The sequence below is a fragment of the Sorex fumeus genome, unplaced genomic scaffold, assembly GCF_029834395.1.
Source record: "Sorex fumeus unplaced genomic scaffold, SorFum_2.1 ptg000041l, whole genome shotgun sequence".
Classification (NCBI taxonomy): Eukaryota; Metazoa; Chordata; class Mammalia; order Eulipotyphla; family Soricidae; genus Sorex; species Sorex fumeus.
In genome coordinates this window covers 9,908,565-9,961,269 of record NW_026606098.1, presented here as the reverse complement: position 1 = coordinate 9,961,269, position 52,705 = coordinate 9,908,565, and the positions used below count along the sequence as shown (strand labels likewise).

At 61.8% G+C, this 52,705-nt stretch overlaps 2 protein-coding genes and 1 long non-coding RNA gene across 7 annotated transcripts; 1 reads left to right on the top strand and 2 right to left on the bottom strand.

The window, feature by feature from the left end:
* Positions 1 to 2,217: 2,217 nt before the first annotated feature.
* Positions 2,218 to 8,911, bottom strand: CDC37 (cell division cycle 37, HSP90 cochaperone). Its single transcript, XM_056119900.1, has 8 exons — positions 8,697 to 8,911; positions 5,038 to 5,319; positions 4,682 to 4,790; positions 4,473 to 4,588; positions 4,269 to 4,391; positions 3,999 to 4,181; positions 3,839 to 3,910; positions 2,218 to 2,674 (listed from the first exon to the last, which is right to left on the bottom strand). The coding sequence occupies exons 1-8, from the start codon at positions 8,796 to 8,798 to the stop codon at positions 2,519 to 2,521; spliced, it is 1,143 nt and encodes a 380-aa protein (XP_055975875.1). The 5' UTR covers positions 8,799 to 8,911; the 3' UTR covers positions 2,218 to 2,518.
* A 7,345-nt stretch (positions 8,912 to 16,256) lies between these two features.
* On the top strand, positions 16,257 to 52,132 carry PDE4A (phosphodiesterase 4A). 5 transcript variants are annotated; one of them, XM_056119874.1, is made up of 16 exons: positions 16,257 to 16,286; positions 17,707 to 17,909; positions 36,179 to 36,370; positions 36,815 to 36,851; positions 36,926 to 36,996; positions 38,046 to 38,095; positions 38,274 to 38,386; positions 41,318 to 41,411; positions 43,546 to 43,769; positions 44,552 to 44,650; positions 44,754 to 44,918; positions 46,260 to 46,359; positions 46,446 to 46,600; positions 47,241 to 47,363; positions 47,806 to 47,988; positions 49,772 to 52,132. In XM_056119874.1, exons 1-16 carry the CDS (start codon positions 16,272 to 16,274, stop codon positions 50,360 to 50,362), a joined length of 2,415 nt encoding a protein of 804 aa, XP_055975849.1. In that variant the 5' UTR covers positions 16,257 to 16,271; the 3' UTR covers positions 50,363 to 52,132. The 5 variants fall into 5 exon arrangements, with proteins under 5 accessions (XP_055975849.1, XP_055975848.1, XP_055975850.1 ...); XM_056119873.1 differs by lacking the exons at positions 16,257 to 16,286; positions 17,707 to 17,909 and adding an exon at positions 20,336 to 20,873; XM_056119875.1 differs by lacking the exons at positions 16,257 to 16,286; positions 17,707 to 17,909 and adding an exon at positions 29,137 to 29,367.
* LOC130029025 (uncharacterized) lies at positions 18,955 to 19,829 on the bottom strand. Its single transcript, XR_008793242.1, has 2 exons — positions 19,619 to 19,829; positions 18,955 to 19,333 (listed from the first exon to the last, which is right to left on the bottom strand). It is a non-coding gene; the product is annotated as an uncharacterized LOC130029025 (long non-coding RNA).
* Positions 52,133 to 52,705: the final 573 nt, after the last annotated feature.

The following is a 52,705-nucleotide window of genomic DNA, read 5'->3' as shown; positions in this document are numbered from 1 at the left end:
AAAAGCGCCCCCTGGCGGGCAGGTGCGTGAAAGCCACCACCCGATAACCCCACTTCCTGGAGCTCCACAACCAGGCTGCGCAGGTGGGTGGGAAAGCGTCGTGGCCTGAGGGGTGCAAACCGCAGTGAGCCCCGCGACTACTGCACCCCAACAGGAAATAGGCCGAGGGCACCAGAGAGAGAGGAAAGAGAGTCCTAAGATTCTGTCTTTGAACCTTTTTTTTTTTTTTTTGCGCTTCTTAGGTCACACCGCTGGAGCGATAGCACAGCTGGTAGGGCGTTTGCCTTGCACGCAGCCAACATGGCCGGCCCGAGTTCGATTCCTCCGCCCCTCTCGGAGAGCCCGGCAAGCTACCGAGAGTATCTCGCCCACACGGCAGAGCCTGGCAAGCTCACCGTGACGTATTCGATATGCCAAACACAGTAACAACAAAGTCTCTAATGGAGACGTTACTGGGCCCGCTCCAGCAAATCGATGAACAAGGGGAGGACAGTGACAGGTCACATCTGGTGATGCTCAGGGGTCACATCCTGGCTCTGCACTCAGGAATCCCCCCCCCCCCCCTCTGGCGGTGCTTGGGAAACTATAAGGGATGCCAGGGATTGAATCCGGGTTGGCCATAAACAAGGCAAACGCCTTCTCCACCGTGCCCCCCCTGAACATTTTCAACCCAGGAGAGGTTAACAGTTGCTAGTGAACCCCAAGGGGCAGGTAAATCCCATTCAGGCTCCCCCTGAATGCTTGGGAGGGGTGAGGGAGACAGGACACACACATGCTGCAGTGATGGTATAGCTGGTAAGGTGCTTGCCTTGGGTTCCATCCCAGGCACCCCCTACGGTCCCCTAAGCCCCTCGAGGAGGGGTGATTTTTTTTTTTTTTTTTTGCATTTTGGGTCACACCCAGCGATGCACAGGAGTTACTCCTGGTTCATGCACTCAGGAATTACTCCTGGTGGTGCTCAGGGGACCATATGGGACGCTGGGAATTGAACCTGGGTCGGCTGCGTGCAAGGAAAATGCCCTACCCGCTGTGCTATTGCTCCAACCCAGAGGGGGTGATCTCTGAACACAGTAAGCCCTGAGCACTGCCTGGTGTGGTCTAAACACAAAACAAAAACCGCACCATCCTTAGGGCATATTCGTCCACAGCTCACCATTGCCCCCTGGTGGCAAAGAGCTTGAGCACAAGCAAATATGGGGCCCTTGGCTTGACAAACCTATTGTGTCCCCAACTGACACCCCAACTGAGAAGGTAATCAAGGAGGGTCTCTAGGAGGTGACCCGGGGCAGTGGTCTGGAAATAAACAGTCATTCGCAGTGGTGTTCTGGAGAACAACGGGCAGAGGCCTCACCGTGAATGTGAAACTCATGTTCTACGTTGACAAGTGGCTGTCTTCCTGTACCATACAGCCCCCAGCAAGCTGTTCCCGGGGTCCAGACAGCTTAATCCCCTTTCCAGGTAAAACTGCAGGGACGGGGGCTCAGAGGGCTTGGGGGAGGGAGGGATGCCAAACGGAACTTGCTGTGCTCGGGTGCTGGGCACTTGGCTGCTCTGGTTGCTCAACTCGGGGGCTATAGGGGCAGGCAGTGGCCCTGACCTAAGCTTACAGGGGTCGGTGCTACTCTGAGGAGGGGGTATCAACAGGGGCACCCAGGTGTCCAGGCCAAATGAGGGAGCCCTGGGCTAGGGGCTGGCGGGGTGACTTCCAGACTCCAGAGCACCATGGGGAGGGTGCTTGCCTAGCCTGGGGCCGACAGGGTGTGATCCCAGACACCCACAGGCTCCCCCAAGCATCTCTCTGTGCAATGCACGACCCAGGAGGAAGCCCTGAGCACTGCTGGGTGTGGCTTCCAGAACAAAACAATTAAAACAGATACAGTGGGGTGGGGGGGTGTCGGACGGGGTAGATAGCACAGGGGGGACGGAGCTTGCCTGGCATGGAGCTGACCTGGGTACAAGTCCTGGCACCCCAGAGGGTCCCCTGAGCCCGCCAGGAGCAACTCCAGAGTGCAGTGAGGAGTCAGTCCTGAACACTGTGGGTGTTCCTCTCCCCCCAAATACATAAAAACAGGGCTCAGGGGTCTCCCTACCCCCACAGAGAATAGCTGAGGCCACAGCCCCGGCAACGCCCCACGAGAGCGCGTCTGAGACTTTTATTAGCGACATTTCCCTTTGCCAGAGCGAAGGCGCCGCGCGGCCCGCCATCACGCACAGACGCCCCGTCTGGAGACAGCCCCTTGGCTGTGGGGGTCCACATCCCTGCCCTGAGGACCGACCTCTCCCCCTGCCGGGGCCCCCAGGCCTTTGGCATTATGCTGATTGGGGAGGGGGACAGGCAGTGAGGCCCCTGGACCCCAAGCCAAGATGGGGATTTGGAGGCAGTGAGGGGTGGGCTCCTGGGGCGGGGGGATACATGTGGAGGAAGCCAGGAGTGGGGAGACGGTATCTATTTTCGTTTTCTGAAAAGGGGTGCGTGGGGGGGGGGGTGAGGCAAGGCCTGTAGGCGGGGGGCGGCGGGTTACGCGCTGATATCCTTCTGGTCGCTGGCCTTGGGGCTGGCGTCCGCCGCGGGGTCCTTGGGGCCCCCCTCCTCTCCATCCTTGGCCTCACTTGACTTGGAGTTGGGGACCCAGAGACCCGAGTCGATGCAGCGCTGCATGTGGTACTTGGCGTCCTGCGGGCAAGAAGGCGGGCGGGTGAGTCGCCCTGCCCGGGCCAGATGGCCTTGTTCCCCAGAGCTGTCTGCCCAGGGAAGGGACAGGGGCTGTCCCGTCTGTGCCGGCCCCTGACCGTGAGGGAAGGACCTCACAGCCTCACGCACAGCCCAGGGGTCACGTCCCTGGCAATAAACTTGTGTGTGTGCGTGTGACACCTGGGGGTGCTCAGGGGTAACCCCTGGCTCTGCACTCAGGAGTCACTCCTGGTGGGCTTGGGGGGCATCTGTGGTACCAGTGCTCGATCAGTCCCGGCCAGCCACGTGCAAGGCACACGCCTCCACATGATGTCCTAGCACTCTGGCCTGTGGGCAACAAACTCTTTTAGCAGAAACCTTGGGGAACTTCTCACCACTCTCTGGTCTAGGTCACAGAACCAGCCAGACAAAAGGAAAATACATCAGGGGCCGGAGTGAAAGGGCAGTGGGGAGGGCGTCTGCCTTGCACGCGGTTGACCAGGATTCAATTCCCAGCATCCCATATGGTCCCCCCGAGCACTGCTGGGAGTACTTCCTGAGGGAAGAGTCAGAAGTGACCCCCCCCCAAAGTAAAATACAGCCAAGTGGCCTGCTCTGCCCCATGTACCAACGGAATTTTCGAAGGGCAGGCGGGAAGGGGGAGGGCAGTTAGTGGTCAGTCCCAGTCAGTGAGCAGGAGCCTGTTCCAGACCAAAGGTTCTCAAACTCACCTGGTTTATGACCACCTTCTCAAGGACAAAAATTAAAGACCACATTCCCAAAGAAAATGTTCGGTTTTGGGGCCATAAACAGAAGAACACTGGCTGTGCTTAGGACTCCACGTGGCACTGGGGCCACCATACCCACCCCGGGAAACATCGCTCTCCAATGCTCACCCCATGGAAGCTTCTAGAATCCCTGTCTGGGTCTTATAAAGGAGGAGATCCGTGTGGCTGGCCAGGGAGGAGTGGCTTAACAGGGTCCCGCCAGAGTCCACTGGGACAGCCAGGGCCGAGCGGCCCTGAAACTGCTTCTGATCATCATTGAGGATGACATGACTGGGGGTGGCGGGGGCAGGTTCAGGGGTACCCGAGGATGGCTGGATGGACACTTCCTCGACGGGGCCTCCCAGTCACAAGCCACAGACTCCACCCTGCAGGGCCTCACCGTGGGGTCCATCTTGCTGATGGCATCTTGCAGCATCTGCACATCCTTCACGTCGAAGCATTTCTGGAGCTCCTGCAGGGGGCAGCGGAGGGGGGCCGGGTCAGGCCGAGGTCCCCCGCCTTGGGGGGAGTCAGGGGGCGGGGAGCCGCAGCAGCCGCACCTCGGGGAGGGACTCGTAGACCTCGACGGGGTCCAGGCCACCGGGCCCTAACCGCTTCCGGCGCTCCTCCTCCTCGTACTCCTTCACGGCCTTCTCAATGCGCAGCTTGGCGCGGCCGCGCACGCGCTCCTTGAACGCCTCCAGCTCGTCATTGAAGCCCTCCATGTACTGGCGGTCTGCGGTCTGCGGGGGTGGGGGGGCCGCGGAGGTCAGGGAGGTCACGGGGGCGCGGGAACCCCCCCCCCCAGACCGACGGGTCCCCTCCCCTACCTTGATCTTGGTGAAGAACTGCCGGAAACAGGCCCGGGGGTCCACCTTCAGGCTCTTGGCCAGCTCCAGGATGAACTGCATGACGATGGTCTGGTGGGCCACCTGCTCCATGAGGGCGCACTTCTGCGGGGGTGGACAAGCAGGGGGCCGTCAGCGAGGCGGCCCCGGGCAGTGCCCAGCCCGGCCGCTGGGGGGCGCGCTCACCTCCTCCACCTCCAGGTCGATGCACCAGATGACCAGGTAGTTGGCGGTCTCCTCGCACACCAGGTGCACGTTGTCCGACAGGTACTTCTGGCTGTCGTCCCAGCGGTGCAGCATGCCTGTGCCCGGGCGACAGGGGTGTCGGCGGGCTGCTGGGCCGCTGGCCGGCACCTCCGCGCACTCGCCGGCCACCCCGCCGCCCGCCCGCTCACCAAAGTGCTTGATCTGTTTCTCGTGCTTCTCCACGAAGGTTTTGTGCTTCTGCTCCCGCACCTCCTCCGACTCCTCCTCCGCCTGCTCCGGCTTGGTGTTGACCATGCTCTGTGTTGGGGCGAGAGGGGGAGTGGGCCCGGGCCGGGGCCGCGGGGGCCGGGGTCGCCGCGCCCATCCCGTCCACGGTGCAGGGCGCGGCGCCAGGAACATCCGGGTGGCAGGGGCCTGGGCCTGGCAGGTGTGGCCTCGGGTGAGGGCCTTGGGGGAGCAGACGAGACGGGGGTGACGCGGGTGGGGTGCTGCGTCCGCCGCCGCCACCGGCCCGCCCGGCCCGCGCCCGCGCCGCGCCCCGCACCTTGCTGAAGCCGTCCTTGCTGAGCGTGTCCACGTTCCAGGGCATGCTCTTCTCCTTGCGCCGCAGCTCCTCCAGCTTCTGCTCCCAGCCCCGCTCCTCCTTGCGCAGCTTCTGCGCCTCGGCCCGCAGCCGCTCCAGCTCGGCGCGGCCGCCCTCGCCCTCGGCCACCTCCAGCTCCCTCAGCTGGCGCTGGCACTCGGCCACCTTGCGCTTGCACTCGCGGCAGCCCCGGTCCAGCTCCTCTTTCTCCTTCTGGAACTGCTCCATGCGCTCCACGCGGGCCTGGGGCGGGGAGGGGCGGGGCTTGAGCGGAGGCCACGCCCACGGACCGCCCCATCAGAGGTGTTCCCCACACCCCCACCCTTGAGGCGGGGCGGGGCTTGATCGGAGGCCACGCCCACGGACCGGCCCCATCAGAGGTGTTCCCCCACACCCCACCCCTCCGGTCCCTGCCCTTCCACCCGGGGTGGAAGCTGCCGGGGGTCCTCGGTGGCACGCGCAGCCTTTCCCGCACCTCAAGCTGGAGCGGGGGTTCCCATGAACCTACTGTGCCCACTGCTTGCTTCCCAGAGGTCACCAAGCCCCCCCACCCCGCCACGGAGTTCCAGTGTGGCGACCCTGCTCCCCACAGCACTGAGCCCCGTGACTGGATGACGAGGGGAGAGACGGTGTCCCCAGAACTCCCACTTGAGCCCACAGTCAACATGCTCTAGTAGGGTGTCACTGAGCTGGCCTGGGGCCCCAGGGGCAGCCCAGGACCTAAGGTGCTCACCCTGCTTGTGGCCGAACCCCAGTTCAGTCCCCATCACCACAGAGGGTCCCCTGAGCACTGCTAGCAGCGAGCCCCGAGCACAGAGGGCAGGAGCGAGCCCTGAGCAGAGTCTCATTTAACCTAGACATCCCCCCACCAATCTTTTTTCATCTTTTCTGGAGGGGGGTGTCACACCTGGCTATGCTCTGGGTTCCTCTTGGCTCTGCACTCAGGAACCGCTTGGGGGCCCCTATGGGATGCCGGGAATCGAACCCAGGCCCACCGTGGGCAAGAAAAACACCCCTACGCCCCCTCCCCACCCTGCAATTTTAAGGGTGCTCCCTTGCTCCTTCCCTCCGATCTGGGAGGGGAGATAAAGAAGCTCCCAGTGAACCCAAATGGCAGGGCTCTAGGGCAAGTGCGGCAGGTGCCCGCGGGTCCCCCTGACCCCTCACGACCACCTATCATCTGGTGGGTCGCTTGCTTCCCAGCCTGAGTGGAGGCTCTGGGCCTGAGAGCACACGTGTGGGCACCTCTCTGAGGCTTGGCCCTGGGCCCCGACTCTACGTGCATCTAGCCAGGGGGCCTCTCTGGGGATGGGGGTTCAGGCAGTGGCACCCTCCAAGGAGAGCAGCCGAGAGGTGGGGCCTTCCCCTGTCCACTCTCGGAAGGGGCCAGGACTTAAACTTGGAATGGGGGGCTGGAGCGACAGCACAGCGCGTAGGGCGTTTGCCTTGTACACAGCCAACCTGGGTTTGACTCCCAGCATCCCATATAGTCCCCTGAGCATCGCCAGGAGTAATTCCTGAGTGAAGAGTCAGGAGTAAGCCCTGTGCCTTGCTGGGTGTGACCCAAAAAGAAAAAAAAAAAGCAAAAAAGTAAAAAAATAAACTTGGGGTGGGCAGGCGCCACCTCGTGCCAGCTCCCTCCCTCCCTTAATTCCACCAGGTAGGGTGCAGGGGCCAGGTACCCGGAAAAGCCTGAGATGCTTGAGGCTGGGCTGGATCAGAATCAGGTACAGGAAATCCTGCGGGACCCTACCCCGCCTCAGGCCCCAGGAGAGAGGGGCGCTCAGGACAGACAGGGAGAGTCTCTGGCCCCAGCTTAAGGAGGGTCTTCTGGAAGGACGACGCTGCAGAAAAGGGGGCCTGGGCTCCCCACAGGCAGTACACACAGATCAGCCTCCTTTGAGTGCAAGAAACAGGTGTCCCCTGGGACTGGACTGATGGTACAGTAGGGAGGGCGCTTGTCTTGCATGTGGCCAACCTGGATTCATCCCTGGTACCCCACCAGGTCCCCCAAGTGCAATCAGCAGGCATCCCTGAGTGCAGGGCCAGGAGTAAGTTCTGAGCATCCCTGGGTGTGGCCCAAAAGAGTAAAACCAAGTAGGTGCCCCCAAGAGAAGGTCCCGCAGCTTTGCTGAGACCCTAAAGGTCTCATAGTAAAATGGGACCCGTTGGAAGAAAGACTTTAGAACTCTTTGGGGTTGGAGCAATAGCACAGCAGGGAGGGCATTTGCCTTGCACACAGCCGACCTGGGCTCGATCCCCAGCATCCCATATGGTCCCCAGAGCTCCGCCAGGAGTGATTCCTGAGTGCAGAACCATGAGTAAGTTCTGAGCATCGCTGGGTGTGACCCCCCCAAAAAAAACTCTAGAACTTTCTTCCTTGCACTGGGCAGCAAGCCCAGTTGGAGAGGATGGGTTTGGACTTGGGGTTCCAGGATGGGGGGTGGAGGAAAACGGGGCCCTCGGGGGACAAATGAACGCCCCTTCCTTTGGGAGAGTGGGGAGATGGTGGGAAGAGTGGTGGGAGAGTGGGGAGAGCTGAGTTGCGTGCCCTGTGGTGCGTGTGGGGGTGGTTCTGATTTGCGGGGCTTGGGGGACGGCACAGCAGATCAGAATATTCCTGTGATGATGGTACGGGGGGGAGGGGCTTGCCTGGAACGCAGGTGAAACCCCAGCTCCCCAGACGGTCCCTGCACACCCACCAGGAGTGATCCCTGAGCACAGCCGGGTGTGTCGCCCGCCCCCAACAAAAGCCAGAATATTCCCGCGAGCACCACCAGGCTGGGAGGGAGAGGGGAAGGACAGACCTGGGCTTCTGGATTTGGAATCACCCCCAGAAGGCGCCTGCTGGGCAGGGAGGGGTCAAGGCACTCATCTTGGGAGGTGGTTTTCCTTCCCTGGAGGGAGGTTGGTCACACAGGAAGTCTGGGGGGTGGGGGACAGGGGGGATAGCCAGGGACTGGGTTGAAATACCAGGCGTGGGGGGCCGGAAGCCACGTGGGTCGGGTTTCCTGCTAGAATGGGAAACGGGGGTCCCAGGCGAGGGAGGAGGCTGGCCACTGGGTCAGGGCGCGGCTGGGGACCGAGGGGGGGAAGGAGGCCAGTCTTGAGACTCCACGACGGGAGAAGGGGTGTGGGGGGTCTCGGGGAACGCGGCAGACCTCCAGGAAGGGCAGACTGAACACTGTTGGGCGCAGACCCGCGAGCTCCACGGATCCGAACCCGAACCCCGCCTAGACCCCTAACCCCCATCCCGCTCCCGGGCAGGTTGGGCTCAGAATAGAACCAAGGGCTGATGGGCCAGTCCCAGAAGCGGGGACTGGGACAAGATCAGGCGCTACCCCCTAAAAAAAGGGTCCCAGATGGGTTGAAGGGACACCCCCGCGGGAGCCCCGCGCCCAGGGAGTGGGGGGGGGTCCCGTGCACAAGTCAAAGCTGGGGGGTGGGGGGCTGGGGTCGCAGTCAAGGTCCCGGTCACTTGGGGGTCCGGGGGGCTGGAAGTCCAGACTGTGGAGTGGGGTCGCGGGTGTCCGCGGTGGGGTCCCCCCGCCCCCGTGCTCCCAACTCTGCAGCGGGGTCCCGGGAGAAGGGGGCGAAGCGGACGGGCGCACGCGCGATACCTGGTGCCGCCAGCGGAAGAGGCTGGCCGTGTCGATGTTGGGGTGCGTCTCGTCCTCATCGTCGGACACCTCGATGTGGTCCCACACGCTGTAGTCGACCATCTTGCCTCGGCGGCCCAGCCCGCTCCGGGTCAGGCGGCGGCGGCGGCAGCGCTGGACACTCGGCCGAAGCCCCGCCCCTTCCGCTTCCGGCCGGGAGCTCCGGCCCACCGTCCGCGCCTGCGTCACTTCCCTAGCAACGACAGCGGCGGTCCTGGCGACTGAACTCCTCTTAAAGGGGCTGGCGCCCGCGTTTGAGGGTCTCGGGAACCCGCCCCCCGCAACCGTGACCCGCCGGTTGGGGGCGCGGGTCCTCCTTTAGGACCTTGCGGGGATACCGGGGAGCGCTCGGACTTCGAACCACCCTCGTTTCTCACTAGGTGGGCTAGGGGGAGTGGGGGATGGGGCGGTGCAGGAGGAGAGCCCGAGCGACAGGACTGTCCCTTAGCCACGCAGCAGTGACGCCTGCCCGAGCTCACCGCAGGGGCGGAGCCTCGGAGAGAAGCGGGACCCGGCCCGACCGGGGGAGGAGGTGTCAGATCTGAAGGGGTCTTTCCAACCCGAGGGGTGCCGGGGTCCTACCTCGGGAGGGTCTAACTAGGGGGTATGGGGGGCTGGGAGAGGAGTGCGCATGGCCCGACCTCGGGACCGCTGCCTGTCCATCCCAAGCGGCATTTGGCGCGCCGAGACCCGCGGCGGAATCACCCCATCCCGCTAACGGGTCTGGGGCGCCCGCGGGTCGGGGACGTGTCCCTTTGAGACCGCTGTGTGTCGCTGGTGTCTAACCAGCGGCCCGTGCTCGCTCGGGCCCCGCGAACCGGGCCGGTGGCTGGTGAGTGTCTGCGGAGCCGGATGCGGGGGCGCCGAGGAGGTGCGGACCGAGGGTCTCCCAGACCGGGTACAACCCTGGACCGTGCCTTTCGTCGGGACCCCCCTCCCCTTTCTCTGCTAGGGCTCTAAGAACTCCATGACTCTGCTTTGGAGGGTTTGCAATTCGCATACAGGACAACCCCGACTTTTTAAGAGCGGGATAAAAAGGCCGCGTTGCAAACCCGCCGCAGGACTATCTCGGATTATCTCCAGGGGGGGGATCGGGGTGCTTGGGAAGTCCTCCAACCACCGGAGTGGGGGTGGGATAAGCTTGCAGGACTCTCCCTCTGGAAATGGGACCCGAGGGAAGGAAGTAAAGGTCTCCAGGGGCCGGGGGCCTGAGATTGGGGGGGATTCCCTGGTCCGGTATGGGGAGGGGCCATCCAGACAAAAGCGCCCGCCCGCAGCCGCCCCTCCCCCTGGCGCTCCATTCAAATCCGGGAGTGAGCGGGGGCAGGGGGGGTGACCCCTTCTTCTCCCCTTTCCCCTCCCCCTTCAGCCGTAGCCGTCCGGTCGCTCGGTACCGTCACGGCCCGGGCACGCGCGCGCACACGGACCCACAGCCCAGCGGGGCGCAAAATTGCGCGCACACACATACACACACACCAGCAAACAAAGGGTCTGGACTGCCCCCCCCCCGTGCCCCCTCACTCTTCTAGGCTGGAGAGGGCGGGGTTTGCACCCCACCCGCCCCCCTCCTCAAGGTAAGATCGGGCGGTGAGCCGCGGTGGGGAGGGGACCCCCGGCCCGGGGCCGGACCAGGGCGTGGGGGCTGGGGCATGAGCTTCCTCTGTTCCCGGTGCAAACCGGGGCTCCCCTCCGGACGCCCTTTTAGGGTTTCAGGCCCGCCTCCTGGCTGAAGGTTTGCTTGGAGGACCCCCTCCTCCCGATGCCGGAGATTCCGGGGAAGGCGCGGGGCGCGCTGAGAAGGGGGGAATCTGGCTTTGCAGATTCCCGTCCCGCAGTGCCGGTGGAGTGGGGTCTCAGAAACCCCAGTCCCAGAATTGATCGCCAGACGCCGGAAGCTTCCCGGCAGCGCCGGGCTGTACCGATTGTGCCCGCAAAGCGTCTCCAGTCGGGGAGACCCGCAGAGGCACCGAGTCGCCTGCGCGGGTCGTTTCCGCCGCTCACCGCCCCGAAGCTCCCCCAGCCCGGACAGCGCCTCCCCTGCGGGGTCTCCGTTCCCCTGAGAAGGGGGTGCGGGGTGGGACGCCGCTAGGGGGCTTCGGGATCTCCCCAACCGGTATCCGCGCGCTCCCTCGCTGTGGGGCCACTGGATCAGCGACTTTGCCTTCACGAGCCTCAGTTTCCCCACTCTGCAAAGTGGGTTCTGGAAGTCCCGAGATCCGCGTTTGCGAGCTAGCTTCCCCGCCATCATTTCCCGCTTGTCTCATTTCACATCTATTTCCCATCGTCTGGGGCGGGGGGTGGGTGTTGGCGGCAGGGGTCCTGGCGGCAGCTTTCTCTGCCCGTCCCCCACCACACCGCCCATCCCTGAGCCTGGGGCGGGGAGGCAGGGGAGATGTGCAGAGGAATGTGTAAACAAATACCGTGATGGCAAAATTTGAAGACTAACTTCAATCAGGCAGAGTAACTGAATGGGGGGGGGGGGGCGCCCAGTCGCTCAAGATGATGAAATGAGATGACCCATAGTACAGTGGGGAGGACGGCTGCCTTGTGTGCAGCCACTCTGGGTCCACCCCAGGCATGCCCTCTGGTCCCTGAGCCCCGCCAGGAGTGATCAGTGATCCCTAAGCAAAGAGCCAGAAGTGAGCCCTGAGCTCATTCATTCGTTCCCCATTTGTTTATGTTCCCCGGAGCTGGGGGTGCAGCTCCCAGCTGGAGCAGTGCCAAGGGGGTATTCAGTCCATGCTGACTGCATTTGGGGCAGGAGAATCCAAGTCGGGTGTTTTCCCAGCTCTAGACGGGAGGGCACTTGTCTTCCAAGCAGCCAACTGGGGTTCAATGCACAGAACCAAATAGGGTCCTAGGAGTGATCCCCTGAGCCCAGAGCCAGGAGTAAGCCCTGAGCACCAAAAAATAAACAAAAAAAGTGATAGTGGCAGTGCAGGGAACTGGTGGGGTGTCATTGGCCCCATAAATGTGGAGGTGGGGGCTAGAGTGATAGTACAGCGGAGAGGGCACTTGACTTGTATGTGGCTGACCCGGGTTCGAAGCCCAGCAACCCATAGGGTCCCCCGAGCACCACCAGGAGTGATTCCTGAGTGCAGAGCCAGGAGGAACCCCTGAGCATCACCAGGTGTGACCCAAAAAGCCAAAAAAAAGTGGGGGGTGTGGAGAGATAGTACAGCAGGTAGGGCGTTCGCTTTCCACACGGCCAACTGGGTTCGATGCTGGCATCCCATATGGTCTATGGTCTTCTGAGCACCGCCAGGAGTGATTCCTGAGTGCAGAGCCAGGAGTAACTTCTGAGCAACATCAGGTGTTACAAGTAAAAGGGAGGCTGAGGGGGGCGGCGTCATGGGCTCAGAGTGATGCCCCAAAGGACTAGGTCAGACTTTACATGTGGGAACCCGGTTCCAGGTTCCATCCCCAGCACTACAGGGTTCCTGGCTTAGCAACAGCCCTTCCCAGCACCCTAGGTGGGAACCTAAAACCAAAAATAAAACGTGAAGCTTGACAGCTGTGCAGATCCTGACGAGTTGGGAGCCCCCAAGTTTGATCGCTCGCCCTGCAGGGTCCCTAAGTGAGACGGGAAGGAAGAGAGGAGGGAACATCACTGGCTGGACTTGAGGTCCTCCAGGAATCCACACACGCGGCCGGCACCCACCTCCCCAGTCCACCCCGCCTGCAGGTCTGATTCACCCAGTCGGGGATTCCTCCCGCACCCACACACCCAGGTGCTGGGGGACCGTGGAATGGACCTAGGCTCGCCTTGACGTGGTTGCTGGAGCCGCCCAGAGGACCGTGAGGGAGGGAACAGAGACCAGCCCCTGAGGAGGGGACAATTCAGGGGACAGAAGCCCGAGGCAGGGGATACTAGAGGGGTCCCCTTCAGTTTGGGGGTGCCCCAGAAGAGTTCCTGGAAGAGCTGAAATGATGGGACTGGAGCGATAGGGCAGCAGGAGGGCGTCTGCATGCTGTCATCCAGGGTTCGATCCCAGGCATCCCAGAGGGTCTCCTGAGTCCCACCAGGAGTGATCCCTAGGTGCAGAGCCAGGATTAACCCCCGAGTATCTCTCCCTCCCCCCAAAAAACTCACCAGCTTCAAGAGAACCAAGCAAGGCTACTTAGTGGCTGGGGTCACAGACCCTGGAATCTGCCTGTCACACATGCAATGTTGCTTGAGGCCACATCCACATAGTGTCCCTGGCCACCAGCATACCCCATCAGTGGGGTCTCACCGAGCCGGGACACGGACTACATGAGGGCCCGTGTCTGACCCGGACCAGGACATTCACTGCCTGGACGCAGCCTAATTTCACACGGATTGTAGATTTGTTTATTGGGGTGGGGGGACACAGCCAGCGATGCTCAAGGGCTCCTCCCGATTCTGTGCTCAGGGATCACTGAGTACTTAGGGGACCCTATGGGATGCCCGGGGGGCTGCATAAGCCCAGCACCCTCCCCTCTGGACTGTTGCTCTAGTCCCACAGAGACAATTTTATACGCGTTTTGGAGGGTTGCAAACAAACATGCTCAGCGCCTGGCACAGGTGGCTTTTTTTTTTTTTTGCTTTTTGGGTCACACACCCGATGATGCTCAGGGGTCACTCCTGGCTCTGCACTCAGGAATTACTCCTGGTGGTGCTCGGGGGACCATATGGGATGCTGGGAATCGAACCTGAATTGGCTGTGTGCAAAGCAAATGCCCTACCGGCTGTGCTATTGCTCCTGCCCCGCCCCCCAGGTGGTTTTGCCGGAAGGACAGGTTTGGGGCCACACCCAGCAGTGCTCTGGGATGATGCCTGTGCTCGGGGGACCCGGTAGGGTGATGCAGCCCCTCAGCCATGGGCTGTGTCCCCTGCCCCAGGCCCGAGTGTGGCTGGGCTGTGCCAAGGGCGATCCTTCATCTTTCTGGCTACAGGGATGGGGGTGTCCGACGAAGTCAGAGCTGCTCTGTTGGGGTGCCCAGCCTGCCGGGAGCTGATGGCGCTGACATATTGGCAGGAGGAGGCCGCGCAGTCGGAGCCTGGTACCAGCTGCCCAGCAGGGCCTGCGCTGCCATCTGGACCCCACTCCCAGCTGGCCCGTGTCCCCGGGGGAGGGGAATGCGGGCTGAGCGGCAACCCCTCCCTCTGGGCCCTGCGCCCACCCCACACGGGTTTCTGTCAGGACCGAAGAAAGCAGTGGGGGGCAGCGCAGGGTCCAGGGGCTCTGGGTCACCCGCCCTTCCCTCCGCCCACCCTGAGCATGTCATGAGCGCTGGGCAGTGGGGCACGGGCAGGGGCTCCTGGCTTTGCAGGTGGCAGGAGGGAAAAAGGAACCAGGCGCTGACTCTCTCCGCAGAGAGGGTGGGTGTCAGGGCTACAGTTCCACCGGGAAGGCGTCGGGGTGAGGGGCTCCCCAGGTGTGGCTGCCCCAGGGAGATGCAAGCCTGAGTGTATGAGGTGTGTGTGTGTGACTGTAACTGTGTGCGAGTGTGTGAATGTATGAGTGTGACAATGAGTGTGAATATGAGTGTTTGTGACTCTATGAGTGTGAGACTGTCGGTGTGAGTGTAGGAGGGTGTGCAGGAGTATGAGTGTGAGTCTGTAACTGTGTGTAACTGAGTGTGGATGAGTGTGAGGCTGTATGTGTGTGTATGAGAGTGGATGAGTGTGTGTGTGAGTATGAGTGTATGTGAATCTGTGTGCGAATCACAGGTGTGTCACTCCACAAGGCCAGCCTCAGAGCGTCCCCTGCTGTGGGGAGTCTCCTGCTCTGCTCAGGACGCTCCATGCTAGGCTTCATTTTGGCCTCAAGCCGGGAGGGAGGTGGTAAGCCTTAGGGTCCCCGCTTTCTGGTTTTGTATTTTGGCCACACCCGGCGATGTCCAGAGCTTGCTCCTGCCTCTGCACTCAGAAATCACTCCTGGGGTGCTCGGGGGACCCTATAGGGTGCCAGGGATCGAACCCGGGTCCACTGCATGCAAGGCCAGCACCCTCCCCACTGTCCTATAGCTATAGCTCTGGCTTCTCCCCCTGCCTTTTTTTTCTTTTTTTTCTCCCACTGGATGGTGCTCAGGGATCATCCTCTGCAGTGCCAGGAACTGAATGTTGAATTTGGATGGGCGCGTGCAAGGCAAGCTTCTTCCCTGCTGTCTGCCTCCGGCCTTGCCAGCCTTTAACCGAGAGGGCACCTGAGGTTCAGCGGGGTTGAGCGACTTGCCTAAGGATAAACAGCTGCTCTGCAGCAGAGGCCAGATGGCACCTTGGTCAGCGGCATTCCCAGAGCAGGACCCTGATAACTGCCCCCCGGCAAATAGATCTGTCTATATCCTGAGAAAGGGGGTCCTCTCCCCCTGTCTGACTTATCCCCTCCTTCATCCACCCGTCCTTCATCCACAGCCACAGGACGAGCGTGGCGCATTATGGGTACTGCTTCTTGCCCTTACAGAGCGCCGCCTAATGGGGAAGCCAGGTAATTACGCCGATGAGTGCTTTATGGTCGGGGTGGGGTGGGAAAGGGAGAAGGGCTGAGCTCAGTGCGGTTGAAGAGAAGAGATTGTGGGGCTGAAGCAATAGTAGTGTGGAGGGCGTTGCCTTGCACGCAGCTGACGAGGGTTCAATCCCTGGCATCCCAGAGGGTCCCCTGAGCTCTGCCAGGAGTGATCCCTGAGTGCAGAGCCAGGAGTTTAAAAAGAAAAAAAGTGGCTGTTGCATTTAAGTGACTTCTCTGCAGGCATCTCTTTGTTCACGTGGCCTGGGCCTGCCTGGGGCTGACTGTTTAGAACAGGGGCTGGAGCGACAGCACAGCTGGGAGGGAACTTGACTTGCACGCAGCCAGCCCAGGCTCAATCCCTGGTGTCCCTTATGGTCCCCTGAGCACCGCCAGGAGTGATTCCTGAGCACAGAGCCAGGAGGAACCCCTGAGCATCTCTGAATGTGATCCACCCCCACTGTAGCACTGTCCTATAGCACTGTCCTCCCGTTGTTCATCAATTTGCTCGAGCGGGCACCAGTAACGTCTCCAATGTGAGCGTTGTTGTTACTGTTTTTGGCATATCGAGTACGCAACGTGGAGCTTGCCAGGCTCTGCTGAACGGGCGGGATACTCTGCCGGGCTCTCCAAGAGGGAGGGAGGAATCAAACCCGGGTCCGCCACGTGCAAGGCAAACGCCCCATCTGCTGTGCTATCGCTCCAGCCACCGCCCCCCCCCCCCAAGAAAAAGATCGAACAATCTTTTACTCCTGAGGAGAGTCAGTAATAAACATGATACAGGTGGAACTGAGGCAGACCTGAAGGTTGTGAAGTGCAGGACTCTGTGGGGGAAGAGATTTCTCATGGGGGGATGGCAAAGACCCTACGGCTGGAATGTGCCCAATGATAACAACCCGTCAGCGTGGCAGGTGGGGAAGAGCTGGAGGAGGAGGAGGAGGAGGAGGAGGAGGAGGAGGAGGAAGCGTCGGGCGGGAAGTGATGGGGCACGTTGTGGAGGACCAAATTTTCCTTCCAGGGAGCCGAGAGGTGCCGCATGCATCTGACTTGGGTTCGGGTAATCCCCATGGCTCAGACATCGGTAGGTAGTACTGATTCACCGTTCCCTGAGTGCCAGACACTTCTGCAAAAACTCAATCAGGTCGCACCCCATTTCCTTCTCCCTCGGATCCCCGGAGGGCTGCTTATATTCCCGCATCGCCCGGCTCAGAGGGCGCCTCTGCAGCGCCCGATGCCCAGGTGAGGTGAGCCAGCCTCGCGCCCCCTCCCTTCTTCCGAATCCCCCCCCCGCACCCCCCAGACTCGCCCAGGAGTCTGGGGCAGGCGCACCCCGCGTGGCGCGCTGCGTCTGTGTCCCTGTCTGTCTGCTGCTATTTCCACGCGTCCCCGTCTGTCTCCGCGCGCCTCTGCCTGCGCGGCCCCCATCTGTGCCCGAGCCCGCCGTCTCTCCGCGCCCGGCCCCCGCACCTCGCAGCTATTTCGGGGCTCTCGGAATGAAAAAGCCCAGCAGCAAACTCGGAAGAAACCGCTTCCTCCGGCCCCCGGCTCGGACCACGCGCCCCACGCGGCGGGAGCACGCGGGGCTGCACGGCGGGATCCCGGGGGAGCCGGGGAAGGGGGGCGCTGCGACGACCCGGCCCCCCAGTGGCCAACTCCGGCATTGACGCTGGCCGGAGCCCGGCCGTGCGTCAGCCGTTGCTGTGGCAATGGGGGGACCACGTCACCCACCGCCAGGCGGTGCGTCAGTCGCTCGCTGATGTCACGGCCCGGGGCCCGGCACGGGGCGGGGGGGCGGATTCCACGCCCGGCCGGCAGGGGGCGCCCGCGCGCTAGTGACCGCTGCTCTGGCAGCTGGAATCCCGCTGGGGGCGCTGACCCCTCCGCCCAGACCCCGCGGCCCCCCAACTGCGCAAGCGCGCTGAGTTGGTGCGATGAACAAGAGCCACAGTGTCCTGTGCAGTGTCCTGTCCGTGCCTTTCACCCCCCACCCCCGGGGCTGGGGACAAGACGGATGGGCATGCTCTAGGGACGGCGATTGGTCAGTGTTGCTTCGCTCTCCCCACCTCCCCCATCCCCGCCAGATGCTTCTGGCCTCAGTTTACCCGATTGTGTTGAAGAAAGTGAGTGGGCCCAGAAGCGCGAGATAAAGGGGGAGCCTGGAGAAGTGGTTGAAAGAGGGGTCAGAATGCCAGAGCCATGGGCCAGCAGGGAGGGGGTTTGCCTTGCGTGTGGGCGACCCAGGTTCGATCCCTGGGACCCAATAGGGTCTCCAGAGCACCTCCAGGAGTGTCTCCTGAGCTCAGAGCCCTGAGTGCCCCTAAAAAAAAAAAAAAAGAAAAAACCCAAAACAAAACAAAATAAGGACATTTCAGGGTGAACTACCCCTGGGTGGGGGCACTCCAGACCCCCCTCCAGCACTTAGCTTGCTAGGGAGGTGGGTGGCGAGAGGGGGGTCATTCAGGGCAGTCTGCCGTCCCCAGCCCAGCCTTGTTCTTCCTCAGAGACCGCGGGAGCCCCCTGAGTGCGTCTGTGCCAACATGCTGGGGGCTGATCTCCGCCGGCCTCCTCGACGCCGTCTCTCTGCTGGGCCTGGCCTTGGCTGTGCTGGCCCCGACCCCCCGGACCTGGGGGTCACACTGCCAGCCCGGCCCACCACCCTGCCGCTGCTCATCTCGCCACGGATCTGCATCACCCGAGCAGACAGGTGAGTGGAGACAGAGGGTGGGAGGGACCCCCCAGTCCCAAGCCAGACTGAATACATGCTGATTTGTTTTTGTTTTTGCAAGACCTTCTGGACCTTTCTCCAGACGGGAACTGACATCCCTCCCACATGCAGTTCCCCACCCACCCCTCTCTGGAAACCTCCGTTTTACAGCCCCCTGAGTCAGCAAGGGATCCGCACGAAGGGAAGCCCTTCAGAGGTGGCGCAGACTGGCTGTATATTTCCCCTCCTGGAGGCCTGGATTCCTTCCCAGCTGGGAAAGGGATGAGGGATTCTGGGGGTTGGTGCCAGCATTTTTCTTAATTCTGATGTCTGTGTGTTGGGGTGGGGGGTCAGCAATCTGCAAGCCCCGTCTCACCCAGAACGGGGTGTTGCAGATTCTCATCTGGGGTCCCCCAAGGGCAATGCAAGCCCCATCCTGGGCCAGGGAGGAGCTGGAAGGAGAGAAGCTGAGCAGGTCCTGGCGTCAGGCCAGGTGCGGGGGGACCTTCCCCCATGACACGATTCTCCACCCCGAGTTTCAATTTACCCTTACCCACCCCGCGGGACAATGGGGGTGCTTTCCCCCTGGGTCAGGGTCAGGGTCCCCGGAGGAGGGGCAAAGAAACTGCCACTCAGTCTGGTGAGCTGAGGCATCCCTCCACCCCGCCCCCCAAAAGCCCTGCATCCCATCTCTGCCGGGTTCAAGTTCAACCTGATCTAGCCCAGCTCCGGCCAGAGCTCCGATTACACGGCCTTTTTTTTTTGCAGCTGAGGCTGACCCCACCCCCATTCCGCCGGCTTGCACTTCCCCCCAAATCGCCCCAGCGCAGGTCCCTCCAAGCGGACCTGGGGGTGCACTGGAGGCTTTGCCAGTTCCCTAGAAGCCCATTTTGCCAGCGGTCGCTTGCAGGGAGGGTCGGTGAGAAAGTGGGGGACGCAGTTCCCGGCCTTCGAGATAGCCCGCGGCGGCGGATGGGGGGGCCGGTTCTTGCTCTGAGTTCGCCCACGCCCGGAGCCCCCTCTAGCCCGGAGAAAAGCGACTGTGGGGGTTGGAAACCGGCTTTTATAAGAAGTGGGGGAGGGTGGTGGCAGACGGCGTGGCCTGGCCCCGGGAGACGGAGAATGGGGAGCAAGGGCGCAGAATCCGGGGTCCCCCGGGAGCACCCCAGCGAGTGAGAGCCAGAGCCCCCAGGAGCCCTGGAGCGCGGCGCTCGGCTCCGTGCGGACCCCCGCCCCGCCGCCCCCCCCCCCCCCCGGCCTTGGCCTGGACCCGGGCGGGGGGAGGGGAGGGCCCGATCCCGCTCGCTCGCTCAGCGCGGCGCTGGGGGAGGCGGTGCGTGAGTCACGGCGGCTCCCGATTTAGGTGCCGGAAGGGGGGCTCTGCTGGCGGGGGCCGCGGGGAGGAGGCGCGGCTGTTTACGCTCCTGCAAAGGGCGCGGGGGTGCGTCTCAGGGTTGCCGGGGTTCTGCCTCAGTTTACCTCCCGCAGAAGCGCTTTCGGAGAGGAGGATGGCTCCCCGCCCCGCGCGGGCGGGAAATTGACCGGGAGCCGTCCTCCGGGACCCCGGAGTAAGCCAAGGGACACGCCCCAAACAGACCCCCGAGTGGGCCGCTGCCCCTTCCGCCCCATCGCGACACAGAGAGCCCCTCGGAGCGCCCCCGCTCCTCGGACCCCGGCGGGGCGAATCGCGTGCACAACTCCGCACTCACCCACACACCGCGGCGCACACCCAAAGCGTGGGAACACACGCAGGCCCCCAGAACAGACGCCGCCGAGGCGCACCCCCCGCCCCAGACAGGCAGAGCTCGGGCGCACCCCTCCTGCACCCCCAGACACGCAGCTACACACCGCGAACGCCAGAGAAAACAGCCGCCGACCACGTGCGCGCACACACTTCCCGCCGCAGTCGAAAACACAGACACCGGGCACCGGGGCCACGTGCGCGCACCTCCCGCCCAGGCGCACCCCCAGTCCCGCCCTCCACCCACCTCGGGGGGGCCGCGCCCGCCGCTCCCCGCCGCAGGGACCGAGTCCCGGGACCGCGACCACTCCCCACGCGTCCCCCGCCGGGCCGGGGAGAGCCGCGGCCACGCCAGCGGCGGGCTCCGCCCCGGCCGTGATGGACTGACTGACTGACACCCCGGCAGCCAGTCGGGTGTCCGCATCCGAGCCGATTACCCGCTTAACTCCTTCGCGCCCGGGCGCGTCGCCGCGGAGCCCGCCGCGCCGGGGCCCGCCGGGTTCCGGCGCCCCCTCCCCGTCGGCAGCGGGGCTCTGCGTGGGCGGGAGGCCCCCCTCTCCCTGGGTGGCTGCCCCCCACTGGCCCGGACGGAGGAGGGGAGGGGACGGCGCTGACAGCCGCGGCGGGCGCGGGGGGCGGGGCGGGGCGGGACGGGGCGGGGGAGCCGGGGCTGGCGCCGCGCGGGGCCCGAGCGCCGAGAGCTCCGCCGGGCACGGAGCGCTGCGCCCGGCGCCCAGTGCAACGTCGGCGCCCGGCCCGGGGGCGATCGGCCCCGTCGCGCCCCCGGGTCTGTCCCCGGGGCGCCATGGCCCGTCGGAGGCCGGGCGCGCCCGCGGGGCCCCGGGCGCGGGAGGACGCGCGCCGCTGAGCCGGGCGCAGCTCGGGGGCGCCGGTGTCGGGGCGCGGGAGGCCGGCGCCATGGAGCCCCCGGCCGCGCCCGCCGAGAGGAGCCTGTCGCTGTCGCTTCCCGGGCCCCGCGAGGGCCAGGCCACGCTGAAGCCGCCCCCCCAGCACCTGTGGCGGCAGCCGCGGACCCCCATCCGCATCCAGCAGCGCGGCTACTCCGACAGCGCCGAGCGCGCCGAGCCCGAGCGCTCGCCTCACCGGCCCATCGAGCGCGCCGACGCCGTGGACACCGGCGACCGGCCCGGCCTGCGCACCACCCGCATGTCCTGGCCCTCGTCCTTCCACGGCACCGGCGGCGGCGGCGGCGGCGGCAGGCGGTGAGACTCGGGCGCTCGCGGGGCGCGCGCGGCTGGGCGCGCGGGGAGGACGCGCCGCGCCGGCCGGCCGCGGGAGGGCGCTGTGACGCGGCCGGGGCGCTTGGGCAGGCAGGGGAAGGATGCGGGGCGGGGGGTGGCGGGGGGCGCCTCGGAGACCCTCGGGCCGCTCCCGAAGCCGACTGAGGGAGTGCGAGGCTGCGTACCGGGATGGGGTGCGGAGCAGCGACCGGGGTGTCTGTCTACTTGGTGGCCTCGTAGGACCCCTCGGGGACGCCGGGTGGCAACTTGGAGAGACTTTCCTGGCGCACAGCCCCGAGGGCTCGAGGCTCTGTGTTTGGGCCGTGATGGGGGTGCAGCCAGATCCAGTTTCCTTCAGGCAGAGAGGACCTCAGGGACCCCCTTGGGGGTGCAAGACTGGATGAGTTTGGAGGTCTTCCTGATGGGCTCTGACATCGGTAGAGGATTTTGGTGTGCCGGAGCACTTTGGGGGGGCTCTTTTCTGTTGGAGCCTCCTCTTGCTTCAGGATCATGAGTGGCTGGGGGGAGCAGCGGCCAGGGTTACCCTTTGGGGTACCCAGTGGCTCTCCTGGCTCTGACCCCGGATCTGTGCCCAGCTATGACAGCCTGGCCTTGCAGGAAGGGTGAGGACCGCATGGTTGGGACAGAGGAATTGCTCCAGGGACAGTCTGGGGGTGTCCCCGAGACAGTCATTTGCTTCCCAGGGTGGCGAGGGTTGCGAGCGAGCGTGACTTGTTTGCGCCCCTGAAATGTGGAGGCTGCTGGGGACCAGCCCTTCCCCCAGCTGCGGGGTTGACAGGCTGGATTCTAGGGGTGCGTGTCTGTGGTGCCGGGACAGCGGGACACTCCGGCCAGGCCACGGTTCCTTGGGCACTGGTTCCCGGAGCCAGTGCTCTGGCTTTTTGGGGTGCTCCCGCCAGCCCCGTATGCCGCCTGGTGCTCTGGGGCCTGACTGTCGGGGCTCTGTCTGACGCGGAGGGGTGCTCGTGGAGTGGGCGGCGTGGCGAGGACGCTCGGGTCAGGGTATCCTGCTCGTGGGGTCTCTGAGAAAGGCGTCCGTGGGCAGCCTGGCAGCCACCCTCCGATTCTAGTCCCACAGGGGACCCCAGCTTCAGCGCAGCACCCCGGGTGCCCGGCCACCTCCCCTCCCTGGATGGGAGGGGGTGCACCCAGCAGGCCCAGAGGTGTTGCCCTCCCCACGGCCATCCCAGGAAGCCTGTGTCACGGGGCTGGAGAGGAGATGGTGAGTTCCCAAGGGGATGGGAGCAGAGCTAAGGAAAACAACACTGAAATCAACAGGAAATGCCAGGGCAGAGGCAGAGTCAGGTCACTGTCCAGAGACGCGGCGGGGGCGGGGGCACTGGAATCCGGCCCCCTGTGCCTCTCCCGGCCCCAGACACTCCCCTTCTCCAGTGTCCGGAGCACTGTCTCTCGGGGACAGTGGCTAAGTGGTTACTGTCATCACACTAATCCATCTTCATCTTACTGCGACCGGTCTCAGGATCCCCACTGGGGGACTTCCCCCCCTCCCATGGGACAGATGGGGAAACTAAGGCCCAGAAAGGCAGCGCTCATGCTGGGGTGTGTGTGTGTGTGTGTGTGTGTGTGTGTGTGTGTGTGTAAAGGAATGATAGTGCTCAGTCAGGTCTGGCCAATTCCTGTGTGTCCTCGCAAAGATGCTTTGCCCTCTCTGAGCTTTAAGTTCCCACTTTAGAGGTGAGGCTTGCCCCCTGCCCCCTCCCCCCACAGGTTTCAGTTGGAAATTTGTGAGTCACTCAGCACCCCCTATTCCCTGGGGCCCAGGGAGAGGAAAGGGACTGGACCACCCTCTAGGAGGCGAGCAAAAACAGGAACCTCCTTGGTCTCTGCTGGGGCACGGATGTCGGCGACCGTGGCATCGCTGCCCCCTCGTTCCCCGGACTGGAGGAAGGAGGAGCTGAGAGGCTGCTGGGAGGACTTGGCTCTGTAGAATGGGCACCCTGCCAGCCCAGCTCTCCAGAAAGGGGCTTTTACCAGCATGCACCCCGTTCCCAGCGCCCCCCACCGATGGAATTCATTCAGCCTCCAAAAAAGGAGCACAGAGAACCTTCCAGACTCGAGTCCCAGGACATCCTCCCCCAAAGAGAGAGGGCACGCCCCCCCCCCTTCGAAAAGGTATTCACAGACCCCTGTCGACCTGGGGTGCCTGGGTCTGCACCCCGTGGGGCTGTCACCACACCGCTTTTACCACCGTTTAAGGCAGATGGAGCAGGAGGGAAAGGGGGCTTGAGGGGAGGGGGCTTGCCTCACTAGGGGGCGAGCCCCTCAGAATCCCTACTCTGCCCACCCCCAATTGGATCCCAAAATCTCCACCCACTGCTGTGCTTCAAGAACGAAGAGGTGGGGGCCCGGGTGAAAAGACAGCGGGGAGGGCGCTGGCCTTGCACACGACGACCCTGGTCCGACCCCCGGCACCCCACAGGGTCCCCAGAGCACCCCCAGGAGTGATCCCTGAGTGCAGAGCCAGGAATCAGCCCTGAGCATCGCCGGGTGAGGCCCTAAAACAAACAAAAAAAGGACGAAGTGGTGGAGGCGACCGAATTAGGGTCCCTCTCGAGCCTGTGGCCCCGGGCTCCCTTGGCTCCTCGGGGGTTGCTGCGTCCCCCTCCCCCCCATAGGCCTGGATGGGGCCCGGGAACGGGGCTCCCCAGCGCGCTCCGGCTCACGCGCGCCCTCTGCCGGGTAACCGGCGAACCGCAGGCGGCGTGCGCGCTCCGCCTCGCTGCTGGTGGGGCTGGTTCTAGCGGCCGGCGCGCGGCACCCCTGTATTATTATTATTTCATGCATATTGAGCGTTCCGGAGACCCGGCGCCAGGTCGGCCGACCGCAGGCTGCGGGAGAGATCCCCGCGCTCCGAGGCGTGGAAGCCAGCTGCTTCCCCTCCCTCCCATCCTGCACCCCGAGCCCCGCAAAGCTAAACCGGGGCCTCTAGGAGCAAAGTGTGGGACGTGGGGCGCGTTGGAGTCTGGCGCCCCAGAGCATCTCGGAGGCCCTCTTTCTGCGTTGCAGCTTTGGCGTTCAAAGCTGCGCCCTACATCTCCGCGGGAAACTGGGGGTGGGGCGGGGCGCGAGAGGTGGAAAGTTATTTGCCCAAGGTCACTCGGGGACAAAGTTTGAAACGGGCTCCCAATCAGGCCTCCTCACTGCAGACCCGAGCGCCAGAGTCTTAGTTCCCAGCCCTGCCAGAAGTTGGCGCACTGGATCACAGGTTCTGCATGCTGGAGGCTCGGGTTTGGTTCCCTAGCCGGGCCAGGGTGCTCCTGAATACTTCCTGATGTGGCCCAAATACACACACGCACACGCGCGCGCGCGCGCACACACACACACACACACACACACACACACACACACAGAGATCAGATCGGAGTCGGAGTACAGCAGGCAGGGTGGTTGCCTTACACACAGCCGACGGGGCTTCAGTCCCCGGCACTCCCGGCACTCCACAGGATCCCCCGAGCACCGCCAGGAATGATTTCTGAGTGCAGAGCCAGGAGTAACCCCTGAGCATCACCGGGTATGACCCCCAAACCCAAAAGAATTAAATAATAAATATACAAAAATAGGGACAGATCATAGTCCAGCCCCTCCCTTTTCTCCCTGGCCAGCTGGATTGCAGGGTGGCCCCTGCCCCCCACCTCTGTGGTGAGCTGATGTTAACTGCCTGGCGTTGGAGCGCTCTACTTCCTCAAAATGACATGAGCTGAGAATGGGGGACCTCCTCCAAACCACAAAGCCGGCTGCTCATGTCTCTCACCAGCAACAAACGGACGCACAAACCCCTCAGTATGCCAGAAATAGTGACTTTGAGTCTGGAGGTGCCACAGATTGCCAGGACGAGGACAGAATGGGGGGGGGGGTTGTTTTGGGATCACACCCTCTATGCTCAGGAGGTAAGCCTCACTCTGCTCAGGAGTGACCCCTGGTGGTGCTCGAGGGAACATATGCCTTGCAGGAGTTCCAGCCCTGTCAAGGATACTAGGCAAGCCTTAACCACTGGGCTATCTCTCTGGCCCCCATTCTCTCTCTCTCTCTCTCTCTCTCTCTCTCTCTCTCTCTCTATTTCTCTCTCTCTCTCTTACTTTTTTTGGGCCACACCAGTGATGCTCGGGTTCCACTTGGCACTGCACTCAGGAATTACTCCTGGTGGTACTCGGGGGCCCCTGTGGGATGCTGGGATTCTGGGGATCAAACCCAGCTCAGCTGCATACCAGGCAAATGCGCTGCCCACTGGAATACTGCTCCGGCCCTATGATACAGTTTTTCTGCTTACGTTTCTTCCCCTTTCTGGGCTTCAGCAACCCCATCTGGGTTTTTTGTTGTTGTTGTTGTTGTTATTGTTTTTTGGGGGGAGCGCACCAGTGCTCAAGGCTTACTCCTGGCTCTGTGCTCAGAGATCACTCTGGCAGTAAGGCAAGATCTTTACCCCCATACTGTCTCAATGGCCCCATCCCATTTGTTCTGTTTTGTCTTATTTTGAGCACCACATCTAGTAGTGCTCAGGGATCACTCCTGGCAGGGCTCGGGGGACCCTACGAGTGCTGGGGATTGAACCCTTGTTGGTTACATGCAAGGCAAGTGCCCTACCCATTGGACTACCTGGCGCTGTTCTCGTTTCCGATGTGGCCCGCTGACTCCTGGTTCTAGGGCTAAGGAGATGCTCAGCAGACCGGAACACAGGCCTTGCGTGCTGGATGCTCCGGCTCCATCCCTGGCACTGCATGGACCACTGAGCAGTGAACAGAGCTAGAAGTGTCCTTTGAGCACTGCGGGCTAAGTCTCACCCACCCACCACCACCCAAAACAAGAAAAAGAAAATGCATCTTATTCAGGGCCTAGAGACAGTACAGTGGGGAGGGTGTTGGCCTTGCATGCAGCCGACCCAGGTTTGATCCCTGGCACCACGCAGGGTCCCCCAAGCTCGTCAGATTGATCCCTGATTGCAGAGGCAGGAATAACCCCTGAGCTCTGTGTGGTTTCCCAAACAAACAAAAAAAAATTATTTTAAGGAGATGGGGGATTACAGAATAATGGGTGGCAAATGCTGGTCCAGACTCCCATTGGTTCTGTGCCCCAGTCCAGGTTGGTTCTGAGACTCAGTTTTATCATCTGTAGAATGGGGAGAATGGTAACGGTAGAGATCACACAACTGGAGACACTCAGGGTTTCCTCGGGCCTGGGTCTCACAGAAAAGAAAGTGGGGAGGATTTAGGCCAACTCTGGACAGTGCTGGGGGGACGGTGTGTGGGGCCGGGGTGGGATGGGCCGCTAACAGGATGAGCACCTTGCCCCATACACTCCGTACTCCAGACCGGCACTTTGTTCTTGTTTTCCGGGTGCCAGGACCCAATCCAGGGCCTGTCTCTACCGTGGAGGGAGCTCTCTGCCCCCTGCTCCCCCGGCTCCCAGTCTGCTCTGCTCACCTCCTGGCCAGCTTCATCCTCATCAGCGTCTATACCCGCAGAGGGGACACAGGATGGCCCGGTGACAGTCCCTTGTAAAGGCATTGCCAGGTTGCAATGTTCACGAACATTCAGGAAGCAGCAATCGCACCACCTTCCTGCAAGAGGCCAAGTATGGGGATCCGTCTGTCCATCCTTCCGTCCATCTGTCCATCTGTCCACTCAGCCTTCCTTTATCCACTCATCCCTTCATCCACTCATCCCTCCATCCCCCCCACCCACCCCTCCCCCTTCGTCCTTCGGTCCATCTGTCGCCCAGACTGGACAGGTGACAGCAGTCAGGCTGGAAAGCCGACTGAGAAGGAAAGAAGGCCAGGAAAGGGAGTGACAGCCCCAGGCCTGATGACTCACAGGGGTCAGAGGTCAGAGGCAAGGCCTGGTCGCCCGTTAGCAGCCAATAGGTAGTGAGCTGGAGGCTGGGAGGGGAGGGCAGCTGGTCTACAACCCTCCAGCCAGAGTGGAAGCTCAGCGTGCCTGCAGGCTCCGAAGAACAGGGCCCCAGCACAGCTTGCCAGCCCGGGCACCATCCCTGGCACCGTCCAGGGTGCCCAGATACCTGCCTGAAGTCACCCCTGTGGTCACAGCCAGGAGTAAACCCTGAGCCCAAAGACAGAAAGAAAAAAAGAGCGAACAAGCGAAAACTTAAAATAACACAGAAATCAGCAACCTGTAGGCTGCTCACTTTTTTTCTCTTAGGGTCACACCTGGCGGTGCCCAGGATTCACTCCCGGCTTTAGCACTCAGGAATTACTCCTGGCAGTGCTCAGGGACCATATGGGATGTTGGGGATCAAACCTGGGTCTGTGTGCACGGCAGATGCCCTCCCCGCTGCTCTATCGCTCTAGTCCCGGCAGGCTGTAGGTCGAAAGTGCGTTCAGACCCCTGGAGAAGGCTCGAAGGGGCTGGAGCACTCGCTTTCTTTGGGGGCTCCCTGCACCACCAGGAGCAACCCCGGACTCCGTTGCACACAGACACCCCAACTGAAAGGAAGGTTTCCAGAGCCGCTGCTTTTATTTCATTGTCTCATTTTGGGGTGACTGTCGCCATTCATTCTGGAACTGCCGGGGTTCCATGGGAAGGTCCAAGGCTGCTCGGGGCACACCCTCGATGGTGATGCCTGTAGCCTGAGGCCTAAGGTCTGGTTCTTGGGGGCCACCTGATGAGTGGTGGGGACCCTGAAATTCAGAGCCTCATAAAGTCCATCGAGGAGCTGAGGCAATGCACAGTGGGGAGGCGCTGGCCTTGCATGTGGCAACCCGGGTTCGATCCCCAATACCACATCCGGTCCCCCAAATCCCATGTGCAGTGATCCCTGAGCCAGGAGTCAGCCCTGAGTGGACCCCAACAAAGGTTGATCAGGCAGCATGATTGGGGATCCCTGGAGTTCTGGGGGCTTCTGGGGTCCTTAAAAATTATAAGACACAGGGGCCAGAGGGATAGTACAACAGGGAAGGTGCTGACCTTGCACGCGGCTGAACCAGGTTCAATCCCCGGCATCCCATAGGATCTCCTGAGCACTGCCAGAAGTGGTCCCTTATGCAGAGCCAGGGGTCAGTCCTGAGCACCCCAAACCCTCAGGGTTCCAGGTTCCAAGCAATAGTATGACAGGACCTTTTTTTTTTTTTTTTGCTTTTTGGGTCACACCCAGCGATGCACAGGGGTCACTCCTGGCGCTGCACTCAGGAATTACCCCTGGCGGTGCTCAGGGGAACATATGGGATGCTGGAAATCGAACCCAGGTTGGCCGCGTACAAGGCAGACGCCCTTCCCGCTGTGCTATCACTCCAACCCCAGGACCTATGTTTGATGCCCAGCAACGCACAGCTTACCAGGCCCTGTCAGGAATAAGCTCTGAGCACTGGGCGAGGCTGCCACCCCCAAAATGACACTGGCCTCCAGTACCCCTGGGGAGTGCAGGTGTCTGGGGCCCAGGGGGCATCCCAGAGCTGGAGTTGCGTCTCCTGACTTTGGGGATACCTCTGAGTCTGAAAGCACCAGGAGCTTAAGTCAGGGCCTCCCGCATTGGCGAGGGCACCCCAGGGGTGCCATGGAGAAACTTAGAGGTTGGGGGCTATCTGAATAACTGGGGAAACATTGCTGGGGTCAGGCTTGGGGGGTCCTCATGGATAAAGGTCTGTGGCAGTGGAGGATATTCGGGGTGCTCTGCGGGTCTCCTCTTGGCTCAGGGAGGATGGGGAACATGAGGGCATTTGGGGAGCTCTGTGGGACCCTGCGGTGGTTCTGGGGTCAGAATGAATTTCTCATGGGTTGTCAGCACCAGTGGTGTTTGGGAGTGCCCTGGAGTGCGTGAGGGGCTTCGGGAACAGTGGGGTCACCAGTCAGGACATCTGGGGCCATCACAGGGGTGTCTGGGTCTTTGGGGACCTTTCAGAGCAGCAGTTTTGGGGGAACCCTGGCGTTTGGGGGTCCCGTGCGGAAGTCTTGGGGACAGCGGGGGACCGTCAGAGGGATGCTGGGGACAGCTGAGGTCTGAGGACCGTCTGCACACCACCAGCGGTTAGTGAGCGGCCCCTAGACTCGGGCTGTGGGGGGACGTCCCGGGGGGTGGTGGTGACCGCGAGGGCGTCCGCGGGTCCGTGGCGCGGCGGGGCCGGCCCGGGGGTGTCCGGGTGTCCCCGCTGCGGCCTTGCGGGCGCCCCAGGCCCGCCCCGCCCCGAGGGCGGCCCCAGCGCGAAGCCGGAAGGGCCGAGGCGCCGGGCGGGGTGCGGCGGGCGGGCCGCGGGGTGCAGCTGCCCCGCGCCCCCCGCGGCCATGGCGCGGCCCCGCGGGCTGGGCCGCATCCCCGAGCGGCCGCCGGCCGAGGACGAGGCGTTCCTGCCCGAGCCCCCCTGGCCGCGCGCGCCCCGCCGCCCCGCGTCGCCGCCCGCCTCGCCCGTCTTCTTCGCCAGCCCGACGCTCCGCCGGCGCCTCCGGCTGCTCCGCGGCTGCCACGACGGCGGCCGCCCCGCGGGGCCCGGGTGAGTGCGCGCGCGGGGTCCGGGGCTCGCCTCCGTGCCGTCCCGCTTTCCTCTTCCGTCGGGGGCCGCGATCCAGATCTTCGCTGCCCGCCCGAGGTTGCCCTGGAGACGTCTGATCGTGCATGCAGTCGGCGCCAACTAAGCGCCCGGCCGCCGCTTCCTGCGCAGACGTGCGGGCGGGCGGGGGTGGGGGGGAGCAGCACCCAGGGGCGCTTCTTCCCCGGCCACGGGAACCGTCCAGTCCCGGGGGCTGTGACCTGGAGCCGGCGACGGAGGGGGCGCGGGGGCTCGGCCGCGACCTGGGGCGGGGGTGGGTGTCGCGTGCGCGCCGGCGCCGGCGTCCAGGGCGCATGGGGGACCCCTGCCTGGCACGGGGAGCCTGGGCGTCCGGCGCCTGCACGCCACATCCGGCCTGGGTTCACCGTGGCAGTTCACGGGGACGCGAAAGTTGGCAGCAGCCGGGGCGTTGGGCACGCGCTGGCGCGGGGGTGGCTCCCCAGAGCCGGGAGGGCATCCCTGCTGCGCCTCCCCGCTGCACACTTTATTTTTAATTGAATTATATATATGCATATATATAATGGTTTTGGGGGGCACACCCGGCCATGCTCAGGGCTTACTCCGGGCCCGCGCTCAGGGATCATTCCTGACGGTGTGTATGTAGGAGACCCTGTGGGTGCCAGGGATCGAACCCAGGTCCTCGCGTGCAAGACAAGCGCCCTCCCCGCGGTACTATCTCCCCGGCCTCTGCTCTGGCTTCTTTAGATTATTCGAGCCCGCGGGTCCCGATGTGGAGAGGGGCGTCCTACGGGATCCGGGGAGCCCATGGAGGGGAGCGGAGGAGGGGTCGCGCCTCTGGGTGCCCGGCGGCGAGGGGGGGTGCTGGGGACGGAATCGGTGTCTCCCCGGGGCTCTTCACTTTTATCCCTCTCCGGTCCGCTCCCTTCCTGCCCGGTCCCCCCTCTGGCGCCGCCTTCCCACTTCCCCTGGGTTTTCACCGGACCCTGCCCCCCGCCGGAGCGGAGCGGAGCGGCCAGCGCGGTCCCCAGGGTTCCCCGCCGGCTCAGCTCGACGTCAAGAGGGAGGGCGAGGCGGAGGCGGGGCCCGAGCCAGGGGCGGATCCGGACCCGGAGGGACTGAGGCTCCCGGGTCGGGGTGCACGCAACGGGGCCCCAATTCCCCGGGCGCGGCGTGGCATGGGGGGCTCGGGCGGGAGGCGCGCGCAGAGTTCCGCGGCGCGCGGCGCGGGCACAGCGGACGCCGGGACACCCGAGCGCCCGGGGCCGTCCCTGGGGGGGTCGCCGGGAGGGCGGAGTGGAGGCGGCGCCTGCGGCGGCCGCACAACCGGGCCGGGAGAGCTGCGGGCCACAAGGCCGTGCCGGCGGCCCCAGGCGCGCCCCGAAGGCGCTTGGCACCCATGCGCCCCGCGGCCGTGCCCCGCACCCGGCCCCGGCCTCCCGCGCTGGCGCTGCCCGCCACGGCCCCGGAGTCGCGGTGCCACTTCTCCTTCAGCGATGTGGACACCTGCTGGCGTTCTCCCGGGAAATCTGTCAGGTGGGTGGCTCGTGGCCAGCACCCCTCTTGGTCACCGAGGGCTGCGGCTACACGGAGTGTGTGTGTGTGTGTGTGTGTGTGTATGTGTGTGTGTGTGTGTGTGTGTGTCAGAGACAGGGGCGGACAGCTGGCCTTGGTGGGGGTCCCCAAAGCGTTTTCCAAGGTCTGCCTGATGCCCTTCTTTGCCCCTAACTCTCTGGGTGCTGCTGAGGACTTCCTGGAGGTGGTGACCTCCAAGTGAGTGCTGCTGTGGGGAGCCCCTTCCTGCCTATGCAGGATGAGATCCCTTCCCCCACTTTGCACCCCTAAACCTGAACTTCTGGCGTTCAGCCTGGCAACAAGTATGAGTGTCTAGCGTCACCTGGGCTCCATTCCCAGGCCACCGGCGGCTGGGTGCCAACCCCGAGGGCCCTGCTCTGCCCAGGCCTCCAGCCTTCCACCCCCACCCGCCTGGGTGAGAAAACCGGGGTGGGGGAGGGGAGGGGCCTGGTATTTAGATTTCACAGAATTTGGGGGGTCCAGAACTGAGGCATGGCAGTGGCCCCCACATCACACAGCGAGCATCGGGGCCACCTGGTGCCAAGTGTGAGTTTCCTGGCAGGCTGGGGGCGCACAGAGAAGCCCACAGCAGACGCGGCCTCGGGGGCAGACCATGACACATGGCCCCTGTCTACACAACACACGCCAACCCGCTTCACAGCCCAGGTCCCCACTCTGGAGCCTGCGGGCCCCGCCCCTGAGTGACCATTGTCCGAGGCCACAGGCCAGCTGCTCCTGCTCCCTCTGCTGTGCTTCTCCCCCACAGCCACACCAGAGAGGTTCCCCCCCCAACACCAGCCCCTTCTTCCGGCCCCTGCCCCCAGGCAGCCCTCCCGGCTGTATCACCTGGCACCGGAGCCTGCCCGCAATGCCGAGTGACCTTCAGAAACAAATGCCACAAGACTCCTGGCACCCGTCCCCCAGCGCGTCAGGTGGCACAGGGCAGGGTGCCCGGGGGTCACCAGGCCTCGCGGGACACCGCCCACCGGCGGGTGAGGGGTCCTGTTCTGGTGGGCAGGGCGCGAGTGTTCAGTTGCTGCTGTGTCCAGGCAGCGACCTCTGGTCCCTGGGCAAGGCTCCTGTGCCCCCCACTGTGCCCCTGTGCCCACCCCTCCCCCATGTTTGTTTCCCCTCGGCCCTTGTCACAGATCCCCTGGGCTCCCTGGTGGCCTCAGGACCCCAATTTGATGTTTGGGAGCCCAAGTGGACGGGCCCAGGGTTCCGGGCAGGGGGCCGCAGGCAGCAGCTTCACCCCCTGGGACCACCCGGGCAGTGGGGCTGCTCATTTTCCCGCGGGTGCCGCCCCGGAAGGCCCTTGGCCCTGCTTTGTGGCTCGGGGTCTCCAGGGGGCAAAGGGGGACTCAGCCCCAGGGCAGCCAGGGTGATGCGCCATGGTGCCTGCGTGTAGCTCTGCAGGAGGGGGGCTGGGACCTGCCCCCACCTCACCTGCCGCCTCTCCGCTCTGTTCCCCGCCCCTCGCAGAGCCCCTGGGACGGTGGCTCCTGGAAGCACAAACAGAGGGCCCCCAGGGACCCTCCCCTTCCCAGCTGGGCCCCTGGGCTCCTGCTGACATGCACCCGACCCAGAACCCACTGCCTTGCGCCTTGGGTCCCTCTAGGTCCCCTGCAAGGGCGACTGGGCTACTGGAGTGAGTTGGGCTCCTTGGTGCAGAATCACACCCCCGTCCCTCCCCAGGGACGAACTGGGAGGGGTGGCCGGAACTACATGATAGGCTGGAGGGCGCTGGCCTTGCACGCAGCCCATCCAGGTTTGATCCCCGGCATCCTATAGGGTCCCTGGAGCACTGCCGGGAGTGAGCCCTGCACACCGCCCCCAAAACAAAACAAACCAAAACCCTCCCAGAAACTCCAACGGGGTTTTTTGGAAGGTCGGACCAGGCTCTGCTGTGCCTCCCCGTGGAGCAGGAAACCCAGCCCCTGACTTGGTGGGGGGGGGGGGGGATCAGCGGTTGCCCTGTGTGTGCAGGATATGAGGAGTGCTGAGTTACTGCGGACGTGTGCGTTGGGGGAGGGAGGGCGCCTCGGGCGATGCTCAGGGCTGACTCCTGGTGGGTTCAGGGGATCATCTGTGTGTGCCTGAACCCCTGAACGTCTCTCTGACCCTGAAAATGTCTCAGAAGTATCTTGTGATTGTTTCATTTGTGTTTTGGGTTTGATTTGGGGGCCACACATGGCAGTGCTCAGGGCTCAGAACTTAGTCTCGGCAAGGCTCAGGTGACCCCATGAGGGGCCGGGAATCGAACCCAGGTTGGCCATATGCCAGGCAAATGCCCTCCCTGAGCGTTGTTTCTGGCCTGGAACCTCTGGTATACAGAAGGTGCTCAATAAATGGGAATTTCTGGGGCCAGAGTGGCCAGCATGGCAATGCTCAGAGGATCCTCCTGGCTCTGCTCTCTGGAATTATTCCTGGCAGCACTCGGGGACCAGATGGGATGCCGGGGATCGAACCTGGGTTGGCCATATGCAAGGCCAATGCCCAACCCCCTGTACAATCACTTCAACCCCCCACCCCGGGTTTGATCCTTGGCATCTCTAGGGTGCCCTGAGCTGCTGCCACCAGGAGTGAGTCCCAATGCAGAGCCAGGAGTCAGCCCTGAGCATCGCCGGGTGTAATCCCCAGACAAAAGTAAATAAGTGGACATTTCTTTTTGGGTCACACCGGCGATGTACAGGGGTTACTCCTGGCTCTGCACTCAGAAATTACTCCTGGCGGTGCTCAGGGGACCATATGGGATGCTGGGGATCGATCCAGAGTCTGCTGCATGCAAGGCAAAACCCTATCTGTGTATCTCTCCAGCCCCAACAAGTGGACATTTCTTTTCTTGGTTTTTCTTTCTGGGGGTATTCTGCTACATCAGTAGGGGTGCAGGCATGTGGGCGAGTCCCGCTCTCAGCTCAGGCGGGGGAGGGGTTGGCCTAGGGGTACAGCTGTACTTGTGCGGGAGCAGCCCAGCGGTTTCCCAGAGACTGCGCCCTTCACACACGCGCACGGGTACCAGGCTCTTTCCAGAGACTTCCCAGCACTCCATTTTTTTTTTTTGGCTTTTTGGGTCACACACGATGTTGCACACAGGGGTTCCTCCCAGCTCTGCACTCAGGAATTATTCCTGGCGGTGCTTGGGGAACCATATAGGATGCTGGGAATTGAACCCAGGTCGCCGGCGTGCAAGGCAAACGCCCTACCTGCTGTGCTATTGCTCCAGCCCCTCCCAAGTACTTCTTAGGTTACTTTGTTGTTCTGTTGTTTGGGGCTGCAGCCAGTGGTGCTCAGGGTTTATTCCTGGCTCTGTGCTCTGAACTCAGACCTGGTGGGACTCTGGAGGTGCCGGAGATCGAACCCGGATCCGCCACAAGCAAGGCTAGAGCCTGCCCCGCTATCTTAAGTCTCCAGCCTGAAGTTTCAGTTTATTTTTTGGCTTTTCAGGTCACACCCCAATGGGGTTACTCCTGGCTCTGCAGGAATTACTCCTGACGGTGGACGCGGGGGCGGGGGGGAGATGGACTTTGTGGGGTGCCAGGGATCAAAGCTGGGTCAGCCTTGTGCCAGGCAAACGCCCTTGCTCTCCCTGCTGTGCTCTGACTCCAGCCCCAGTTCAGATTCTTTAAAGCCTCATAGCAACCTGCCCAGAAGTGTCTGTTTATTGTGTTTCCTGGTGGAGGTGTGAAATCGTCAGCATTCTTGGTTCTCATCTGCATTTCCCTAAGGACAAAAATGACGTTTCCAGTCTCTGGTTGGCATCTAGGAACCGTCTGAACTTTTCTACTTTTTGTTTTGATTCTGTTTTTCCAGGCCACTCAATCTCAGTGTGTGTGGCGGGGAGGGCAGGGTCACGTGGTGTCAGGGATCATGCTTGGGGCTGTCACATATGAAGCACATGCCCTGACCCTTTCAATCAGCTCCTGACCCCTGCATATCTCTATAAAATAATTCTTTTTGGGGGGGATCACACCCGGTGATGCACAGGGGTTACTGCTGGCACTGCACTCAGGAGTCACTCCTGGCAGTGCTCAGGGGACCATATGAAATGCTGGGAATCGAACCCAGGTCGGCCTTGTGCAAGGCAAAGGCCCTACCCCTATGCTATCGCTCCAGCCCCTATGGCACAGTAGCACTGTCCTCCCGATGTTCATAGATTTGCTCAAGCGGGCCCAGTAACGTCTCCATTGTGAGACTTGTTGTTACTGTGTCTGGCATATCGAATACGCCACAGGGAGCTTGCCAGACTTTGCCGTGCGGGCAAGATACTCTTGGTAGCTTGCCAGATTTTCCGAGAGGGGCGGAGGAATCGAACCCGGGTGGGCCGCGTGCAAGGCAAACGCCCTACCCGCTGTGCTATTTTATTTTATTTTATAAGATAATATTTACGTTTATATTTACATAACATTTATATTATAGAATAATGTGATGACCAGTAATGTATTATATATTTATGTGTATGTTTATATGTACATATATGCATAAATAAGCTATTAAAATATATAATATATATAATTCAAGGGTCAGGTGCTGGCTTTGCACGCAGCTGACCCAGGTTTTATCTCTTACACCCCATAAGTCCCCCTGATCCCCACCACGAGTGATCCCTGAGTGCAGGAGTCAGCCCTGAGCACCGCAGGGTGTGGCCCCAAAACTAAATATATGTAATTTATCCCCCTAAATAAAAAGGAAGGAAGGGGCCTGGAAGACGGCTCGGAGGGCTAGCCTGAGCTCAGCGTGCAGGCCAGCGTGGCCGGACGTCGGTCGCGGATGTCGGGGAGGGACGGGTCCCGCCAGGTCGCCAGAGGCCGTCCATTCATTGGCTGCGAAAACGCCTACCGCTGAAGGCAGGTGGACGCAGGTGCCCTGGCGCGCCCCCTGGCGGTGGCGGCGGGAACAGGCGAGGGGCTGCCGGAGATGTTGGGGGCTGGACCCCCAAGAGAGCAGCTGATATTTCCCCACAGAGGTGAGCAGCGGGGCAAGGGAAGACAGAATGAGGCGGATCCCGCGTGCACTGCTGCGGGGTGAGCCTGTTTGGAGGTCGGCTACCATGTCATTGGGTACCACCCAGCCAAGTCCCCCAGGCCCGGGCACAGGGTCTGGATAGCAAAGGAACTCGGACGCCGACCCCCCACGCTCCTTGTCTTTTAGGCCACCGCCTCTGCCAGGGAATTCTCTGGCTGCCCTCCCCCTCCCTGACCACCCTCCCACTTTACACCTGTAGCTTTGAGGCAGAGAATGGACCCGCGTTCTCACCGGCCCGCAGTCCCCTGGACTCGCAGGCCAGCCCGGGCCTGGTGCTGCACGCGGGGGCGGCCGCCAGCCAGCGCCGGGAGTCCTTCCTCTACCGCTCCGACAGCGACTACGACATGTCCCCCAAGACCATGTCCCGGAACTCGTCAGTCACCAGCGAGGCGTGAGCACCCCACCTGCCCCTGCCCCGCGACCCCATCCACCCCGGGGCTGTCCAGACTAAACCGGTGTAACCCCTCCCCTCCCTTCCCTGTTACCCCAAATCATGGCGGCACCCCCTGAGCTCCCGGAGCACCCTCCTGCCCTCCGCCAGCCTCTCTCGGTCCCACTCTAGCGGGCTCGAGAAAGGACAGCGGGCAGGAGGGTTAGCTGGCATGTGGCTGACCCAGGTTCAATCCCCGGTACCCCACAGGGTTCCCTGAGTGCAGAGCCAGGAGTAAGCCCTGAGCACCCCCAGGTGTGGCCTCAAAACCAAAATATACCCAGCCCAGCCCTGTCCTGCAGTGGCCACCCTGCACAGCCACCTCTCTGGTCTCCCGGCCCCTCTGCCCCCCCCTTGGGGGTCCTGGCGCAGAGACCCCTGACCCACACCCATCATTGTTTGCAGACATGCTGAGGACCTCATCGTGACTCCATTCGCCCAGGTGAGACCCCCCTCTCCCAAAGACGGAAGGGGCCCCAAGCCTCCCCCATCCCTCACGGCCGCTCCCCGTCCTAGGTGCTGGCCAGTCTCCGGAGTGTCCGCAGCAATTTCTCCCTCCTGACCAATGTCCCCCTACCCAGCAACAAGTAAGTGACAACTTCCCCCCGACCCCCCACCACACACACGCACACACCAGCTCTTGCTGCATGACTTCAGGAAGGCTCCTGACATCTCTGAGCCTTTATTCTGGCCCCTGCTACCTTGGCCAGTAATCATAAAAACTGGAAAGCCTGAGATGCAGAGACTTTTATGGAGACAGATGAATCTGGGCACATGATCAGGGGAAGTAGCCCAGCCCAGGCTCTCATATCAGCTTGCTGGGCGAATACCCTCCTTTACATAGTGGCCAGAGTTCAGAGATACGCTAGCATGGCCACAGAGATAGTACTGTGGGTAAGGTGCTTTTCTTGTATGCAGCCGACCCCTATTCAATTCCCAGCATTACATAGAGTCCCTGGAGCACTTCCAGGAGAGATCCCTGAGCACAGAGCCAGGAGTATGCCCCGAGCACCACCAGGTGTGGCCCCCATACAAAAATAGAACCAAAAAAGGGAAAGAAAGAGAATTGCTAGAACTTTGCCAGCCACATAGTATGTGCTTATTAAATAGGGGTTTTTTTTTAGGCCCTGGGGTGGCTAAGGCCCGAAAGTGCCTTTGGGAATGGGGTGTCCCTTCTTAGAAGATTCAAGGAAGGAGGGAAGGAGGGGGCAGGGATGGTCACAGGGCAGAGACCCCCGAGACGCCCAGCTCAGGCCTCTCACCTTGCACCAGTCCTGTGATGGCGATGAGGGTCTTTCACCAATTTGAGCCTCGTTTCCTCGTCTGCCCTTTGGCACCTCGAAGGGGCCACAGTGACCCCGAAGAAAAAGGAAAGCTGGCATTGTTTTGTTTTTGCTTTTTGGATCACACCCAGTGATGCTCAGGGGTTACTCAGGGCTCTTTACTCAGGAATTACTCCTGGTGGTGCTGGGGATATGGGATGCCGGGGATCGAACCTGGGTCGACCACGTACAAGGCAAACGCCCTACCCGCTGTGCTATCACTCCGGACCCGAAAGCTGGCATTGTTGACAGAGAGGGGGAGGACAGGAATGGGGAGGGGGGCCAGGCTGATGTGGGAGCCCTTTTCTTTGCAGGCGGTCCCCGCTGGGCGGTCCAACCCCCGTCTGCAAGGCCACGCTGTCAGGTAGCTACGCCCAGCGAGGGAAGGACGAGGTCCTTCTCCCTTGCCCCATGTGGGGGGAGGGGTCCTTCATCCAGGCTGGCTGCCGTCACCCCTTTCCCTGCACCCTGCTTCCTCGGAGGGATTCTGGGGGTCCGCTGGTTGGCCCGTCGCACTCAGTGCCCCACTGCCCCTTCTCCAGAGGAAACGTGCCAGCAGCTGGCCCGGGAGACGCTGGAAGAGCTGGACTGGTGTCTGGAACAGCTGGAGACCATGCAGACCTACCGCTCTGTGAGCGAGATGGCCTCCCACAAGGTGAGCAGGCCCTGGAGGCGGGACCAGCTGCAGAGTAGGGCCATCATTGGACGCCGCCAACCCGGGGACCCGCCCTTGGGCGTGGCCAGGGGCAGGGGCGTGTCCGTTGTAGCCAGGTGGAAGGGGTGGGGCCTTCACGGGGCGGGGCGACCGTGGGCGTGGTCTGTTGGAGAGGGGCGTGGCGTGTTGTGGGTGCGGCCAGTTTGGGGGCGGGGCGAAGCCCAGGACCTCCTGGTAGAAACAGGATTTGCAGAGCTGGAGTGGGTGAATGAATGAATGTCTGTATCGATTGGTTGCCTGGTGTGTCCCCGGGCTGACAAGAATTTGTGGTTGTGTTTGGGTGATTGTGTGGGGTCCACTCTGCACAATGGCAGGGGGGCAGCACACCAGGGTGCAGGGTTATGCTTCCTGCCCCAGTGCAGTGGAGCCAAGGCCCTGTGGGGGGCAGCTTGGCAAGCACGGGGGGGGGGGGGGGCGGGGGGGAATACTGGGGGGCTTCTCTGGGAACAGGTGTGGCTGGTGACTGTGTACCTGGGGTGCTGGAGTATCTGAGAATGTGACTGTACGTCTGTGTGTGTGTGTCCATGAGCGTGTGTGGCATATGGGGTTCACATTTTGGTTCCCTATGGCTGGAGTGATAGGACAGCAGGGAGGGAGCTTGCCTGGCACACAGCTGATCTAGGTCCGATCCCCAGCATCCCATAGGGTCCCCCAGCCCTGCCAGCAATAATTCCTGAGCGCAGAGCCAGGAATAACCCCTGAGCACCCCCAAAAACTGAAAAACATAAGTAAAAAAAAAATACATGAGTCCAAAAGCCTTTTATGTCTATACACAAGTGGTAGTTCCAAATGTTTTGTATATCAGAGTGGTGACTAGATGTGGCAGGTGTCACCCCAAAAAACGTGTGTCCAGCACCAGTCCTGGGTTGGTGTCCTTGGAGAGTGTTTTTTGTGGTGCATCTCTAGCCCGCTGCTCTCACGGTACTGCGGAGGGGCAAGGGAGGGTGCCTCCCCCAGTCCCTGGCAGCTACACCTGGATAGCGGCTAGCTCAGGCCCCTTTAACGCCCCCCCCCCCCTCCTGCCACCTGACGTCGTGCAGCTCCCAGTACTGCAGTGAGGGCTCTCAGCTCTCACGCGGATGCCAGAGCCTCCTGAGAGGCACGGCTGGGACCCTCACCCTGCCCTCCCCTCCATGGGCAGGGTCCCCCGGCCGCGTCCAGCTGCTGCTGAGCAGGGGCCCAGCAGGGCCAGGGGCGGGCAGACGATGTAACCAGGGCTGGCGCCGGGAGCGCGGAGGGGAAGGGAGCCCCCAGCCCAGCTGGGCCGGCCCAGGCCCCTCCGCGGCTCCCCCGTTGCCCACCTGCCAGTCCCCTTGCCCTCCCCCACCCCTACCTTCCGGGGGCACCCCCCCCCCCCGCCCCCAGCCCAGGCTCTGTGCTCAGCTGCCCCAAGCAGGGGGGCTAAGGCTTCAAGATGCCCTTGGTGGATTTCTTCTGCGAGACGTGCTCCAAGCCCTGGCTGGGGGGCTGGTGGGATCAGGTAGGACACAGGGTGGGGCAAGCCAGACACCCCCTCACATCCCCCCTTGGGGCTGGTGTGGGGCGTGTGCTCCAGAGATGAAGCCTTGTGACTCTGTGTGTGTGTGTGTGTGTGTGTGTGTGTGTGTGTGTGCGTGCGTGTGGGGGGGGGGCATGGGGCTGGGGCTGGGGGCTCCCTGGCCGGGTATGAACCTCAGTGAATGTGTGCGTGTGTGTCTGCATGTCTGCATTTAAGCTTCTGCTCCTTGGGGTCACCCTGGCTGCGACCATGTGAGGCCCCGACTATGCAGTTGTGAGCCAGGCCCTGTCAGGGCGCCTGGAGCTGCATGTTTTTCCCTGGGCTTCTGACCCCAAGTGCTGGTGACATAAGGCAGATGCCCCTTGGTTTGTCCATGCAGGCTGGTATGCCAGGCGGAGGCTGGGGAGGCCATGGGGTCCTTGAAGGACTCTGCCCGTGTGCCCACATGCACACAGGGTTTTTCTGTCCTGCTGGGGGGGGGCACACAGGCCCCCTTCCTGCCCTCTGTCCCTCCAGCCTGTTTGGACAGAGTCTGCTCTTGCTTTAGGGATTCTGAGGCTGAGCTTGGGGGCGGGGACCCAATGCCCTTTCTCCTCCGTACACAATGTCACAGCAGACGCATGTAGGAAGTGAGTGAGGGGGACCCCAGAAAGGCCCCCCCCCGGCTCGGTTGGGGGATGCTCCATTTATGTGTCCACTTCTCTGAGGTGGTAGGGAGCCAGGGGGCTATAAGGGAACCCCCCTCCCCTGGGTAACTGAATGAGTGTTTCCTCAGTGCTTGCTTCTCCCCAGCCCCCACCTAACCTTCTTTTCACCCAGAGTTGGGCTACTGCATTCTCTCCTGCCAAACTGGGCCAGGGGCCAAGACCCCCTCCCTCCCAGGAGTGGGGTCTGCGTCTGTGAAAGCCTGGGCTGGGGGGCTCTAGGAACGCAAGGGTTAAGGGGCCGGCAATCTGCCCCCCTTCTCCCCCAAGCTTAGCTCCTGGTTGGAGCTGGAGTTGCTAAGGAGACTCCCGTCTCCATGGCGACAGCATCTCCTGACATCCCATTGGCTGGTGGCTAGAACAGCGCCCCTCCCTTCCACAGGTGCCTCCATGGCTCCTGGTGGTGGGGGTGTCATATAGGGAAGGGAACCCCTCTCCTCAGGCAGGGAGGGGGCTCTGAGGCCTGATCCCCCAAAGCCTGTGCTTCCTCCCTTCCCAGAGGTGGGAGAGGAGGGGCTGGCCCCTCCCCTCCTGCTTCCCCTCTGGTGCCCTGAGGGCTGAGGAAGCAGGAGTGGGGTGTCCTGGGGTCTTCAGAAGCTTCTTGAGGGAAGCTGGCACCCCACATCCAGCTGTGAACTTCTCACTCTTCCTTCCCCTCTTTCCCTATAGTTCAAGAGGATGCTGAATCGTGAGCTCACCCATCTCTCAGAGATGAGCCGGTCTGGAAACCAAGTTTCCGAGTACATTTCTACTACATTTCTGGGTGAGCGGGGGTGGGAGGGCAGCGCCAGGGGGAGGGTGCCCACATGCTTGCAATTTGCTGCCCACCTTTGTCAGAAGGAGCCCGAGTCTTCATTCCCTGAAGGTCAGAGCCTACATACCCCCATCGCCCCACAAGCTCTGTGGGACCCCAATTTCTCTAGAACCCATGCATTTGCTTTGTGTGAAAGCAGGAGCTCGGGGCTGGAGCAATAGCACAGCGGGTAGGGTGTTTGCCTTGCACGCGGCCGACCTGGGTTCGATTCCCAGCATCCCATATGGTCCCCTGAGCACCGCCAGGGGTAATTCCTGAGTGCAGAGCCAGGAGTAACCCCTGCGCATCGCCGGGTGTGACCCAAAAAGAAAAAAAAAAAGCAGGGCCTCAATCCACAGACTCCTTCAAACCCAGGGAAACCCCAATGGGATTCTCAAAAGTTAACACCCCCACAAAACTCCCAAACGTCAAAGAGACTCATTAAACGTAAAAAAAAAAGGGGTCCCAGGAACTGGGGTGTGGTTCAGAGAGCTGGAGCACAGCTTTGCACAGGGGACACCTCGTTTCAATCCCCTGGGCACTCCTGTGAGTGACCGCCGAGCACTGCAGGTGTGGCTCGAACCCTCTCCACAAATTCATTTTGTTGGTTTGATTTGGTTTGGGGGACCACATCTGGCTGATGCTCAGGGATCACTCCTGGTGGTGCCCGGGGGGGACCATATGGGATGCGGGGGTTAGGCCTGGGTTGGCTGTGTGCAAGGCAAGCACCTACCCACTGTCTTATCTCTCCAGCCCCTGCTCCTTCTCTTTAAATTTTAAAAGAAATGAACTGCTTCCTAGACCAGACAGAAATGACATCCAGTGGAATCTCAAAATTAGGGTTTCCTTTTCCTTCAGTAAATTCAGAAGGACCGCAAACTCAAAATGGCCCAATCCAGTGAGGGTTTTCAAACTTTAAAGGTAAAGGTAAAGGCCCTCCCGTTGATCGTCGATTTGCTCGAGCGGGCCCAGTAACGTCTCCATTGGAGACTTTGTTGTTACTGTGTCTGGCATCTCGAATACTCTCGGTAGCTTGCCGGGCTCTCCGAGAGGGGCGGAGGAATCGAACTCGGGTCGGCCATGTTGGCCACGTGTAAGGCGAACGCCCTACCCGCTGTGCTATCGCTCCAGCCCTTTAAAGAAATGATAATAACCCCCCAAACTTGACAAAACCCTCCAACCCAATATACTACCCTGAATTTTTTAGCATTGCTCTGCTGCATGATCTACCACAGATTCGATTCCCAGCACCTGATAGGGTCCCCGCAAGCGCAAAGTAGAGGAGTAAGCCCTGAGCACAGCGAGGTGTGGGCCAGAATCCAAAAATTAAAAAAGAAATACACAAACTAACACCCCCAGCCCCCCATCTTTCCAGCTAGCTCCTCCCAAATCAGTTTCAAAAGTCCCCGCCCACTGGGGGCGTGGTTAGCTGAGTTCTGAGCTCCAGCCAATGACAGCACAGCATGCAAATGACCCCTATTGGGTCCAGTCATCGAAATGTGGGGGGCCCCCCCTCAGGTCACAATGGGTGGTCCTGGTGGGCTCCGGAAGCCCTAGAAAGCTCAGGAATAAGACTCCAGGGGCTGGCCCCCCCCCCGCAGGCTGCTGTCAACGGGGTGGGGTGGGGGGGACATGGAGCCGGAGGCCACCCTTCCCTCCCTGCCCCCGGCACTGTCCAGCACCACCGGCAAGCTTATTCCACCGGAGAAGGTGGACGTGCGCGCTTATTCCGACCGAGAAGGCGCCCAGGCCGGGCAGGGAGGGCAGAGGCTCCATCTCGCGTCCCCACCCCACTTACTGAGCAACCCTTCCAGCCCCCCTTCCCACCTGGCCATTGTCCTGGGACCAGAGCCCAGCGTGGAGGCAGCCCCGGGGTGCCCTGTCCCGCAGACCACCTCCCAGCACTGTTGCCTCCCCTGCTGTTTCCTTCCTGGGGGTTCCCCCCAGGCTGACTCGCAGAAGGGCTCCTCAGCCCTCCTGGGTAAGGTTGCCTGAGGGGTGCGGGGCGCACAGGGCAGGACCAGGGTGGGTTGGGGTGGAGGTGGGAGTGCGGGCGCGGGAGGGGGGTGGCGGCCTGTGACCTTGCTCTGCCTCTCTGCTGCAGACAAGCAGAACGAAGTGGAGATCCCCCCACCGCCCTGCACCAAGGAACGGGAGAAGGCAGCCCTGCGGCCCCGACTGGCCCAGCACCCCCTGCCCCCGGGGCCCCAATTTCAACCCATGTCCCAGATCACGGGGGTGAAGAAACTCTTGCACACCAGCAGCTTGAATGACCTCAGTATCCCCCGCTTCGGGGTGAAAACCGACCAGGAGGAGCTTCTGGCCCAAGTGGGTGGAGTCTTTACTGGAGAGGTGGGGTGGGGGAGATGGCGGGGGCGGGGGTGTCCCCAGCCCAGCCCAGGGTGAGTGGGTTCCGCCCGAGTCAGGGCACCCTCCCTACTTGCCTTGAGCTTGTGGCTCCTGGTTCCCTCTGTATCACTGACTGGGGGGCCTCCAAACCCCAATCCTTGGGTGCATTGTAGCCAAGGGGACTATGATTGAACCCCAACAGCACCTACCCACTGGGTTCTTTCTTGGCCCTTCTGGAGGACCTCAAGCCCAAGGACTCCCTTCCCCATGCATCCCAAAATGTTTTGCTTGGGGGCAAATGTTTTTGCTAGGTACCAAGGCTGTACCCAGGAGTACAGGGGTGGACCTGTGGTACTGGGCTCAAACCCAGCCCGTACCTGCCAGGCGTGAGCGTCAGGCCTTATCTCTGGCACTTGCACCCCAAAATGAGCCCAACTGCATCTCCATTTTCATTACCACGCAAGAACAAGTTGCCAGAGACTTTCCATGTCTGGACATCCTGGCAGAGACAGAAAATGAACCTAAGTCTTCCCCTCTGCCCTGGCGCTTGGGAGCCCCGAAGTTCTAAGGCTGAGCAAGCCCTAGAGGGGGGCAGGGTCCACCAGTGGGCATGGCTGAGTCTCCACGTGTGAGCTGGAGTTCTGGGCAGAGAATTCCGCCATGCTGAGGAACACGAACGGAGCTGGGGGGGGAAGGATCGAGGGCCCCCTGGGCCTCAAGGCCCCTGACCTAGGCCCCCCGCACCCCTCCCTCCTTCCCAGGAACTGGAGAACCTCAACAAGTGGGGCCTGAATATCTTCTGCGTCTCTGATTACGCCGGCGGCCACTCGCTTAGCTGCATTATGTATACCATCTTCCAGGTGGGGCCAGGCCCAGGGAGTGGGGTCCCACAGGATGGTCCCCCACCCTTCCTGCCCGCTTCCAGCAGGCCGGTCACCCACGCTCCCTGCCCGCTTCCCACAGGAGCGAGATCTGCTGAGAAAGTTCCGCATCCCTGTGGACACCATGATCACCTACATGCTCACTCTGGAGGAGCACTACCACGCAGACGTGGCCTACCACAACAGCCTGCACGCCGCCGATGTGCTCCAGTCCACCCACGTGCTGCTGGCCACCCCCGCGCTGGACGTGAGCCTTGCCTGTCCCTCCTGGTCCCTCTCCGTGCCAGGGCTCCCGGCTCCAGCTTGCCCGCTGCCATGCGCTCTCTCATCCTTCCTCTCTAACCCTAAAGCCCTCCAGCCTCTGCCCAGCCCCTTCCAACCCTCTCTTGGGGTATTTGGGACAATGGGGGTGGGGGAGGAGGTGCTCCTCCTTGCAGTGCAGAAGGGACCATGGAGTGACCGGAGGGACTTTTCAGTCCGCTGAGCGCAGCCAGTTTTGTCCTCCAAACCCCACTTCCTTTTTGAAATTATTTTACTTTTGCTTTTGGGTCACAACCAGCGATGCTCAGGGGTTATTCCTGGCTCTGCACGCAGGAATTACTCCTGGCGGTGCTCCAGAGACCATATGAGATGTTGGGGATCATACCGAGGTCAGCTGCATGCAAGGCAAATGCCCTACCCGCTGTACTGTCACTCCAGTCCCCTAATTTTTAAAATGTTGGTCACATCCTGCAGTGCTCGAGTTGCACATGGCTTCGTATTCAGGAACTACTCCTGACGGACTCAGGAGACTCTGTGGGCTGCTGGAATTGAACCTGGGTTGGCCGCATGAAGGCAGGTGGCCTACCCGTTGTATTATATCTCTGGTCCCTCAGAGGAGCATTTCTCACCAGCATCCATGGGTGCATGCCCGTCACTTCATGCCCTCTTCACCTCACTAGATATAGGAGTGACAAAGAGCAGGATATTAACACACAGGGATCATGTGCTCAGAGGGCCATATGGGATGCAGAAATCAAACTTGGGTCGGTCACTTACTCCGGCCCCCAAAGCAAGATAGTTTTTCTTTTTTTTTTTTTCTGCTTTTTGGGTCACACCCGGCGATGCACGGGGTTACTCCTGGTAGAGCTTGGGGGACCATATGGGATGCCGGAGCCCGAACCCGGGTCGGCCGCGTGCAAGGCAAACCCCCTACCCGCTGTACTATTGCTCCGGTCCCAAGATAGTTTTTCTTTAACATTCTTCCCCCTTTTTGAGCCACACCAGGAGATGCTCAGGGGTTACTCCTGGCTCTGCACTCAGGATCACTCCTGGTGGTGCACATGGGATGCTGGGGATCGAACCCGGGTGACCATGTCCGTTTCCAAGCAAGCGCCCTCCACGTGGTCCTATCGCTCCAGCTCCTCTTGAACAAAATTTACTTAGAAAGACAAAGAAAGGCAGAGAAAGAGAGGAACTCGGCTGTGTTCAAGGGAGAACACGGGCTCGTGCAGGCAAGACTTACTTCAGGTTCTGGCCAACGGTGCACATCTGCCCGCGGGGCCCTTGCAAGGGAGCCCCTCATTCTTTGATTCCTCTCGGACCCCAGGCCGTGTTCACTGACCTGGAGATTCTTGCTGCCCTGTTCGCGGCCGCCATCCATGACGTCGACCACCCTGGAGTCTCGAACCAGTTCCTCATCAACACCAGTGAGTGGGTGCCCCGGGGGATGGGGCCCGAGAGGCTGCCCCAGCCACCCCGGACCACCAACCCCCGCATCCCGCCTTGGCCGCAGACTCGGAGCTGGCGCTCATGTACAACGACGAGTCGGTGCTGGAGAACCACCACCTGGCCGTGGGCTTCAAGCTGCTGCAGGAGGACAACTGCGATATTTTCCAGAACCTCAGCAAGCGTCAGCGACAGAGTCTGCGCAAGATGGTCATAGACATGGTGGGTGGGGCCGGGCCGGGCGCTGGGGGGTGGGGGGGGCGGGCCGGAGCGGAGTGGAGTGGAGGGCGGGTCTCTGGAGAAACCAGGACGGATTGATTGGAGGGCGAAGAAAGGCTTGTGGGCGGGGCCTGGCAGGTGATTGGAGGGCGGGGCCAGAGCAATGATGGCTTACAGGATGAGTCTGGAAGGGGGCGGGGCCAGAGCAGGAAGGAGGAGGACGTGAAGAGCTGGGGGCAGGGCCTGAGGGGCGAAGGATTATCAGAGGGTGAGCCTGATTGGTAGTGGGGTCTAAGCGGGGGAGGTTCTGGAGCTGGGCGGTGGGCGGGGCCTGACTGGAGGTGGAGCCACGGCGGGGAAAGGCTGGTGGGCGGGGCCTGAGGGGAAGGGTCCGGGTCAGGGTCTGAAGTGGGGTGGAGGGCGGGGAAGGGCTGGGGAGCGGGGCCAGCGCTGGGTGGTTGTGCAAAAGGGGCACTTTCCCAAGACCTCAAACCCGCTGCTGAGGCCAAGATCAGAGACCAGGAGCGACCTCTGGGTCCCTGTGAGGACAGGTTATGCAAACCTCAGAGGCACGGTGGCTTGGTTCAGCGAGGGGAGGTGGCAAGGCTTCCTTCATCTGTGCCCTGCCCCCACTTATTTGTAGGTGCTGGCCACGGATATGTCCAAGCACATGACCCTCCTAGCCGACCTGAAGACCATGGTGGAAACTAAGAAAGTGACCAGCTCAGGCGTTCTCCTACTAGACAACTATTCCGACCGCATCCAGGTGCTCCCCATGTGCCCCCTTCTCCCTCTTCAGGTTTGGAGTGTACTCCTCCCTCTGCCTCTGGAGAGCCACTTACCTGTCTCTCCCATCTTCCCCTTTCTTTTTTGGGGGGTGCACACCCAGCGATGTTCAGGGCTGACTCCTGGCTCTGCACTCCTGCCAGGCTTATTGGGGTACCAAAGATGGAAGCCAGGTTTGCCATATGCAAGACAAATGCCCAGCTGTGTGCTACAGCTCTGGCTGTCCACCTTCCTCTTCCAACCGTCTTCCTTTTTCCATTCCTGCTCCTTCCCATTCCTTCTTTGTTCTCCAAGTCAATACATGCCCATCTCCTTCCCCTCCTCCCCCCAGCCCTGCCTCACAGTGAAACGGGTAGGTGTGGAAGTCTGAGATTCTCAATACGATCAGGGCCGCCGCCTTCTGACGCAGCCACCCTACACAGGTACTCCGGAACATGGTACACTGCGCCGACCTCAGCAACCCCACCAAGCCACTGGAACTGTATCGCCAGTGGACAGACCGGATCATGGCCGAGTTCTTCCAGCAGGGTGACCGGGAGCGGGAGCGGGGCATGGAGATCAGCCCCATGTGCGACAAGCACACAGCCTCTGTAGAGAAGTCCCAGGTACGGTCAGGGAGCCCCCGCAGCCGGCACCCGCAAGCCAGAACTCTCCATGCTGGGTTCTCACACGTTCGAGTTGGGGGAACAGGCCAGAGAAGGAAGGTTCTCTGCAGTGCTCACACATGCCCGCCAGGGGCCGCCCTTCTTGGCTGTGCCGCTTGCGTATCTCCGTAGAGGGTGGGTGCTGGCCACCGGCTGTACACTTGCCTTTGTATGTGACACTCCTTTCTGGGAAGGAGATTGCAGAACTGCCAGGACTGTGCTGAGCATGTGTGGATTTGAACTCACGTGAGCATATCCTTATAAGGCTAGAACGTTGCTCCAAACACACCATTCCCTGGAACATTGAAACGTTTAGCAGTTAGGAATCCTGGGACCAGGCTGGAGCAATAGTCCACCGGGGAGGGCTGACCCAGGTTTGATTTCCCAGCATCCCGGCATCCCATAGGGTCCCCAAGCACTGTCAGGAATACTTTCTGAGTGTCGAGCCAGGAGTAACCCAAGAGCTCACTGGGTATGAACCAAAGAGAGATAGTCCAGCAGGTAGGGCGCTTGTCTTGCAGCTGAACTGGGTTCAGTCCCGGTCACCCCAGTCCCTGAGCACCGCCAGGAGTAATTTCTGAGTGCAAAGCCATAAGTAAACCTTGAACATCACTAGGTGTGGCACCCCGGCAAAAAAGTTCACAGAGCTTAGGGGACTGGAGCAGTAGTACAGTGGGTATTTGATTTGCACACAGCCAACTAGGTTGGAGCCCTAAGCACAGCCAAGAGTGATCCCTGAGCAGAGCCAGGTGTGCCCCCACCTCTCAAAACACACAAAAGTTAAAAAAAAAAAAGAATTCACATAGAGATCTAGTATAGAGAGTTGCTGGCCTTGTACGCATCTGACCTAGGTTTGATCCCCAGCATCCCATATCGCATCCGCATCCGTCGCGGGCCCGCGGGCCGCCCAGGCCAAGCGCGCGGGCTCCTGGGCACCCGTCAAACTGGAACCTGTCGGCGGGCGGCGGCTGCCCCAGGCCGCGGGGCTCCTCGACGGGCGGGGGGCGGGGGGGCGGCGACGGGCTCTGGCGGATGGCGTTGTAGTACATATGTTGGCATATATTGCACCTAGCACCATGAGGTGTGGTCCACCCCCCCTCCTCCCAAAAATTCATGGTTTTGATCAAGCTAACCCCCTCCTCTCTTACTTCAGAAATGTTTTTTTTTCCTTTTTGGGTCACACCTGGCAATGCACAGGGGTTACTCCTGGCTCTGCACTCAGGAATTACTCCTGGTGGTGCTCGGGGGACCCTATGGGATGTTGGGAATCAAACTGGGTTAGCCGCATGCAAGGCAAACCCCCTACCCGCTGTACTATCACTCCGGCCCCAGAAATCTTTTTTTTTTCTTGTTTTTTTTTTTTTTTTGTGTGTGTGTGTCACACCTGGAGATGCTCAGGGGTTCCTCCTGGCTCTGCACTCAGGAATCACTCCTGGTGGAGCTCCAGGGACTGTATGGAATGCTGGGGATGGAACCCAGGTCCACAGTGTGCAAGGCAAACGCCCTACCGGCTAAGGCAACTGCCCTATGGGCTGTGCTATCGCTCCAGCCCCCACATCAGAAATGTAGAGGGGCCGGCGAGTAAAGACTATTTGGGGGTCACCCCCGTGGTGCTCAGGGCTGACTCCTGGTTCTGTGCTCAGGCATCACGCCTGGCTGGGCTCTCAGGCAGGCAAAGGGAACAGCAGTTTGGAGATGGGATTAATCGGGCTCCCTCCCCTTCTCTCCCCACCCCACCACGCAGGTGGGGTTCATCGACTATATCGTACACCCGCTGTGGGAGACGTGGGCTGACCTCGTCCACCCCGACGCCCAGGAAATCCTGGACACCCTGGAAGACAACCGGGACTGGTACTACAACGCCATCCGCCAGAGCCCGTCCCCGCCGCCCCCCGACGAGGAGCCCCGCGGCCCGGGGCAGCCGCCGCCCGCCGACAGGTTCCAGTTTGAGTTGACGCTGGAGGAGGAAGACGAGGAGGGCAGGACCACCCCGGCCGCGGGTGTCCAGGAGCCCGCGCGCTTGGCCTGGGCGGCCCGCGGGCCCGCGAGGGATGCGGATGCGGATGCGGATGTGGATACGGATGCGGATGCTGATGCTGATGCGAGCGGTGGCGCCCCGGCCCCGCCTGCCTTGAGGACCCCCTCCCTGCCCGAGGCGGCCCCGGGCTTCCCCGGCCCCCCCTGCACGGCGGCCGAGGGGGGGCCTCTGCAAGAGCTTCCGGCTGCCAAGCGGGAGAAGGGGTGCAGCGTCTGCGGCGGGAGCCCGGGCGCGCCCCGCGAGGAGCCGCCCCCGACCCCTGCCCGTGGCGGATGGGGTTCCCCTGGCCCTCCCTGAACCCCGGCCGCCCCTGCCTGCCTCCCCAGCCCCCCCGCCGGCCCCCCACTTCATCTCTTCCACTGCCTCACAGACTCTGGGGCCTCCTGAGAAAAAAGAAAACAGAAATGTGGGTTTTTTTTTTCTCTTTTCTTTTTTTTCTCCTTCCTCCCCACCCCCCACCGCCCGTAGGGGCCTCTCTTTGGAGGTGGGGGCTGGGGAGCGAGGGGCCCAGGGGCCCAAAGGGATTTTATTTTTTTGAATTTTCATTGTTACATTTTTTTAGGAAAAAAGAAAAAATAAGAAAAAAAAAAGAAACCAGACATTTAACCAGGATGAAACTCAGCTACTGTAGATGCAAACACTCCCCCTCACCGGCACCCCTCTGCAGCCCCCCCCCGCGCCCCCCAGTTCTGTCTTCCGGCCTCTTGGGGTCTGGGTGGGCCCCGGCCCAAGCAGGTTTCTCCGACTCTGGGGGCACTCCAGTACAAACCGCCAGGAATAGCCATTGGGGGGGTCCGGAGTTGGGGGGCGGCCCCAGCTCCTGCCCCTCCCCCTCCCTCCAAGTTTTCTGCCTCATTTTGCACAAACCTGGAAATCCTGGGGGGCGGTGACTGTGGGGTCTGGGGTGCCAGGGAGCCACAGGCTGGCCAGCCAAGGCGTGGGGTAGGCCTGAACTGCCCCCCTCCCTCTGCTTCTCACCCCCTTTCCTTTTCCACTTGGGTTCTTCTGAATTGTCTGTTTGGGGGGGGCTGGCGCCGAGCCGTGGGGCTCCCCCCCTTCTAGCTGCTTTTCCTCTTGTTTCTGCCTTAAGGATCAGTCCTGGGAGACCGGAGGCGGGGGGAGGTGGGTCCAGGCCCAGAGCACCCCCTTCCTGGGCACCCTGCTCCCCACCCACCCCGCACCCCAGACCCTGTGTCCTGGGAGGAAGCAATAACGTGTACCCCACGTCCCCTTTCTGGGCAGCCCACCTCCCCCCCCCCCACACACCAAAGTCCGTGCTCCTGGCCCCTGTCCTTCCCTTGCCCCCCCACGCCCCCCAAAGTCGTTCCTCCTCAGCAATACGACTCCAGTGCAGGGGTCTCCATCTTCCGCCAAGCCATGGGGGGTGTTTGGAAGAAAAGCTCCCCCTTCCACCCTTTCTCTCCAAGCTCATTGGTACTGTACCTCAATTTACCCCTCTGTCCATCTGTCCGTCCATCCCAGCTGGGAACCCCCCCACCCCCCACCTCCACGCTATACAGGGTTCACTTTTGGTAGCGTGACCAAGCTGGGCTATATTTGTGGACTTTTTTGGGGGGGGTGTTATTTTCTGTTTCTTTTCTTCCTTTTTTTTTTGTACATACTGTAAGGTTGGTTTGTAAATTATTTTAGAGGCAAAAAAGGGAAACAAACTAAACCAGCCCTTCGTGTGGTTGAGCCAGCCACGGAAGGAGGGCGTGAGAGGCAGGGCGGTCTCCCGGCAGGAGATGAGCCCCCTCCTGTTGTATTATATTAACTGTACCATAGACCCCCCCCCCTTCCGGCACGGATTTACTGCTTGTGATGGGAACTTGAGTCATTGAAGCAGTGAGGGGAGAGGGGGGCACCCAGCTGCACCCCTATTCCCCCAGGCCAGGTGGCTCAGACTGGGGGGACCCCCCACATCAGGACTCCTACCCCTGTGGGGGACCAGCACGGGACGGGCACCCAGGAGCTGTTGGCCTCTCTGCCAATCGATCAATCCATCATCGATCTGGAGACTGAGAATCAATTCCCTGACCGTCTCCGATTAAACAGGCTTTTCCCAGCCTGGTGCGTGTCTGAGTTTCTTGTCGTCTCTCTCGAGTCTGGGATGGGGAAGGGGGGTTCAGAGCCTACCCCCCGGTCAGTTAGCATTGAGGGGTGCGGAGAGCCTAGTAGGAGGTTCAGAATTGGCCGGGTGGTCAGTTTGATTCTCCCGTTCAGAACATAGTGGACTCCGGGGGCTGGAGTGATAGCACTGTGGGTAGGGCATTTGCTTTGCACACGGCCGATCCGGGTTCAATTCCCATCATCCCATATGGTCCCCTGAGCACCGCCGGGAGTAATTCCTGAGTACATGAGCCAGGAGTAACCCCTGTGCAATGCTGGGTGCGACCCGAAAAGCAAAAAAATAAAATATAAATATCCTCTTTAAAAAAAAAAAAAACAGTGGACTCCGGGGCCAGAGTGATAGGACAGGAGGGAGGGAGTTTGCCTTCTATGCAGCTGACCAGGGTTTGATTCCCGGGATCCCACAGGGGGCCCCATGGGCCTCCAGGAATAACCCCTGAGTATAGCCAAGTGTGGCCCAAAAACAAGAACAGTGGAGGCCACTCTTAGGCCTTGGGCACCTCACATTCA

Bases quoted from the DNA above. Each gene is read 5' to 3' on its own strand.
- PDE4A (XM_056119873.1), top strand. From the start codon at position 20,569: ATGGAGCCCCCGGCCGCGCCCGCCGAGAGGAGCCTGTCGCTGTCGCTT. The intron at 38,387-41,317 runs GTGAGCAGGCCC...CTTTCCCTATAG, and splicing joins GCGAGATGGCCTCCCACAAG to TTCAAGAGGATGCTGAATCG. The intron at 44,919-46,259 runs GTGAGCCTTGCC...CTCGGACCCCAG, and splicing joins TGGCCACCCCCGCGCTGGAC to GCCGTGTTCACTGACCTGGA.
- CDC37 (XM_056119900.1), bottom strand. From the start codon at position 8,798: ATGGTCGACTACAGCGTGTGGGACCACATCGAGGTGTCCGACGATGAG. The intron at 4,791-5,037 runs GTGCGGGGCGCG...GCCCCAACACAG, and splicing joins GCAAGGACGGCTTCAGCAAG to AGCATGGTCAACACCAAGCC. The intron at 4,182-4,268 runs GTAGGGGAGGGG...CCACCCCCGCAG, and splicing joins AGTTCTTCACCAAGATCAAG to ACCGCAGACCGCCAGTACAT.